This window comes from Wyeomyia smithii, chromosome 3, assembly GCF_029784165.1.
Source record: "Wyeomyia smithii strain HCP4-BCI-WySm-NY-G18 chromosome 3, ASM2978416v1, whole genome shotgun sequence".
Classification (NCBI taxonomy): domain Eukaryota; kingdom Metazoa; phylum Arthropoda; class Insecta; order Diptera; family Culicidae; genus Wyeomyia; species Wyeomyia smithii.
In genome coordinates this window covers 91703906-91775994 of record NC_073696.1, presented here as the reverse complement: position 1 = coordinate 91775994, position 72089 = coordinate 91703906, and the positions used below count along the sequence as shown (strand labels likewise).

The 72089-nt window shown below is 40.3% G+C and overlaps 3 protein-coding genes and 1 long non-coding RNA gene across 5 annotated transcripts; 1 reads left to right on the top strand and 3 right to left on the bottom strand.

The window, feature by feature from the left end:
- Positions 1-9667: 9667 nt before the first annotated feature.
- LOC129730795 (cytoplasmic dynein 2 light intermediate chain 1) lies at positions 9668-10974 on the bottom strand. 2 transcript variants are annotated; one of them, XM_055690365.1, is made up of 3 exons: positions 10854-10974; positions 10610-10790; positions 9668-10552 (listed from the first exon to the last, which is right to left on the bottom strand). In XM_055690365.1, exons 2-3 carry the CDS (start codon positions 10757-10759, stop codon positions 9668-9670), a joined length of 1035 nt encoding a protein of 344 aa, XP_055546340.1. In that variant the 5' UTR covers positions 10760-10790; positions 10854-10974. The 2 variants fall into 2 exon arrangements, with proteins under 2 accessions (XP_055546340.1, XP_055546339.1); XM_055690364.1 differs by having other exon boundaries at positions 10610-10939.
- A 15587-nt stretch (positions 10975-26561) lies between these two features.
- Positions 26562-31396, bottom strand: LOC129730374 (vacuolar protein sorting-associated protein 54). Its single transcript, XM_055689662.1, has 3 exons — positions 31066-31396; positions 30016-30667; positions 26562-29948 (listed from the first exon to the last, which is right to left on the bottom strand). Exons 1-3 carry the CDS (start codon positions 31245-31247, stop codon positions 27939-27941), a joined length of 2844 nt encoding a protein of 947 aa, XP_055545637.1. The 5' UTR covers positions 31248-31396; the 3' UTR covers positions 26562-27938.
- On the top strand, positions 28662-45567 carry LOC129730376 (uncharacterized). The gene is made up of 2 exons (XR_008728844.1): positions 28662-28717; positions 45001-45567. It is a non-coding gene; the product is annotated as an uncharacterized LOC129730376 (long non-coding RNA).
- LOC129730375 (uncharacterized) lies at positions 45524-55307 on the bottom strand. The gene is made up of 3 exons (XM_055689663.1): positions 55136-55307; positions 54782-55083; positions 45524-47217 (listed from the first exon to the last, which is right to left on the bottom strand). The coding sequence occupies exons 1-3, from the start codon at positions 55197-55199 to the stop codon at positions 46588-46590; spliced, it is 996 nt and encodes a 331-aa protein (XP_055545638.1). The 5' UTR covers positions 55200-55307; the 3' UTR covers positions 45524-46587.
- Positions 55308-72089: the final 16782 nt, after the last annotated feature.

Genomic DNA, 72089 nt, shown 5'->3' with positions numbered 1-72089 from the left:
CACTCCCGGAGGAGTTTCCCACGCGAACCTTTAGCCCATTCGCAGGATCGCTTTGCCTGGGTGGTGGCAGAGTACTCCCTGAGGAGTTACCCGCACGTACCTTCCCTGACGTTGCGACGGAGTCTTTCCTGCCTGTGACGCTCGGCCTTCTGCTTACCTTTCGGATGCGTGCTTTGCCGAAACCGTAGTGCAGTTCATTATTTCTACTCTCAACGAGTTTGGCCGATTCTTCGTCAATATCCAGAACTAATTCGACCAAGGTCTTTACCAATTTGCGGTTACAGACTCGCCACATTTTGGTAGAGAGATGGTCGTTCTGATTCTGGAGTGAACGAAGAATCTTCTCGTCCGGAGAGTTCGCACTGTCCGCGAAGTAACCGACATACCGTCTGGCCTTCGGCAGATCCTCCATGTGGTATACACGAAGTTGTGCTCCCTCCCATGGTACGAGAGAAGGTACCTCCCTTTCCAACCACTGCACTGTGTCGTTGTCGGCACAGGCAAGTTGCAGGAAGCCATTTTTTAGATGGCAACCGTTAAACTTGGGCTTAGTGTGATCGAGGATGGAGGTCCGGACAGCCTGAAGCTGGTCCGTTGTGGGTAGGGAGGTGGGGTGGGTAGCAGAAGTAACCGCAAGGCTTATAGCTCGCACCATGTCCCTATATGTGGCCTTCGAGAGCGGCTTCGAACCCGATGACCCCAAACCAGTGCCGTTCCGCAGTTTTTTAGGCTGTGGACACTTAGCACTGGTATTTGGGGACACCAAGTCGTCCGACCGCTGTCGCTTGACGGCGACTTGGTTCGACTGAGCAGGCTGCTCTATTGAAAGGAGGGCCAGCTTCCTGGCTTCTTCGTACGAGAGACCGGAGTGGAGATTTTTGCTCAGTCGCCGCCTTTGCGCATTTGAAAGTCGCTTGACAAGTGGTGCCGATGATTCGGGTTTCCCTTCGTCATCGGGCCTTGTCTGTGGACCAGGAACTAAGTCCATTTGACTTTCGTCATTCCCTTGTGGAGAAAGTAGGATTAAGGATGAAGCAGAGGGTCCTCCGTCCAGCGATTCGCTGTCGAGGTTGAAATCATCCTCATGCTCCATCTCCTCCGTTCTGCCCGGTGCGTTTGTTTTTATTGGACTACGCTCCGATGAGTCCATGGGTTCCGGCAAATAAAGGCTGCCGGTGGCCGAATTTTGTGAAGTTTTGTCGTTCATAAAATTCCCACGAGTCGCTGGGTAAAGAAGAGTCCGCTGCATCAGTGACCCGCGTGATGCAGTAAGGGCTAATTACTGTGAAGGGTGCCCTGGTACTCCACAGGCTCCGTTAGAGGCTGGGTTTTTCTTAAACCCCCCCCCCCCCCACCACGTCATCCATCGGCACGGGTCGCATAACACCTTAGCTTAGGGGTTTTAACCATTGGATTTTACGCAACAGCCATGGTTAAGAGCTGTTGCAACCATCCTCCTTTACAGGGGCTTTGGACCCTCTGCTACAGTTCTCAATAATTCAAGTCTATTCGTAAAGGCTAAACTGAACCAAGAGAACCGTAACAGGCGGAGTTGAGATCATGTATACGTAAGCTCTCTCTCTCTCTCTCCTCTTTTTGCCAATATTTTGTGTTCCTGCATGTCCAATTTTGTTCAAAAAGGGGGTCGAAACATGGAGCATTCTGCAAGCGCATTGTACGGTTCGCTATAACGACCGGCCAGATTAGTGGACAAGAAAACGGTTTTTCCTACTCGTTTAAATCATGGTTCAAGCGCAGCGGATAGCCGCTATCTATCAGGATATATACTAGAACGAATCTTTTGAACAAAAATTAATTCAACAGCAGTAGAAAAAAATTCCAAATTTTTAGTTGTCACCCATTAAACTGCAGATAATTTTGATGTGCTTAACCTGCTCGAAAGTGGGTGAAATCTTTAGAGAGTTCAATGAAGTTTTCCTGCAGGCAGACGTAGAAGCGACGAACCCGGCAAGCAATTACTCTGCCACCTTTTTACACACTTTCCAACTGACTAGGGGCACCAAAACTCACAGGAATAATTATAAAGCCATGATCATTAATATTTAATATTTATAGTTTGTGCTCTAGGACAAAATCTGTGTTCACCAGTGTAATTGATGATCAAAAATTAAAGTATAGAAACTAACGACACAACATTGTAATGAGTTACATAAATAATGAAACAGCAAACTCTAACGCTAACCACTAAAGTCAAAATGCCTTGATATTATTATTATTATTATTTTGGATGGAAAAATATTCCATCAAAATGGTATACAAGAATCATACCTTTCCATTATACTAGCTATAATAATTAAATCCTAAAGGGTACGAAGCTTGAGACTGTTCGAATTTTGAATCAAACCGGTATGAAGTTCCGAACTAAATGACCTCAAATGATGCTAAGCGTGAATCTAATGAATTTATACGTATTGTCCCGTGTCAAATGAATGTTGTGTGAACAAAAATAAATTCATACCTTTTGGCATCCACAATACCGAAAGATTACAAGATTGGGATTGAGTTGTAACAAATCTCACTGAAAAAAAACTGTTCAAGATATAAAATAACAAATCTTGAGCGAGCCGAGAAAAATATATTTCAAGTTTGCGTTGTGTGTCAGTTTATAAGTTTCACAGAAAAAAGTATCTTTATTGTGCTATAGTTTCAAGACATTATTCGAAATCGCATCAAACATTCCAATAACTTTTCTAAGCATAAATTCAACAAATTATTGTACAAAACAGAAGAGCATAATTCACATAGGTATTTACGAGTGTATTTTTTCTGGAGCAACGCTTCAACAGTCAAAGACCATCAATTTTACAGCAATCAAAATTAGATCATCTGAGGTTTCATAGAGAAACTTTTCCAATAAAGCGGGAAGCTCTCCGTATCAAATATTGCAACTGATACTTAAACTCTCGAACAAAGACTCACTGTCCTACTTGCCACTATTCACACTCTCGAAAAGCAACAGTATGGCTTGCGGCCATGGAGGAAGTAACCGTTTAGTTACCGGCCAATGATATTTGGGTTGATTGCAGCTTCTTGCAATGCCAAGTGCTATCTCAGACCTTCTTTCGCTTCGCTAACTGAACTGTTTCTTCGCCGCACAACACACTATACGACACAATTAATTGTCTGCGAAACTTGGTGTGTCATTCTGCGGGTTGCAGCCCGCTTCTCGCTTAGAAACAGATATACACCATTGTGGTCACCAACTTTCGAATCCCGACTTGCCCGGCCATCGACTGCCGGCGCTGAGTTCTCCCAAAAGACTAACTCGATCATTTTCCGCTGGCCCAAAGTCGGATACCTCTTTCGCAGCGCACAATTGCATCCCACGCCAGCACCGGCTGCTGCACCGTGATTAGTGGCAAGAGAAAGAGCATTGCCACCGTGGCAAAAAGTTTGCCCAAAGTTTGAAGGTTGAACAAGATTGGATTTGTTTTAACAATAAGAGAAAGAAAGCGCATTCAGCGGGGAGACAGTGCTTGGACCGCAATAGAATTCGGGCGCGAGAGGTACCGTTGCATGGGCTGGCTTTGTGTGGAAAATTGTTAAAGTAGAATAAAGTTAGGTATAATAATAATCAACTGCTTGCGGAACTGTTTCAATTTATTCTGTTGCTTTTTGTGAATTGTTCTGATAGTCACAATTCTATTTAAATTATTTTATTTTTATCAAAAATCTCTGAAGACTTAACTCACGCTTAGAAAGCTATAACCTTTTTTCTTTTTCAAGTTTGAGCTCCAGCGCAATTCTAGCGGAAAAAATGAGAGATTATATCAAATTACCCATTCCTAAGAACTTTGGAACGGTTAGAAAGCTATAACCCTCAATTTCGAATAGTTGTCTTTTAGGAGATAATTTCTCCCATTATGGTTATATGCAGTGACAGCCATGGCTTTCTAAAAAAAAAAATATTGAAATATGATTTCTGTATGTCAGTAACTCCAATTTTATGCTTTTACCTGTTTTTAGAATTACGTCTTACGGCAACATAGTTGTACCCCTATGAAAAACTGAGAACATCGAGAGCGTCACGAAAATTATCCACTTTCAAATGTTTAAAACTCAGTCAGCTTCCACTGAATTTCCTTCGTTTCAACAGCAATCGATTGGAATATGCAGAAAATTGTGATATTCTTACACTGTAGAATTGGAAAATGTAGAGCCTTGTTAAACGCATGAAATATGACCAGACAGAGCGGAAAACAATGACAAATATCAGGCGAAACTTCAAACAGTGACAAAAATTTTTTAACTAATCCGGCTCTCATTGTACTGCACTGCTCTCTCTGCTCCCCACACATTCGGTTAACAGTCCGACAGCAACTGACGACAGCACACACATGCAACTCCAAACGGGCTGTTATTTTTTATCTTGGTTCTTCTAAGCTGTCGCTAATGACAGCCTCTAAAGCGCGAAATTTTTCGGCCCAAATCCGTGCAGGCTGTCATGTGATTATGGTTCACGAGAGTAAGGCCGATGCTATAATGCAAGCGAGGCAGTGCGAAACCCGTTTTTTCTCGTGGAGATTAATATCAACAATGGTAAAATATATGAAACAATTTGCTTCGTGTTCGTCATGGCATCGGCCTAAGAAAGAGGAGAAAAGAGGGAGCGCGAGTCAATATCATCGATGACAGCCGCAGCCACAGGGCAATACAAAAAGGACATCCTCAAAATGAACAAAACAAGGCTGTCATGTCTGAACGAACAAAATACATGCGCAAGAATGAGCTGTCGTGCCGGTGTGAGCTTAGGCTTCGTTGCCGGTGCACAGTGGTTCGAATTGTATGGCAAGGGCGGTCATAAATCATTTTTGTGCAATATTGCTCTTGAAAACTTCTGAAATCGACAGAATCAGGTGTGTTTTGACTATAACAACCTTTTTTGGGACAGTCATCATCCAACTTGTTTCAATTTTCTGGTATTTCCATTATCATGCATACATGATAGGGTGCCAATAGAATATAGGGAAAAATTTGACAATTGAATTTTAAAATGTGGCAGTTTTCAAAAATTTTGCCTTCTCGAAAAAAGTCCCTATGCAAAATTTAAGCTCAATCGGGTTGTGTTAAGTGAACCCTCAAAGCGATAAAAATTTGACTTTTCTATCATTGGAAAAGCCTCAAACAAATTTGATAATGTCTCAGAAACCTCCCGTATTTCGACACCAAATATCAAAATTCGAATATAGACAAATGTTTGAGAACGAATTAGTAGATTTGAGCTGAATGTACCACAACCCTTCTAAGAAACTATGCAGAAAACATAAAAATCGAGCGAAAAAGTAAGCATCTTTAGCCGCTTGTCATCGACTTGCCTGCAAATATATGCAAATGGAACCTTTACCAAATCTTTCCTGAGTCCTGAGCCTTTCGTTTGGTGGTAATTTGGTGATAGTATCTCGCGCGGAACACATTTAAAAGTTTACATGAGTTTTAATATGAGTGGTGCTCTTTGACTTTATTACTACGTTCCCTCTCACGACTAATTTTGATAACAGTTTAGCACATATCTATCCAAACAATATCGCAATAGCAAAACATATTTGTTTTCTGAAGGTTCATAATAAAAATGAACAGATGAAGCGACTGAATTTGTTCCTAAGCGGATATATACACAATGTATAAAACACGTACTGTTTAAGCTGATTTTGCAAGTGTCAAACACCTTCCCTTATCTCGTGCTCAAAAGTTAACTGTTCATAAAATAGGCCAACAAAAACAGTTTTTCTGCATTCTCAGGTACATAAACGATCCTTTGAATCGATAATAAGCAGAAAACAAAAAAACTTTTTTTCTATTTTTGACCTATGGGCGAACCACTGTGCGGTGTGAGCTTTAGCTGTATGTGAACTTTCATGAATAGCTTATTCATGAGGCAGGTAGAGTAAAAAGAGAAGACATTTAACAGTATAGTGTCACATCGCAGTCTTTTTACTAAACCTAGTCTAATCCAAACTAACATCCTTTCATCCCCAGTAAAAGTATACATACTATTTGACTTCCTAGACTAAAGTATACAAACTATTTGACTTCCTAGAAGATTTACTGTTGTTGTTGTTTCGGTCGCTCGGGCGCATAACGCCGCGCCCATCGATGTTTTAACTCTCAATAGGCACGTGTAAAAGCTAGCATGCTTCATTGTCTATCTGATCACTGTTGCAAGAGGATGATTAACCTACTGGAAACTAGATCGATCAGCAGCAAGCAGAGCTGTAGCAAGTCGCTGTACAGCAGGTGGCGATTTTAAATATTATAGGCTTGTATAATTTTTGCTGCACCTCACTAACAAAGGAAATCGGCGAGCCGCACTGCACAATGGTCCAAAACAGGCAAAAAATAGAGCTTAATTCTGTAGCGCCTTTCAGCTTCATCCTAGTTTAAAGGTGTTCTGGATCAATTGTATGTATTAATAACCCGCATAATCTCAAATTGAGAAAAGTTGTGAAAAATTCACAATAAATGATTTATTTGGCAAAGTTGTAGAAGATACAAAAATATGAAACTTTGCTAGACAAACGAAATTCCTATCTTAATTGGTTACAAAGTTTTAAAGTATATTATATAGAAGTTGCTCAAAGTTTAGCACTCGCAGGTCCTCCTCGAGCATTGTCCACGTTTTATGCCACGAACAACCGGTCCTATGAGCATTTTGTACAGGTAACACTTCGTACGGGAGCTTAGTCCTTTCGACCGTAGAATTTAGAATGTATGAAAGTTCAATACAAAACACACGTTTTTATCGAAGATCAAATTTATCCAGGATTTTTCCTCAAAAAGTTACAATGAATGTTAGCTCATTCTTCGATAATTTAAGAATTTCTAGGATAAAAAGTAGAACCTTGCACGTTTTTAAAGTTTTCGAGAATATTTTTTCTCCAAAATATGCTATAACTTTGTTAGAAAATGTCAACAATTTCTTTATCATGAAATTAAGTTCCACTTTTGGTCTTTTTGGACCACTGTGCGCTGGTGATTGACGATCGCTAGTTTTTGAATCTCCCGTTTGTGTGGGAAGCACCGTCATACAACCCTGTCTGCAGCACTGCTGAACATGTCCTGACATTATAATAATTTTGTCGAGTCCGGTAGATTCGCTCTTAGCTATTTGGGTATTGCTATTAGTTAGTTGTTCGTGTGCTTATAGCGTGTGTTGTTCACTCGTAATTGGTGTTTTGCTTGTTTACAGTGTGTGAAAAAATAATAAGAAAATTAGAATTAGCCAGCACAATTGGCAAATGGCAAGTTTCTAGTTTCATTTTTCTAATACTAATAGTGATAACTAGTGATTTTGTTTCATAATAGCATTGAGTTCCACCCACGTTGTTTACCAACTTCAAATAAATGATTTCGGGGTGCTAAGAAGTGCCGTTGGTGTTGTCACCAGGACCGGATTTAGGTAGTGGGGGCCCGGGGCAGATATTTTCGTGGGGCCCTCTATTCTTTAAAAAAAAAATAGAGGTAAGAAAATGTTTAATTTTGTAATGACTTAACGCTTCGCTGGAAGGTGACGAGCAAAAAAAGGTCACCACTCTATCTTCACGTCTGGGCCAGGACTCGGGGGGGGGCCTTGTGTAGGAAGCCCCGGGGTATTTCCCCTCCCCCTACTCTTAAATCCGGGCCTGGTTGTCACAATAGTGGCACCCGGTAATGTTGATTTACTGGCCATTGCAAACCACCATTTCCATATAACGCGGGATGATTCACGTTTTCGTGTTATTTCTGGCAGCATTGCTTTCAACTTCATTATCAGAGAATGTTTCCAAGTTTTGCGTTGCATTACTTCAACAGTGTTTCAAGAATGTGTATGTAGCCCAAAGAAGGACCGATTTTAATTGCTACTTGGCAGGGGGAATGAAATAATTTATTTCGAGCTAGTGTAGTTTGCAACGGCCTTAGTTTAGCTTTAGCTTGCTTGCGCAAAAGGAACGCACGGAAGTCTGAACTTGGCTGCTTTACCGCTTGTCTTCGGTGCACGGTTACACAATTGACAAAGAACTAATGTGCTTCGCGCATAACGTTCGCCTGTACCTACCTACAAATGGTGTGCAGTGTAGTCCGACCCCTTTTTCACATTCTTTCATTCCATCTTTTACGCGGCGCCGTCTGGTTGTGGCATTAGTTCTCTCTGTAGTTATATAAGATAATCACATTTTCCATCATACAAGTAGAAGTTTTGTTCTTGATCACATCGCTATAAAAGGAATGGCATAGAATTTGCAAGTTATACGCTTTGGTGCTAAATTTATAGTATAATTCGATTAATTTCCAGCTTTGTAAAAACTAAAATCAACCTTCCTTTTAAGGATGACCTTATATTTTCATTGGAAACAGTAAAGATGAGTTTTTACCTGTACTTAAAATTACCAATCGATCGTATTTCCAAACCAATTGCAAGAAAAAATATTGACATAAGACAGGTTTTCGTAATTCTACCCCTATCAATGATAGCATGTATATTTGTTTTGGAAAGACAAAATTATTATCTACAACTTTAACGAAGACGTCATACCAATCAAACAAACTGTTTTGGCTCGAAAAATATTTGTAATCATCAAAGCCTTTTTTACTAGTATTTTTACATAGCATCTAAAAATAATTCGTAATTTAAAAAAATAACAGAGAAAAATCAATGCAAAGTTTTTGCTCTGTTTTTTTTTTTTTTGTAGGTTTTTTTATGTTTTTCGAGAATATAAAATCTCAGCTGTGCTGAATCTGAATCAGCTCGTGAAAGTTATATATTGCAGTTCCAATATCAAAATCATGATAAAGATTGCTTCCAATTATCAAAAACACTGTATAATACGGTACCAACCGATTTTTGCAGACAGATTTCTTGCTTGCATTTGCCAGCTGTGCAAACTTCTATTGTACGATAAGGTATGGTGAATCTAGCTTCAAACCGTTAATTTGGTGGTATTGTAGTTTCAGAACACGGTATAAAACGCTCAAGAATACGACTGCTACCGGCAATAGAATAACATACATCCATTTCAAACAAGAAAACGACATCTCGATTCCCGCTCACAAACTATCTAGCATCCCTTAGTTGCTAAGTTCCATTAAATGAGGCTATCCTGACCTATCCATGTTACAAAATTTAAAAAAACGATTCAGTTTGTTGATCTTCAGTCTCCCAACCGTGATGACCTAGGTAGGTGTAAATGCATTTCAGTGACACTGTTTACTTATCTGTCAGACTTGCACGCCATGAAAGCATACAACTTAACAACAGATAATGGTAATTATTTCAGATTGCTAAAGTGCAAAACGGGACATATTTACAGATAAGAAGGATTAAACATTCCAGTGCATTATTGGACGAAATCCGCTGTGCCAACCCAGCAGGTGAAAGAATGCGTGGTCTACATTGTAACATGCTACATTTAACAGTGATTTTTTCCCGACTCATTTCACTTGATGTCTGCTTCGCTTTTCTGGGGTAACTTTTTATTCTACGATTAACCTTTTTTTTCAATCATTATTTGACGATGTTTTCTTCTGCTATACCTGAATAGTGTTTTGAATAAAATTTTGTTTAAATATATGATATATAAAATCAAAAAGAAATTATCAATTGATTAGTGACTGTTTATTAAAAATAATTATTCAAAGTTGAAAGAAAGTAAAAAATAAACATTCTACACATTCACTGGACCGTTTCGAACTTCATCCGAATTTCGGTACCCCTCAGAAAGCGCATCAGCTCTTCATCTCTCTGAGCACGCAATGCATCGATTTCCCGCTCCCGAAAACCGGCATCTTTTGCCGGATCATCTGGCAACACGGTCCGCTCCATGTTCAGCTGTGGAATTTCGGCACTGTAATTCGACCCGATCCGTTCCGAATTGGATGGCGTTACTCCAATGCGTTCCCACGAATCCGCACCGAAGGGGACCACAATCGGACCGTTATGATCTGTGGCCGTAGTTTTGAATGGATTCGAAGGACTCCCAAAGCCAAGGTGGTTCATTGTGTCGCGCACTATCTTCGACAGAGCAGTGTTTTTTGTAGAGTAAAACACTAACGCAGCTCCGATCGCATGGGTTATCGACCGAAGACATCGACAGACATGCTTTTTGATTTCCGTGTCTAGGTTTTGAAACAGGTCATACTTTGCACCAACAATGAAAACTGGAAAAGGAACAATTTCCAGGGTGCTCAGATCGACATGGTCAACACCGATACGCTGCTTCATGGTGTCTAGCATTTTAGCGATATCATTCGAAGAACAGTTCTTATTGACGGCTTGTTTCACCCCATTCAGAGCGCATTCCAAATCAGTCCAGAGGCGGTCAGGATGTGACAGATCTAGAACGATGACTGCTGAAAACGTGTTCAACTCGCATGACCGGACAGGAACCTCAATCAGTTGATTTGAGTTGACCAAATTGCCCAACTCCCACACATTGCAAACATTTTTCTGCGCTCCCTGACCGGCTGCCGTTTTTCTACCGAAAGAATATTCCAGCGCCAACGTTGGCCTAGTTGTATCGTCCCTATCCAGAAACTTGTTTATGAGTGTTGATTTACCCTAATATTAGGAATAAAATTACGTACGTTTTTGAACAATGAAACCGCAATCACCTACCGCTTCTTTGCTTCCCAACACAAAAATAGTCCGCTCGGAAGGACCAATAGTCAAACTGGTTTCGTTTTTCATCTGCTCGGCAACCAATTTCATCGCAATGTCCTGAATAGTTTCACTCAAATCGACCTCCATTGAATTTAGTTCACTCATCTTTGGATGCTTGTGTATAAAAGGCTTATCTCTAAAAGATATATAAATTCTACACAATAATTAACCCCCCGACACGAGAGAAGCCATAACAAACCGCACTAAGCGCGTCCTTAACGAACGGTGTATTTGTTTGTGTGATTTGTAACCAGGGTTACGAGCGCGGTGGTGCGGTGTGCCAAAAAAAGGCTGCTCAACGCGAGCATGATAATCCCAGACCCATGTCACGGCGACTGTGGCCTGAAGCCGCCGCCGATGATGATGGCGCTACTGTTAATGATATGATCTAAGCTCCGTTCATTGTGCCGCATAGGCTGTTGCACATTTTTTTCGCGTGAAAAGTTCTAATTGTCGTGAACAGGCATCATCCTGCAACGCAATTATTATTTGACGATGATGATACTGCTGAAGCTTGCCCACGAAATCTTTGATTGCCTACGAAGGGCTAGTAGATTGTCGTGAGCTTGGTGCTTGCCTGTGAGAAACCAGTTGCCTACGAAGGGCTAGTAGGCTCTCGTGGGCTTGATGCTTGCTGGTGAAGGACCAGTTGCCTACGAAGGGCTTGTCCTCAGGTGAGTGTTAGCTTCCAGTTGCTAACTGTTGACTGCTGCAGGAAATTCTCCGCTATATGTTGCTTCCGCGATGTGTACTGTACTGCATCCAATTTACGAATCAACTCGCACAGGTAACGCGCGTTCTTTTATAGAAGCCGATGTGAATGAAATCGTTTCCCCTACACAGCCCCTGGAGAGGGGAAAATCTAAATGATGGTGCTTTATTCCTATTGGTGGACAGCCGTTTTGCGTTTCTCAAAGAATGACACCGATTTGCTTGAATCATTTTTTTTTTTTTTTTGTTTTATTCGTGTACCCATAACATTTCTACTCTACAATACCTCACTTCTCTACTCTTTAATCATATATGTGATACAGAACCATTTCATTAAAACGTGAAGGCCGTTTTGTTGATCGTCTAGGCCTACTCAGCAGGCTTCCCGCGTTTGGCAAATGCGCAGTTTCCTCTTCATGCCGTTGAATTTCCTCAGAAGGCTCCTTAAGCTCAATAGTATCACGCTCGTCTTCACCATTGAGCATTACTGGAACTTTTTTTATTTCCTGAACGTTTCTAGAATATCTTACACCTCTAGAATTTTGGACAACGACCTTTGCTCCTTCTCTGGCAACAACAGTGAAGCGATCCTTTAAATATGTTGGGTCACCTTTTTGCCTTGTGCTTTGAGCCAAAAAAACTTTGTCACCTATTTCGATATCTGACTCTCTCGCTCCTCTGATTGCATCGGCATACTTTTTACTCTGTAATTTAGATGAAGCATCTTTCTCGCGGATGTCCGTTCTATCAACTGTTTCGGAAGGAAGTGCCTCCCACAAAAACGGGAAGGTGCCTCTAAATTTCCACCCGACAAGTAATTCGAAAGGTGTGACACCAAGGCGCGAGAGAGGTCGAACCTTGTTATGTATGTGTACGTATTTCTCAAGAGCTGTTTTCCAGTTAATATTGTCTAGCTTCGCTGCGGTCAATGCGTCTTTTATCCCTTTGTTCTGCCGCTCAACAGCTCCATTCGACTGCGCACTTAATGGAATCGATTTGTGAATTTTTACTCCTTTGTTCTCCCAAGTATTGATAAACTTTTCACTTTGGAAAGGTGGGCCGTTATCGCTATGAATTGCAAGTGGGTATCCCCACACTTCAAAAATTCTGCTCAATGCCTGGTTCGTACTGTCCGCATCAATGTTTTTCATTTCTATTACATGTAAAAATCGCGAGTAGGTATCTACCACTACAAGAAACTCGCCATAGTCTCTAAATGAAAAGAAATCTTCTTGAAGAATTTCCCATGGCCCTTCCGGCATCTCACGACTTGTTAACGGGATGGGTGGGTTTTTCTTCGACATCCGGACACAAGTTTCGCAGCCTTTGATAAATGTTTCCACCTGTTTCGCCATTCCCGGCCACCAGAAGTAATTCCTTAGAATTTTTTTCATCGATGCTGCTCCCATGTGTCCTTGATGCGCCGAACACAGTGCCCTTTGTTGCAAGGTATGCGGTAAAATCACACGGTCTCCAATGAAAATCAATGCACCCAAGGTTCTTAAATTCTTTGCCTCTGATTCATATCGTCTCAAATTAGTGTTCCAGTGGCCAGTCTTAATGGCTTCTCGTACTGCAATCAGCTCCGCATCTTGTTCAGTTTCAACTTCGATATCATTCCATGTCAGTTCAATTACGCCGTTATCCATAAAGTATAACATATGTTTTTCAGTTGAGTCATCAAATTCCTCAGTATACTGTGATTGCATTACTAAGCGAGACAGCGCATCAGCAACATTCATTTCCCCTGAAACTCGGACAACGTTGAAGTCGTATGGCTGAAGCCTTAGGGCCCATGCTTCCGCCCGTGATATTGCCCTTTTACCAATTCTATGTTGTCCCCCAAAAATGAACTCGTTTGATTCAGCGTCAGTTCTTATTGTGAACTTCATACTCGTGAGATACACCGAGAAACGCTCTACACCCCATACCATTGCTAGAGCCTCTTTTTGAGTTTGCGGATATTTCTTCTCAGCCAAGGTTAACACTTTCGATGCACATGAAATTATACGTGGCTTAAAATCAGTATCGTACTGTATCAAGACGGCTCCTAGTCCATGCGGGGATGCATCAACGAATAATTCCGTTTTATCGGTGCGACTGAAATACCCGAGCGTTCTGATACTATCCCATGCACTGCTCTTCAAGAATTCAAACTCCTCTTCGAGATCTTGGTTCCAGTAGAATTCCTTCGAGTTGGCCAGTTCACGCAATTGGCGTGTTTTATCAGCGCGTTGAGGAATGAATTTTTCAATGAAGGTTATTAAACCTAGGAAACTTTTTGCTTCTGCTTGTGTCGTGGGTTTCCGAAAATTTTTGATTGCACCGATTCATCAATTTGCCATCCCTTGGACGACAATGTGAATCCAAGAAATTTTGTTTGTTGCTGTGAAAATTTGCATTTTCCATGGTTAATTTTCACGTTATGCTCTTGCAGTTTTTCCATAACAATTTGAAGATTGTGATCATGCTCTTCTTTCGAGCGCCCATATACTAAAATGTCGTCCAAGTAGTTCACACAACCTTTGCACCCTGCAAGTATAACAGTTTGCATAGCCTCTTGGAAAATGTCGGGAGCATTTGTTAATCCAAAAGGTAAACGACAACAACGGTAAAGCGAATCTCCAGCGAAAAAATTTGTGAGGTGTCTTGAATTTTCATCGAGCACGACGTGGAAGAACGCATTGGTTAAATCAATTGTGGAAAAAAACGTTGCACCATGCAATTCCATTAGAATTGACTCAAATGTTGGCATTTTAAATGGCGTTCTATGAATGCATTTATTTGGTCCGCGTAAATCAACGACAAGCCGAATATCCGATTTTCCTTTTGGGATTACCAATAGTGAAGAACAAAATCTCCTGTCCATATCCGTTGTCACTTTTTCAATGATACCGGCACTGCGTAACTCAGTCAGCTTTTGATTCGTCAGTTCTTTGAATGCTGTTGGAATGTGCGTATAAACATTTCTGGAGGGTGGCATTGTGCTATCATAACTAAGTACAACTGCAGGTATGTTGAATTTTGGAAATTCGGAACTGTTGGTACCTTGAATGGAATGTATAGTGACGAACTCACATCGCCAATCTGGTTCTATCGATCCTTCAACTGGCACATTTAAGCCTACAGCCAGTAAACTGTACCGGGTTGCTGTATTGAAACCTAGAAGAGCTCTGGACTCACGCACTACGTAAAACTGTTCTATTGTTGTTGGCCTTTCATCTGAAACGAACAGCTCTGCCGAAAAGGTGGCCACCACTTCAATATTTCCTGGAGAGGCATAGGCACGTAAAACTTTATCCGACTCATACTTTAGAGCATGTAAATTTTGTTTTGCATTTTCATCTTGGAGGATACTATCGAATATTTGTGTTGTAATAGTGTTGACCTGTGCCCCAGAGTCAATAAAAAACAACACTTCTATTCCAGCAACATATGCTACCACATATCCAGTTCCACTTATCGGGATTGCTGTTCCGACTTGATTATATTCGAAACTGGTTTTAACAGTTGATGGGAGATGGTGAACCTGTAAAAGTTGCATCATGTCATTCATATGTTCTTTTATTTCTATCTAGATTTTATTCAAGTCATATCAACAGGATTTTATTTTATATCATATTTTACATTTCATTTATTCTTTGTCAACTTGCTTTACCTTCTTGTGATCAACGTCCTCTTCCATTTGAATAGCTGCAATCTTTCTTTGAGGCTCCGCTTCGTCTTCTGTGCAGTGTCGTTTTTGAGGTTCTAGTTTAACTTTGGATGGACATGCGCGTTCAAGATGGCCACGGCGATTACATTTACGACATATTTTATCAACATGAAAACAGTCAGATGGGGTGTGGTATGCACTCAAGCATCTCCAGCATGATTGGGTATTAGGCATTCTAGCCACGCGACTGAAGCTTCCTCGCCCGCGGTTACTGTTATACACTCTAGCCGTTTGATACTGGCCACGACGTGGTTGCTGCGAAATTGCAGCGATAGTTTCGGCTCTCGACTGATGGAGCCTGCGATAATCGTCCTCGTTTTCTAATTCCACTTGCCGATTTCGTACTTGATCAATCAATTCGTTGAGAGTTCCTCCGTCAGTGAGTATACGAAAAGCAAGTGTTCGGATGCGACTGTCCGTTGATCCCCTGGTGATAGTCCGAGATATTGCTTCAAACTCCTCATCTGTTTTGTAGTTACACAGCTTTGCGGCTGCTGCTACACGTTTCACATACTCAATGTTGGGCTCGCTGTTTCTTTGGACCATGTTTGCCAGTTTGCTACGCTGAGACAAAATGTATGCTCTTGAAGCGAAATAAGCGTCAAGTCGAGCAATTGCATTTGAATATGCCAACAATCCTTCATCCGGCATTCCTTGTTGTGTGGTAGTACCGTCAAACAACTCAAGCAGCAATGGACCTGCCTTAATGCGAAATAAATCAAATTTCGTTTGTTCATCGCCAGCTTGGATCAGATTCAACGACGCGTTGAAAACATTTTTCCAGTGATCATAAACACGTTTGTTAATTTCTGTGTCTCCTGCTGTTGGTGTGCATTCGGGAATATTGAGACTGCTCAGCGACAAATTGTTCATTGTCGCGAGTAAGGTGTCATTTCCACTGGTCTGTTCATCATGCATCGTACTGGACGTAGCCCCGTCGAAATTTCCATCCTGGCACATCTCAGCCAAACAGCGACTTAATTCCTCCTTTTCTATAATTGTTTTCTCCAATTCTGCTTTCACCCTCAGCAGCTCGTATTTCAGTTGCTTTCTTTTCATTCGTTTGGCCTGCCTGTAAGCAAAAGAAAAACGAATATTGCATAACACTTATTTTCTAGGTTGTGAAATACGCCAACAACTATGCCTTTTCAATCATAGTTCAGCTCAGTTCTTAAATTTACTTTGATCCTTCATCAAAATACTATGTCTTTCCAACCATAGTTAAACTTTCTAATTTTTTTTTTCAAACATCGGGATTCTCTGCCATTTCTATCAGAGATATCCTTTTTATTTAAATATATATTCAATCTTCCCAATTGAAATATAAATCCACTTCAGGTTTACTCGTTCAAAGGCGATGTCATTATTCCAATTGGAACTCGATTCCATTTCATGATGTATGATTGCATACATACTGACGTGCATGTTTTTCTATATACTAACCTTTTTTCTAATGGTTCTGGATTGCCACCAACTGCGCCATTGTCGTGAACAGGCATCATCCTGCAACGCAATTATTATTTGACGATGATGATACTGCTGAAGCTTGCCCACGAAATCTTTGATTGCCTACGAAGGGCTAGTAGATTGTCGTGAGCTTGGTGCTTGCCTGTGAGAAACCAGTTGCCTACGAAGGGCTAGTAGGCTCTCGTGGGCTTGATGCTTGCTTGTGAAGGACCAGTTGCCTACGAAGGGCTTGTCCTCAGGTGAGTGTTAGCTTCCAGTTGCTAACTGTTGACTGCTGCAGGAAATTCTCCGCTATATGTTGCTTCCGCGATGTGTACTGTACTGCATCCAATTTACGAATCAACTCGCACAGGTAACGCGCGTTCTTTTATAGAAGCCGATGTGAATGAAATCGTTTCCCCTACACAGCCCCTGGAGAGGGGAAAATCTAAATGATGGTGCTTTATTCCTATTGGTGGACAGCCGTTTTGCGTTTCTCAAAGAATGACACCGATTTGCTTGAATCATTTTTTTTTTTTTGTTTTATTCGTGTACCCATAACATTTCTACTCTACACTAATGAATACATATCAATATGAATATTAAATTTATGATCCAGAACGTGTTGAAACATGTCTGGACATATCTATTTATGTCCTGCACAACATCTAGAGAACGAACGAAACAAAAAAAACATACTTCGCTTTTTAGATTTCTACACACCACTTGCAGCAGCAGCTGATCTTGCATGAACGAAGCTTATTCGGCTGTTTCGAAAGCACTGACAGCCTTTTGACGTAAAATCGAGCCAGAGAGCCAGAGAAAATTGGCTTCAAGCAAAATGTATGGGAATGACGTTCGTGACATGGATGTGGATAATCCTTGAGGCTGTTTGTGCCCTTGTGTGTAGGCTGTTGTAATGAAAATAGGACAGGTCGCTACTTGGTCGTTATCGCCCGTTTCCGACCTATCAAATATAAATTATCAAAAATGTCTTATTAATTTTCATTATTCGCAAATATAAATATTCCGATGCGTTACTTCATAAGCTTAGGAGAATCATTTTTCGCACTCTCGAAATGTCCGCTTTTCATGATGGTGCGATTGCAAAAACTGTTCAATTGTTTTTTAACCGAAATAATGAAATTGTTTCCAAATGTTTTACCCGCAAGGTCAACGTAGAAGAGGTAGACCCAGGCTCATGGCGGCGCAGCCTGGCCAGTGACATTCAGACTGTTGATGAGAACCTCTTCTGGCGCCAAGTGAAAGCCATGGCAGATGACCGTCGGCAGTGGAGAATTTTCACTCCATCCCTTTGTTCTGCCAGACCGGCAGACACGGAACAATAAGTAAGTAAAATTGTCCTAACTTCACATCAGAGATTATTTCCGATCGAATCGAATAGTTTACTGCTAGGAACCAATTCACAAAATCATGTGGGCATTTCAGTAGATACTAGACGAAACAAAAGATGTCAATATAGTACAACGAATGTCGCTACTGCTCGTGCCATCTGTCCATTGAAATTTGATTGAGATACACTACAGTCTTGTTCTTGATTTTTTTCGGGAGTATTTTTTTGATACGACCGAAGAAAATTGTCTCAGGATGAAAATGAAGTACGAGACAGTTAGTGAATACCTAACCTCGATACCTTGATGGCTACGGGGTGTCCCCACGCCAATGCCGGGCGTATCGTAGAGCACTCTTTTCGTCGGTCTTGGACGATCCAGTTCCCCGAACGGGCTCCCAGATCCACTTACACTGCCTACAGCCAGCGTGTTCGTGGCCTTCCACGAAGCCGCCGACCTCTGCCTGGTTCCTTAGTGAACACTATTTTCCAATTTCCCACCGAGAATTGTACGCAGCACTTTTCACTCGAAAAATCCGAAAGCTTTTAAGTCCACCTCCTTCAACGTCCACGATTCGTGGCCGTACAGGGCCACCGGAAGGATTAGCGTTTTATACAAAACGAATTTCTTCGACGTTTGCAAGGTGCGGGACCTGAGCTGGTTACGCAGTCCGTAGAAGGCCCTATTCGCTGCTGCAACCCGTCTTTTCACTTCACAGGAAACGTCGTTGTCACATGCCACAGGTGTTCCAAGATAAACAAGTTCTTCAACAACAAAAAAACTTCCCCATCAATCACTACCTCAGCACCAATACCACTTCTGTCTCTAGCCGCAACCATGTACTTCGTCTTGGTAGAGCTTATGGTCAAGCCTTTCCTCACCGTCTCCCTCTTCAGAGCCACATAAGCCTCCACCACTGCCCTGCGATCGATTCCTGTGATATCTCCCAATCGCGCCTTCGAGTGCAATGTTGAGCAGTAAATTCGACAGCGCATCACCCTGCTTCAATCAATGTAAGGTCACAAACGAACTTGACACTTCGTCTGCAATCCGAACGCTTGATTTCGAGCCATCCAGTGTTGAACGTATCAGCCTAATCAGTTTCGCCGGAAAACCATGTTCGAGCATTATCTGCCACAACTTATTTCTTTTTACCGAATCGTACGCTGCCTTGAAACCAATGAACAGGTGGTAAGTCTGCAGGTTATACTCCCGGAATTCATCCAGGATCATCTGCAGGGAAAACATTTGATCCGTCGTTCATCAGCCCTCACGAAAATCAGCCTGATATTCGCTGACGAAGGACTCCTCAGGCCAGTGATGCCACATTTTCATCTGTATTTTGGAGCTCAAAAAATCTTATCACCTTGGTGAAATTTGAAAAAATCTGTAAAATAAAATCTGCACATGTACTGGACATAAAAGCAAAGCCTTGGTGCTACATTCCGTATCGGAACTCGACCTTCTGTTTATTATACACAGACTTCGCAGCCAACTGTTAAGTGTACATGACAATTGCGGGGCTAGCGCTACGATCCTACTGGCACTAACAGTCTCTCCCGAGCCGAGACTCGAACCTACGACGACTGGCTTGTTAGGCCAGCATCGTACCTCGAGACCAGCTGGGAGAGTCGAGTGGATGTACTGGAGAGGAGAGGGAGAGTAGATGTACTGGACATATCCTTCTCGAAAAAAATGCAATATAGCTTGTTTAACATTTTTTCCGCGAATTCATTCATGCACACGTTTATGCGTAGCATATGAATATAATAAAACCTCCGACACGCTCCACCGCATTTGAGTTAATTTATATTTTTCAACTATATAACGAAGTTTAATTTACTACCCCATGAAAACCAAAAAAATCTGCATAAATCTGTATTATTTCCAGAAAATCTGCAATCTGTATATGCAGATCTCTGTATGAAAAATACGCAAAAAATCTGTATAAATGCAGATAAATCTGTATATGTGGCATCACTGCCTCAGGCGGTCTAAGTCTGTTGAACAGGATACGCGACAGTATTTTGTACACCGAGTTCAAAAGGAGGATCCCTCTGTAGTTGACGCACTCAAATCTGTGCCCTTTCTTGTAGACTGGGCGTATGAGGCCATCCAGCCAACTGATAGGCAACTCTTCCTCTTGCCACAGAGGAAGAACATGGTGGATCAAGTGATGTAGCTGCTCACTTCCGTACTTGAAAAGCTCGACCAGAATCTTGTCCTTCCCAGTACCTTCACTATTCTTCAGCTCACTTAGAGACTTCTTAATCTCATTCAGTGTTGGTGGTTCCACATCTTTACCGTCATCATCTACGTTTATCCTGCTTCTCGATACGCCTTCATTATCACCGTTCAACAAATCTTTGAAGTGCTTCTTCCACCTGGCTGCCACCATTGTTTTGTTTGTCAGCAAATTCCCCTCTCGGTCAGTGCACATGGTGGGCACTGGTGCATCCTTGTGCTGCTCGCCGTTGACAGTTGCATAAAACCTCCGCATTTCATTCTGATCCATTCTTTCTTGCACTTCAGCTATCACACTTTGTTCGTGCTGCCTTTTCTTCTTGCGGTGGATTCGTTTCTTATTCACCCTTGCTACCCTGTACCGTTCTCTGGTTACCAAACACTAGCTTTCGACTTCTAGTAGAATTTTTCTTGTCATTCACTCGCTGGCACCTCTCATCAAACCAACCACTTCGTTGGTGTCGTTGAGCAGAACCTATCACCTCTTGCGCTGTTGTAGCCACACTTCCATGGATAGACTCTCATAAACTGTTGCTGTTGCCAGTTACGTTGATTTCTCCCATCCTCTCATCAAACTTCTGGCGGTACTCTGCAGCTACCCCTTCAGCTGATAAGCGTCGGATATTGAAACGCATTGTTCTGTTGTTTCTTTTACTCGTGACACTGAATAATCACGCCCGAATTATTGCAACTATAGGATAATGATTTGAGTCGATGTTTGGCGCTGCTGATTGCCATCCCCCTAGCAGCGGCGAAGGTCACAAGCCGCAGACCATTGTCATTGATAACAGAATGAAGGCTTTCCGTTTCAATAACAGGTCGGAAGAAGGTTTGTCTCCCGATCTGCGTATTTGCATTCTCCGATGACAATCTTAACATCTTGTTTCGAACACTCTCCGTAGACCTTATCAAGGCTCTGACAGAACTCATCCTTCATGTCATCGGCTTTATCATTCGTAGGCGCATAGATGCTAATCAAGCTGTAGTTGGAAAACTTGCCTTTCATTCTCAACACACAGGTTTATAGTCGCTTCTCGGTTTCAACCGAATAACTCACTTCATCTGCTTCTCGATCACCATGAAACCAACTCCATGTTCTGCTCTGTCGCAGCCGCTGTAGTAAATGTGGTACTTTAATAAAGTGTTGGCGATGGGATCCACCACTCGAAATTCACGTTCTTTTGTTCTGGGCCAGCGTACTTCTTGAATTGCAGCCACACCTACGCCAACTTTCCGCAGTTCACGAGCCAAGAGCCCAACACGTTCGGGTTCGTTCAAAATTCTCACGTTCCAAGATTCGACTTTCCAATAATTGTCCTTATTTCGTTGCAGGGTCTGTTGCCGTGAAATCAATCTGTTTGTTTTACTTTTGCCTTTCGTTGTTGATTTGAGTTTCGTTATTCCACCTAACCGGGGTTGTGCTATCTACAACATACTAGAGGGGCTGCCTCCTCAATGCTGGCACGATACAGCATAGTCAGCGCTTTGGACCTGTAGCTCTGGTTTTCTAAATTGTCAAGTTCGTTCGGCCATGTTACTATGGAAATCCATCATTCGCTAACGGAGTTACAGTTATTGTAATAATTTCAATAAAGTGCTGAAATTGATTGGTTTCAAATCGTAATACTACAAGTTTCACAACTCTAGAGATTGTTCGAAACAGTGACGTTTGACTAAGGCCTGGGACTAACACTGGTTGAGACATCGACTAGGAAAGAGCAGATCTCAACGTCCCTTTTCGAAAGACGTAAGAGACCAGAAAACGGTTAAAAGGATTTGCCAGGGAACGGCTTAAGAAATTGTTGAACCAAGGGTACAGTGAAGAGGCACGCACTTTAGCGCGAAATTCATCGGCTGTGTCTGTATCGCAAGCAACTATCGTTGAACCGGTGACTGCTAAACGATCATGACAGTTTGATGTATCAAACAGTAGCGATAGCAACCCTCAACCGAAAAGGAAGAGAAATAGTCAACGCGCTACTGTTTCGGTAAATAGTAAGCCACTAGAACAAGAGAAGTACCTACCAGACTTCAGGAAGGCGGCACATCTAATGAGCTGGGTAGCGGCTTTACAGTGCTGGGCAGGATGCAGAGTCGATCAGCGACAGGTTGTGTTTGTTGAGAATAAAAGGCCCCCACGAAACTCATGAACATGAACGCTCAGATCGGTAGGAAAGACATATACAAGCCGGTGATCGGCCCGCACAGGCACAGCTATCGGGGAGACCGCAACACCAGCACTAGGAGTGAAGACACCGAGTGTTAGAAACTACTGGTATAACGGGGAATGCAAAGCAGCGGTGAATGAGAAGAACTAGACCTGGGCGATATACCTGGGCAGGTCAATGAGAGAGAACAAGGCCAATTATAAACGGGCATGGAACAACATGACTACGATCCCATTCTCAGACTAAAGAAGTACCAGCAAGAGGATTGTGAAGATGAGGAGCTGGAGCATCTATACCGTGCCAGTGATACGCGGTAGTTCTATGAGAAGGTGAACCAGTCTCGCAGAGACATGTGCCAGCGAGGTGGTCGACAGATGGAAGGAGTACTTCGATGGACACCTGAATGGCGATACAGTAACCAGAAGCCGAGCAGGAACTGACCTAGGGGCACCAGCAGCAGATGACCGAGTAGCAACCCCGTTGTTCAAGAAGTTCTTTGTTGAATCGGGGAAGCTGAGGGACAGCAAAGTGCCTGCTCTCCATTCATTCTTAAACATGGGAGAGAGGCGCTGGCTAGAGCGCTGCAATTGGTCGTTTCCAGAATATAGGAGAAGGAAAAACTGTCAAACGAAAGGATGGAGGGAGTCGTCTGCCTCATCTACAAAAAGGGCGACAAGCTGGAATGCCGCAACTACCGCGGTATCTCGCTTATCAATGCCGCCTACAAAATACTCTCAAAGATCCTGTTCCATCGTCTATCACCTTCAACCAGGAGGTTCGTTGGCCAGTAACAAGTGGGCTTCATGGGAGCCCATGCTACCACGGATCAGATCTTTTCATTCCGACAGAATGTCATGAGTACAAAGTGCCCACACATCACATCTTCATCGACGACTTCACGACGGTCTATGATAAAGTCGATCGAGAACTGCTATGTCAGATCATTCCCGACAGCGGATTTCCGGATAAACCGCCTCGATTGATCAAGACCACCATGGTACAAGTGATGTGCTACGTGCGTGTTTTGGGGACACTCTCGAGTCTCTTTAAATCGCGCAAATGGTTAAGAAAACGCGATGGACTTTCCTGTTTGCTGTTTAACATCGCGCTTGAGGGTGTGATCACGAGGGGCTCTTTAAATCGCGCAAATGGTTAAGAAAACGCGATGGACTTTCCTGTTTGCTGTTTAACAGCGCTTGAGGGTGTGATCACGAGGGGCAAGGTCTTCGCGGTTGATTTTGTCATCATCACAAAACGAAACTTTGCGATGGCGGAGGAAATTTACACCCGACTGAAAACCGAAGCCGGACGAATCGGACTGCGAATGAATGTTTCGAAAACGAAATACATGCAAGCGAGAGGCTCCAAGGATAACAACATCAGCCTCCCGACTTAAGTCTCTGTTGACGGAGATAAGCTTGAGGTGGTCGACGAGTTCATGTATTTGGGGTCAGTGGTGACCGCCGATAATAACACAAGCAAAAAGAGACGCATCCAGGCTGAAAATCTGTCTACTCTGTCTACACTTCAGAAGACACTTCGATCGAGTCGAGTGCGACGACGCACGAAGTTGACGCTATACAAATCCCTGATAAGACCGATAGTCCTCTGTGGAATTGAGACAACAACGCTTCACGCGGAGGACCTTAACGCTCTTGGAGTTTTCGAACGGAAGGTGTCTCGGACTATCTACGGTGAAGTACGGAGAGACGACGGCGTATGGCGACGGTGCATGGACCATGAGCTGCACGCGCTGCTTGGAAAGAAACCCGATTGCGCACCTGGCGAAAGTCAATAGGTTGCGGTGGGCCGATCACGTCGTAAAGATGCCGGACGACAACCCTGTGGAATCACTTCTCTTTAACAACCCTCCCGGCACCAGAAATAGAGGGGTGCAGCGTGCACGATGGCTCGGCTAGATCGAAGAAGACTTGCAGGTGATGAGACAACTCCTTTTTTCACTCCAATGTCTGCCTTTTTGCAAAATACGAATCTTTACTGTGTTGGTGAGATGAATCATTATACTGAATATTTCGTTTTGATGAAACTTAACTGCGCTCGAGACAACAATATACTAAGGTCGCTTTTTACGCGGATTTTTACACGGGGTTTTCCAGCGGCTTTTTTACGCGGATTCCGGAATTTACACGGTTTTTTGTAATTAACGCGGATTATTTTTACACGATTTGGAAGTATATTTTTACACGGTATTAAATAAGTTTAGTATAAGTAAATCCAATAAAGTAAAAATCAATCGTATGGTTCAGGGGATAAGATATTCTGTTTTATTAATCTAAATAATGCATATTTTAAATATATTTGCTGTTATTATCGAAAAATAGGCAATTTCCGTTGATTCGGGAAGAAAGAACAAAACTACATTAATAATTGTATAACGATACGAGTCAGGGTCGTTGCGATTAGCTTCCGATTAAGGAACGAAAGCTTAAACATGTGGCAAAATTATTATAAAAAAGTTATTGTCATGTTCTTCAATGAATTTTCATTTTAGAAGAACTATAAACTCATTTTGTGTGTTTCGTTACCATTTTTATATCATTTTTCAAGTTTATCTTTACTTACGTGCCATTATTTTTAATCGGATCTTAATATTGAATGGAGTTTTTTTACGCGATTTTTTAAAATTACGCGGTTTTTTTATACCCGGATTTTTTCAACGCGGTACAACCAACCGCGTAAAAAAAGACCCCAGTGTGATTAAAACAAATTATTGTCGGATATCAATCGCCATTTTTACTTCCAACATGACTCAGTGACGAAAATAGGAAAAATTCAGCAATGTTAAGAAATTTTGAAACATCGAACAGAAACAGAGATGTTTAGTACTGCTTTAGCTTGACTTTTATCAGATTTACTGTCAGAAGAATATTAATTCCATACAATAGACACTATTTTTCCATCAAAATCGGCTCAGCAGGGAGACATGGACAACAGGGTGGGACAAAAAAGAAATGTTAGCTCCCATGCACTTTTCATGTTCCTTATGGGTTCTATAACAACTGTGTAACTTTTCAGATCGATCTATGGAACTATATTTTTGCGCCCGATTTTTAAAGTTTCCATGCGATTTTATATGGGAAAATCCACTTTTTCAAAATTTATTCTCTGAGATGTCCGGTTAGCTCCTAAAAATATATCGATACATGATATTTGTAGGAAATTTCCCTGGGAATAAGGTAAGGTAAGGTAAGGCGCTACGATACTTGTAGGAAAAGTTATTTCCCTCAAACTTATCGAATATCTGACGATGGGGAAGGTTTAAAGGTTTAAAAATCGTTAGATTTTTATTAATTGATTCAATAGGTCTTAAAAAGTCGTGTGAGTGAAATTTATTTCACTGTGGAGTGACTCCCGTAATAGGTACTAGTAATACGTAACAGACCACTTGTACATTAGCGCCGCATGGTGACCGTATTGCTTCTCCTTTTTTTCTGCAGGCGTACGAGGCTGGCGTCGCTGGTAGGGTATTGCTAGCTTTTATACAACTTGGGAATTCAGCTTGGACGTTAATCTGCGTCTCAACTTTCGAGGAAGTTGGAATCGTTAAATAAGGTAATGTGAAAGTATGACGACTTGCGTTCATACTAGTACCACATAGCGGTGGAATCCTATACTAAACTGTTCGCCATCCAGAAATTCTAGAACTTTTGAACAACTTTACTGAAGACGGCATCTTTCTAGGATGGCGGAAGCTCGCGATAAGTTGAGCTCAAAATACCAAAAAAAAGCGCCACATACAATTGGAAACCTGCACTAAACTGTCCACCATCCAAAAGTCTTTGACCTTTTGAACAAGTTTGCTGCAGATTGCAACTTTGTAGGCCATTGAAGACTCGACATATTTGCCTATTCCAGGTGATGCTTAACTTTTTCGGGTGTTGCAATATTCAAACTGGTGTTGCAATACGCAGTAAGGCGATTATTACATTCCGTAAAATGAAGCGAAAATTACATTCCGTAAAGTTTTATGAAAGCTATTAGCATTTCAAATCTTCTTCTCTCAACATTACATGCACATAACATTTTTCATAGCATGTTTTCCTGTGTAACAAAGAAAGACCTAGTCCTACGTCAAAAATATTCCAAAAGTCGGTTCTCTTCGTCAATGGTTTAATGGTCTACTATGGGAAACGTACTTTTGGCAAATATTTTTTTAGGTAACACGAAAAGCCAAACAATAAACTGAACCTATAGAGGGCTCCAATGGTATTCGGATATGTAAATACAAAGCGATGCTCAGGCATTATCAATACATTTGAATCGTAATATTCAATAGTTCCATCATCATGTAAGTGTAACTAATGCCCGTTAGGTTACCATATGTTCTCTACAATATTTGTTTAGATCTTTTCCCTACATATTTCATACGACCCAAATCTGGTCCGTTTTTTTTTTCTTTTATCAAATGTGACTTATCCATAAGAATGACGACAGAGAACGAATATTTCACCTTCGTCGATACTGACTGAGTCGACTAAAATGCTAGTGTGTATAAATTCCGCAGTACTGTGATTAACACGGCCAACTTGCTCTAAAGTTCCTATCGCGTTCTACGAACATGTTTGCTACATCCTCTACCCACCCGAAAAATAATTTATATTTGCTGCTCCGTGCGAAAACCTTTTTACAGCTCCAACATAAAACTATTGTCTTCTCAAGCTATGTTGGTGTATTTTCGTTTATATATCGCACATGGTGTAACAGTTAGCAACGGCCAGCAGCTTAACCCAATTTATAACATATCTACACAATCCTTACCAACTATCGTTACGCCGAAACACAACGGAACAATGTCAAACAACTTTGCATCCATTAAGATTGTAGCGTACTTGCGTCCTACCCAGCGCATTCGCAGTCAAGCTATGTTTGGCAAATAAGTTTACATGATTTTGCAGCATGAATTTCAATGTTCTAAACAACTAAAATTGAAATATAGTATACCGTGCAAGATCTTCCTAGACCTTATGTTTGGAAATTTCATATATGCTAAGCTGTATGAGGAATGACTAATTAAAATTTCTAGTTTCGGGCAAAGAGTGCTTCTATGCAACACCTTTTCTACAAAAAACATATCACTCCCATTCTGAAAATTTGTGTTCGACTAAAATTGAAATTCCGCATTATTGCTGGTTGTTAGCTCAAATTTCGTAAGACAAAATGGATTCAAAAATTATGATTATGAACAAAGACTGTTTTTTCAGCTATCTCGGAAACTGCGGGAACTTAATGGGAATGGTATGTTTTTATTGCTTCCGTCAAAACAATTAACGTATTGAAAAATGTTTTCTATTCAATTACTGTTCGGCTTATCTGTGAACATCTGGGAGTCTCGAAAACTATACACAATAATAATGGTGAATAACAATCATGATCACACGTATCGTCGCATTTCAGGTTATGAAATCTACACCTTACTGAATACAGTACAAAGCGCCTCTACCAAATGTTAACTAATCGATGCGCACGCGTTAAAAGAAAACAGTGAAATACACTTAATAACAAAGTAAAACACAGAATAGATTAATGTTTTTTACACCTACGAGGTACTTGCACAGGAAAACAACTAAATAAACTAAACAACAGAAAGCGCACAGAAACGCAGCGAAGCCTACCTCTCGGGTAACGGCTCACTTCAACCAAATATCATCCAACGTTTCTTCGCCCAGCTCTTCCTCCGGCAGGACCTTGAGCGTCCGTAACGTTTCCATGTAGAACGTCAACTCCGATACGACCGTACCGTGCTGCGGTCCACCATTGTTCGTGATGTTGTTCCGAAGCAGCTGCTCCCGAAGTTTGTCCTTAAAGTTTTTGTGCACCACCCGATAGATGGTCGCGATCTGTTTGTCCGGCAGGATCGGGGCTATCGCTTCGTGCAGTTTCACAAACTGTCGGCTAATGTTACGGAATGGTTGCGACGGTACCGGAGGACGAGCGTCCCAATTAGCCAGCTGGCCGCTGACTGCGTCGCAAACGATCGCCAGAACCTTGTTTTCCAGCTCTTTGATGTGGGACACAAAATCCCGCTCGACCGAATCATACCCACTGATGAATGTAGCGGTTCCGGAGCCGGAGGAAGTACCGTTCGGTTCTAGCGCTTGAAAGTGTCGTCGAACGTGCGGTAAAATCCACAGCACAAATTGAAGAGCACGTGAAACTAGGGCCAGGTTGCCACTGGTAATTATCTTCAGACCTGCCACATGCAACGCTCCAGCCCCTAGAACAAGCTGGCATGAGCGAGAATTGAAAGTTCGCAAAAGGTCAATCACATTCCGCGCAAGTTGGGGTGCAATTATAGGCAATTGTGACGCACAGCGGCAATACTCGCTGACAATTTGTACGAGTAGTAGAGCAGCTCCAACTAAAGTGTACGGTTTGCCATCGGCTAAAAGAACAGATTGTGGTGCAGGTGAGGAAACACTTGAATCAAAAGTTTTCGTCCATTGAAAATTTCCTTTGGAAATATTCTCTACCATTTGTTGAAACTCCGCTGGTACTTCGGCTTGTTTCCATCGTTCGCTGTCCAAAAGCAAGGCTAGTTTGGACTTACGCTCCATATGGAACTTTTGCGCAAATCGAGATCCCTGCACTCGAAGTGCCAATTTTAACGAGCCACTTTGAGCTCCACAAATACGTTCACAACCAGCACTAAAACGATCAACTATTTCCGACAGTGAGGCGATCTGATCCGCACTAACGGTACTTCTTTCTAAACTTTGATTGGACACCAGATTGGCACATCGTTCGTGACAGTAGTTACACACCGAGTGCAACAAATTGGCCAGCTTTGCTTGCACAACTTGGTAATCCTCCAAACTGAGAAATGCTTCCGTGTCCATAAAGTTAACGTCATCCGTAATTTTTCCTGCGCTAGCATCTGCCGTTTGCTGCATAACATCGTGCACTGCTCTGACTCTTTGTAACACCTTAAGCAAAGCAACTGTTGCGGTTTCCAGCAAAGCAATCCACTCGCTAAGCGTAAGACTTTGCGCTTCTTCCCCGGCACCAGTCAGACAAACCTCCGCATCACCAGATGCCAACACTTCAATCACCATCTGTTTGACGATCGCACGAATCGTCGTTATTGCCTCTTCTTTATATGTGTCCACGAAATCCAAGCTTCGCTTTCTTAGCAATCCGGAAATAATACATACCAGTTTTTCTTCCTCTAAAACCCGTTCAGACTGCCCTTCACTGCTTAAAGGACGATTTAGGTCCGCTGTTGAGTAGCGCTCAAAGTCAGTCGTAAGCATCTTATCAATTAGTCGCTCCATTTCACTCAGCTGAGACGGTAGATGGCGAAAGCAGTGTAATCCGTTTAGCTCTTGACTCAATATTTCTTGCGTCGTTCCAATCAAATCCAGCGCCGCAACATAGTCCTGCGTGCTGAGCAGTAATTGAATCATTGGCTGCGTTTGGTGGACAGTTGCCATCAACCGCAATCGTTCCAGGACCAACGTGTTGTTCGACCTTGTCCGTTCTAGACTAATAATCTGCAGTGACTCCCGAACGATACTTTCGTCAATCTGCTTCAGGCGGGATCGCAACCGCGCCACGTGTTGTACCGCTTCCTGCATCTGCTCCATGATAGCGTCTTGCGAGGTCATAGCATGGAAAAAAGCGGATGATTTTTCCGCCACCTGCAAACCACAAACAGTACGCGTATAATAAAATACCAAAACATCTCTATGCGAACAGAACACAAACCTGTTTCGCTATCAGCACCTCAACGATATCCAAGTAATTACTTAACTTTTCCTGTAGCATTCTACTCGACTGTTTTGCCTGCTCGCCGTCGTAACTTATGCCGGGGAAAACCGCAGCAAAGGAAGCCGGCCTGTGCAGTTCCAAGTTGTGTTTCAAAAACACTTCCGGAATGTCTTTCAAGTTCGCTATCGCACCAGTGGGCAACCGATCGCTAACCGCTGGCTGTTGCTGATTTTGACTAGACCCACTGGGTAGTGCTGTTTTACAAATCCGCGTATGCACACGGTACCGTTTACCGATACGTTTCAAGTAGAAATCGAAATGGTCCCACTTAATGTCCGGCAGCTGTGGTGCCGTCCCAATAGCCGATGGCTGATCGACAAAAGCATCTCCCCATTTTTTGGTGAAAAAGGTTGTCTGCTTGCCACGGCTAGGATCGTTCAGCACCGCCGGTAGGTTCTGGGCCGCCGAGAAGACGGACCACTTGATTTGCGATTCTTTCTGCTGCTGGTTGACGTGACACCGCTGCACATGCATTTCGTAATCCCGATCGCTAACGCCGTCCAGTGGAAGCGAGGCACAGACCCCGTTATAGCCATAACGACATACGAATGAACCTCCCTCCACGGTGCAATGCTGTTGTCGAAGATGTCTACAAAGGAGAGAAACGATCAGCTATCAGTTACAAGTGTATTTAAAGAAAGTAATTTAGCAATTATTATCTGGGACACTAACAGTCTTGATAGCCAACACGACAAAATCAAAAAGGTTTAAAATATAAAAATATAATTCCAAAAAATTATAGAATTCCGTGTTTCCTGTCAATTTTGTCTCACTTGTTTTTTGTTGATTTAAAACTCAAATATTGTTTTTGAACAATTTGCAAAAATTGTTCTTATATATTCCTTGTGGAGCTTGTGAGCACAGATTCAAAGTTTTTTGAGATACCTAATCAAAACTCATCAAGACCGTTTATCGGCGTTGTAGACAGCTTGTTAACGAAAGCAATTCACACCAATTAAAACTGTTCGAACAGTAAATTGAACTCACCTTACAAAATCGGCTGGCGATTTGAAGGCAAGCGATTGTTGGTTCTGTTGTTGCTGACGAAGTCCCGATAAGAGTGAGGAGCTGGCGGCAGACAGTGATGACGGCGAGGAAGCGCTACAGTAGCAGCAATTTTGCCAAGGCGGTGACTCTTTCACATCAAAGGCTCCACTAAATTTGGCCATTGCAACATGTTGGGAACTGAGTGCAGAAACAAGGGTACGATCGAGGATACTTGCCGGAATCAGTAATACATTGAAATTTTACTTGCGAAAATCGTACGATTCACTAAACGCAGCTGACTGACACGAAATTTTAGGATTATTGACAGCTCACCAAATTCGCTGGCCACTGCTTATACGCTGAAGGAAAAATAGTTAGATTAATGGTGAAAAAAATCTTTGGAATGAGTAAAAACTGGGTGACATCGCTCATTTCGCTTCGAGTAATTCGAATCGAGAGAAATCAAACACGTTTCGAGGTGGAGTTGGTTTTGCGTATTATTTTCGACACCCCACACAGTACAGCAGGGATACCAAATGTGCAGATTTGTCTGCAAAACGCAGAATTCGGAGTCCGTGTGCAGATTTTTATTATTTTGCAGATATTTGCAGTTTTTCCACGTTTTCTGCAGATTTTTTTTTAGAGTCTCCTTATATTTGCGCAGATTTTCTTAAAACTTGTGCAGATTTTAACAGACTTTTGCCTGCGCGAGAAAAAAATTTTTCGGATCGCGGAGAGATTTTTTCAGATTTCGTGCACATTTTTCTGGTTTTTCGAGCAGCTGTAGACATTTTTCAAAAATATCTGGCATATCTGCAGTACAGCAAACATTGCAAACATTGACTCGAAAATAAACGTCAGATTTGTCTAGGGGCTGGACAACTTTATTTTCATGAAAAAAATTTCGGTAACATTATGCGATATCGGTTGATAAATTTTGATATTTATCGTTTATCCTACACATTGACATCACAGCGACGCCTAATAATGCAACGATAAATACTTTGTAATATCTAATATTGGAAATATTCCGCCATATATCAACAGTGTCTTGCCCCTAGAAATTGGTATTTTTTATGTTTATAGATCATTGCACGATGACGTCACAAAACAAGAAGAAGAAAGGGATTTGACAGTTGTCGCGGGTTTATTAGCATAGTAAAATTTTCGGCCCGAATAAAAAAGCGGCAGTGTCTTGTTAAAAATTGCGTTTCCAAGAATAAACCAAAAGATCACAGTAACGAATTCGCATAGGCGGAGAATTTTTCCAACTCCTTCGTACTTATTTTCACTCCTATCACATAAAAAGTGAATGGAACACATTGTAAACAAACCCGTCAGAAAAGTGAGGTTATTTTTCGTGTGCAATGATCTATAATTAAGATTTTTCCTTAAAACAAAATATAAATCTTTGAATTTTTTTTTACGATTCTTCTAGTGATGAAAATGGTTCTAGGAATATACAAAGACGTAAACAATAAGATATGAGTATTAGGCTTACATAAAATGAAACAAAGTTAGTTATTTTCTGATGCAAAAGATATTTTTTTCATGGTTTCGTCAACATTTCAAGATAAGGCGGGAAGCACTCGAACCTATTTTGAATACAATATTTCCCTCCAAACTGCACTAGTACAATTCCTGCTCCGTTAAAATTTGCCCCTACTTTGAATCTACTCACTAGTGGATTCTACCAAATTAATGTTTTTCCGCTTCACAGATTTTAGTAAAATTATTTATGTTTTAGTCAACTAACGAACGTCTTCAACTTATCGACCATAGTCGAAACGAACAAAAACCACTCGAAACGAAATGCGCAATGCCACCCAAGGTTCAGTCAGGTGCGTTCGGTATTTTTTGCTTGTTCTTGAACACTACTTTTTACAGTTTCTTTCGGTAAATTTTACAGGTTGTTCGGAACATGGGCAAATGAAATATCAAAGCTCACTGATTTACGGTAGATCGATTTATATGCCGAATGTGCGACGAAAAATGTTGCTGTCATCTGCAAAATAATCGCTGAGTTCGATCAGCTGTTGGGAAGTTTGCCGATATAAATTAAGTGTGTGAAATCTTTTTTTTTTTTTTATTCTCGCTTATTTTCCGTCGGTCTAGTTCCGCCACTGTTGTGGCCAATCACCAACGCCCAGGTAGGCGACTCCACACCCAGGACCCTAACTCACGACCCGTTTATTAACGGACCGGCGCCAACGGCTTTACTTCCTCATGCGATGGAAGGCGTGATCCCAGAGATTTTTCGCCTCAGAAAATCTCCCGGTGTCGGCTAGGATTGAATCTAGACCAGTTGGGTTGGTTGTGAGTGGATCACGCCACCTCACAACCATCGACACCTATGTCGGCGGTGGGATTCGAACCCAGGCGTCGAGCGTGGTTGGCGGAGACGTTACCAACCACGCTAGGCCCCCGCTCGATGTGTAAAATCTTATTCACCATCAATTTTCGGTAACATTGTCTTTTTTTACCCTGTATACTATCAGCGGGTGACAAAGTGGTGACAATAAGCAAAGATGACTAGAACAAGATACCTGACTCTTGCAGAATTCATCGGACATGATTGTCGCTGCGCGTGAGCAAAAGTCGAACTAATTTATACACTGTTAATATGATGTACACACTTAGATAATATCACCGACGGTAAAATGAATGACCGAGATTTCAACAGCTGAGATCTTGGTAAAAATCTCGGTAATACATCAGAATACCGAGATTCTGTAAAATCAACAATTCACAACTTGTCAAACTTTAACGAAATTCTCGGTAATATTTTACCGGGACTCGGAAATTTCAACTGTCGAATTATTACGAAAATTTCGGTAAAATTTACTGAAGTACGCATTTTGCGATTTCTCAAATAAATCCAGGAAATGATGAAATTTTTAATTAATCAATTATCCGTATAATTTTATTAATTATTTTGTCAAATGATTCAACTTATTACAGCATTGGTAGAAACAGGAGAGTTGTGTTGCTTCTTGGAAATAAAACAACATCCATCCTGCGAAGTGAGTCGTTAACCTACAAAATCGAGTAAGGAAAGAATTAATTGTTTTCTTCTAGTATTATATTTGCAATAAACACAAACAACATCTGAGAAATAATATTGTATACTTACTCCACATTTTAGGTTATTCTGAATATTACAAATTTCTCCGGAATGATGATCAGCCGCGAAACCTGTTCCTTTTACATCTAAACCGAAACACGAACAAAATTGATAGTGAAGCAACATACTTAGACATACGTAACACTGGCGATTTTTTTTTGGTACTCTTTGCCCCACATCACCCGGTACCAACACCAGTATGAACTGCTCGACGAAAATGAACAGAATGAATTTTCTTCATAGCGGCTCTAATCGAATCCTCAACAAAATCCCTTACGAAACTGTCGAAAAGTTGTTTACAAAATCAATGCTGCATTTTTCGAGTGGGAACGAGACAAATGCAGGGCTGCGCATTTACACAACCTCCATAAACTACTCAAACAGAGGTTTTTTTTACAGAGGTTGGTACTTTCGAGCAGTTCATTTTGTACCAACTTTTTCGGAAGATTTATTCCTGAGTTTTACGTATGTCTTATGTATGTGGTGAAGCTTTCGTTATTTTGACAGTTCTATTTTTCGGAATCTCGGTAAGAGCTTTTTTGGTTCAACGAGATCTCGGTTAAACGATGTCAAGCTTCCGAGATTCGGTATTTTAGTTTACTGAACTCGGAAATTTGCTGTTTTACGGATTTTTTCGGCAAACAAATTTACGGTATTCCGGTAAACACATTCGGTTTCCAAATTCTCAGTAATTTTGTTACGGAACAACGGTAAACGAAAATGTTTTCAAGTAGTTCGGTATTTTACTTTACCGAGAAAACATTCTGCAGTTAAGTGTGTATACTTAAAGTCGAAATCAACTGACGACAAGGCCAAGACATGACTGCTGAAAGGTGAAACAATTTGTTCAGTATCCATGTGGACGACTGTACGGTGCTGCCATCCGAAAAATGATAATAACGTGTACGAATGTTTAGTTCTCATACATGAAACTGTCCGGAAAAATCAAGAATAATCGGCGCATCATTCAAAATTTAGCGTACCATCAGAAATTCTAGATAACCGCTATGAGCACGCTCTCCAGCCAAGTTGTCCACTCTTGTCGAGGTTGATAAAGCAAAAATCGGGTGCCCCGGTGAACCTGACCATATGCACAATGGTGCTGAAACCTGGCTTGCGTCATATCAAACTGTAAGTGTTGGTAGAATGGGACCTGAAAATAAATATAACCCCTCAATATAAACTCCCACTCTGACAGTCAATTTCACACTTTTCTTTCGTACTTTGAAGTGCAAAAAATATGGCAATAGCATTTTTTTTTTCATTTTTCATTTATTTTCGTCAAACAAAAGTAGACTACATATGTTTAAAACTAACTTACATGCTATATGCTATTTATACTAGTGGGAGCAAAAAAAAAGAGTTTTTACATAATTGAATAATAATTTCTCTACTTGACGGATTATTACAATAAATGTATTCTATCGATTTAAATTGCGCGTTAAATTGAAATATTGTTTTAATTTGGTTCTCGACATAGAAAAACCAATTGCATCACAGTGTTGGTTATACACTAACATCATTTGATCAATAGGCCCGTATTTAGTATAATTGTTTCGTTGATGATTTAAAGAAAACAAAGTCCTAGTTCGTAAATTTCTAGAAGGTACATAAAAATTGAGTTTTGATAATATTTCGGGTGAATCGACACGTTGAGATACGATATCGTTAACAAATGACATCATTGCGAATTCACGACGGGCTTTTAATGATTGGATGTCAATAAGTCTGCAGCGTTCGTCATATGATGGTAGGGGAAATGACGTCCATCGTAGATTACGAAGTGCATATAACAGGAATTGTTTTTGCACTGATTCTATTCTGTTTACATGTGTTGCAGAAAACGGAGACCATACAATGCTACAGTATTCTAAAAGTGACCTGACATAGGAATTATGAAGTGTTTTTATTGTGTATGGATCTTGGAAATTATAGCAGAAACGTTTTATAAAACTGAGCATGTTACTAGCCTTATTGATAATTGTATTGTAATGATCAGTGAATGTTAATTTTGAGTCGAGTATGACTCCTAAGTCCCTAACTCGTTCACATTTCTCTACTACCTGATCTCCTAAGGAAATAATATTGCTTGGCATGTTTCTTTTTCTGCCAAAAGCCATCGAACTACATTTTTTTACGTTTAGCTGAAGAAGGGTTTTTTTACACCAAATGTAAAAATATTTTATCTCGTTACGAAAAATGTTTACATCATCAGCGTTTTTAATTTCAATGAAAAGTTTTATATCGTCGGCATAAATAAGAGTTTTTACATGTTTTAGAATAAAGCAAATGTCATTTACAAATAATATAAATAGTAGAGGGCCCAAGTGAGAGCCTTGAGGAACTCCTGAGGTTACCTGAATAGGTTTCGATAGTCTACCTTTAAATTTGACTGTTTGTTGACGATCTGTCCAATACGATTCAATCCATTTGAGTAATTGTGGATGAATTCCAATTTTTCGTAACTTGAAGAGAAGCAGGGGTATATCAATGCGATCTAAGCCTTTACTGAAGTCAGTATATAAGGTTTCAACATAATTACCTTCATCCATTGCGTTCAAAGAGAAGTTAATAAACTCGAGTAAACCCGTGTTGCGTTGGGGTAATTCTATTTTTTCTTTGGTGGAATAACTTTTTGTTTATTATTGCTTCAAAAAGCTTAAGTATACAGGAAAGAATGGCTATGCCTCGATAGTTGCTAATGTCGGATTTTTAACAGATTTGAACACAGGCACTAGATATGAGTTTTTCCAGAATTTCGGGAAGCAACCGGATTCCAGCGACATATTGAAAATCATGAACAGTCGGGAAGTTAGCTCTTTAGCTAAATGTTTCATGAATGCTGGCGGAATTCCGTCTGGTCTCGGACCTTTAGACGCATCCAGAGCTTTTAAAGTATCTTCAGTTTCGCGTGCGCTGACATGTGCAATATTGAAATAGTTGGGAAACTCATGAAAGTTGGTGAAGAATGTATAGTCACGATCAGATTCTGAGAAAGTTGTATAATTTTGTTGAAAAAAATCAGCAAATAGATCAGAGATGTATGCTGGGTTCTCTTCAACTTTGTCATGCAGTTGCATTTTTGAAGGAAAATTTTCAGATTTTAACTTTGATTTAACATATTTGAAAACATTTTTTGGACAGGATTTGATTTCAAGCTCAGTCTTTAGTGTGAACTCTTAAAACGCGTTACTAATGGCATCGTTTAATTCACCGCAAATGTTAAGATAAGTTGTTAAAGCATCACGATTTTTATGAGTTTTGTATTTTTTATGTGCTTTTTGTTTTTTGTTTTCAAGTTTTTAATTTGTCTATTGTACCAGACTGGGTATTTGGAAATGCCATGACATCTTTTTCTTTTCAATGGTATTTCGCTAATAAATAAATCAGATAGTATCTTATAAAAGTTTTCTATAGCCGAATCTACGTTTCCGTCTTCGAACAATACATCTTGCCAGTTGATACTATTTAGTTTATGTTTTAATTCATCATAGTTTGCTGACTGAAGGTCAAAAACATCTTCGAATTCATACTCGTCAGGTCTTTTATTCACATGCACAAATTAAGAAAACTCTATTGCTGTATGATAAACTTCGTTTTTCCATAATGGTTGTAATTAATCCGTCACACAAAAGTCTTCACTAATGTTGGACATTAACAGATCTAGATAACAATTTTGCCCATTTTTCACATGATTTATTTGATTAAGGCCAAAACTAGAGGTTTTATCAAAAATAAGTTGCAGCGTTTCATTTTCGCCAATAATTGGAAGTAAAATGCTATGGTTATCGATGTCCGGAATAAAATCAATGTTGCGTTGGTTGAAATCACCGTATATGTGGAGTTTTACTTCAGGTAACAGCATAGATGCAATATTTTCAACAACATGAACAAACTTTTCAAAGATTTCTTTCCGCGCATTATTTAGTTAGAGGGAAATAGACAGAGACAAATAAGTGTGTCTCTCCTGCTAGTTCTGCTTTCACCGAAACATGTTTGAACTCTTTAAACTGAATGGTGTCGATAAGCGCTGAATTAAAGTCTACTGACACCGCAATCAAAACACCACCACCGGATTTCATTTCAGATAATTGATAGTTACGGTCATTTCTATAGACATTATATCGGCAACCGAAGACTTCTTCGCTGCGAACACCCCGGTAGTGGTGGGGTGTTCGAGTGTAGAAGCTAAAGAATGAGAGTCATTATTAACAGAAGTGTTTACCAGAGCAGAGCAGGTCGCGTCATTTCCTACATCTCTAGGTTGAACAAAATTATCACCAGCAACGGTCCTCTGATAAGTGAGTCAATTGCGTTGAAGACACGAGTGCCTAGATGAGCACGCAATGCATTGTGAAGTAGGAAGGTGTGCAGGATCGCTGATCATCTGGGGTTGAGAAAGTGGAAACGCGTCGTTCGCCGGGTATGGGTTTAGAGTTTCGCCTCTTTGAAATTGAATCGTAGGAATGAAGTTAGCTTGAGGTCTGGAGAATCGGTCTTTCGCTGCTGCAAGAAGCACTCTGTCAGGTGGTAACAATTGATTTGCATGGAAACGATTAGAGTTGGTGTGTTGTTGATCATTGTAGCAGTTGGTGACGTTATTCTGTTGCCTGTTGACCATGTTATAGTTGGAGCTATTGTTATTATTCCAAAAACTGTTGTTGACGTGACGGTTGGGGTTGGTATATCTACGGTTACTAAAGGCAATCCACGGGTGACGTTTCATCGTATCATAGACTAAAGAGACATAGATATCCAAGTTGGGCTTCGCTGCATATAATCTCAAGGCAACACTATGAATTTGACATCTGTAGGCCGTTGGGTGAACTAAAGCATATCCACTCGGAAAAATGTCATGGTACTCCTTATCATTTCAGTGGTGAGCTTGACCAGATTCTCACACCCAGAAAAATATCATGTTACTTTCAATCTGATTTGTACGGCGGTTATCAATCGACTTTACAATATAATCTAGATGATTTGCCATTTCAATTTATTACAACAACAATGCAAAGAAACCTCGCGTAATTTTACAAATTAGCATGAGTCACAAAATGTAAAAATCTCATAGATACTCTCATCGAATTGTCGAAGGTGACAAAAAGAAAAAAAAAGCTTCACATTCACTTAAATTATTTTAACATTGTTTATGTTGTACTTGACGTTCGTGAATTTTGACGAAATAAGTTATGCTATGCTTTGCTACTCGTTGTAAGTGAATTTTGAGGATATTAAGAGACGTATATAACAACGATTTTCAACGCAGTAATGTAAAACCTTAGTTAAAAATAGCGTTTAGCAGTATTCACCAAAATAAATATTGTATCGTTTTTAAATGGAACCTAAAAGGATGAGCGAAAATTTCCAAATTTGATTCTCTCAGTTCTTTACAAATATTAATAAATCGATTTAAACATTCAAGCAAGGAATAGTGAAATTGATAATGAATGAGATCACAAACAATAATCTGCAACGGAAGCTACAAACCGAAAGGGAGAACATCCTTCAGCAACATTTGACGGCTGAGGCAGAATTATTAACCCAATCAGTTCCGCAAAGGGATTTAAGCTGTATAGGGGTTTTCAATCGACTATTAAAATTGGTACAAACAACAATAGAGTTATGCTAATGATGACTAGAGCAAGATACCTGACATCATACATTTTGCTCGCGACACCTTTATAACGGTGCCATCTGATGATCTCAAACTGCACACTTAAAACTGGATCTCGAGCTCGGCAAAAAAACATCCGAGCTCACTCGGCAACTTTGGATTCAACCGATATTTCAGCAAAAAAATCACAAGAGGGTTGTGTGCAAAGCCACGACCGCAAGGTTGAAGTAGAATACTTTTACAAGAAAGATAACCCGGCTGCTTGCGTGTCAGTCATTTTTTTAGCAAATGTTCGCAGTATTGAAAATTCTGTGCAAATAAAGTTGAAGTACTACTCAATTCAAGTTTGCACATATAAATACGACCTCACTGAACAGGAAAAGAGCAAACTCTTGCGGCGCAAACAAGTTTCAACAGTCAAAGTATATGTACATGTGTATTCAAATTAAGATAATAACTTTTGGTTAAAGCTCAGAACGAGAAAATATTAAATCTTCAATTCATTTGTTTGGTTGTCCTAAAAAGGACAGTTTGTTGTTGAATTTAAAATCGGATATGACGCTGATTGCATCTCTGTGTTACGTCGATAGCGGGAGTTATGGTGAACTTGCGTTTGACGAAGGCATTGATTACCTGTTTTATTGAATGGTAGAAAGAGGAATATTGTAAAATTTTGTAAACATTTAACTCAAACAATATTACCAAATCGTAGTCAGGCGCTCTGACAACAAAGTTGAAGGCTGTTTTCACACTGAAAATCAGATAGCCAGCAGAAGTTTTGATTGCCAAAATCCAGAATGCTGAATAGCCGTAAAGAGAGCTGTTCATTTACCTGCGGCAAGTTTCTCGCCCCATCGCTCGCGTTCGCGTTCACCATGGCAGAGGCCTAACTGTCTTTGTGAATGCGTTCTAACAGGGCAGTTCGTTATTCAAAGTCGGTTATGCTGATCGCAGCCTTTGCGCTGCCACTACAGTGGGGGGTTAATTAAATAAAGTAAAAATTAGACAACTACAACAGAATTTGATTGCATCCCGCACAGAATGTCTGCTTGTGTTGATGCCAGAAAATTATTAACCTTCAATTACTTGTTTATTTGCCTTGAAAAAGGCATTTTGCGTGCGACAGATTTGAATTGCTAGGTTCCAACACAGAATGCTTGCTTGCATTGTCAAAAATTATTAACTTTCAATGACTTGTTTATTTGCCTTGAAAAAGGCATTTTGATTTTCAAAATTGGATTTCCTGATGGCAATCTTCATGTTGCCCCAACACGGGGGGAATAATGGCAGTCTGGCGACACACGCTGAGAAGAACCGCGCTGCTTCTGAGACGTGGTGACCAACCACAGGGCTAGTGCTGCTGCTAAGGAAGGATGACTGCTGTTGTCGCTTTCTAGAACTATTATGAGCGGCTTCGGCCGAAACAGGCTCTTATATAGGCCAAATAGCATGTTTTCAATTTCAAGGTATATGATTCTGTCGACCGTGCTTGGGAAGCAATCACATAACGACCAATCAGAGATCGAATTTTTCGTTTGACAAGGCTTGACTATTTTCAATAGTACAATAGTGTGAATAATAAAATTACAATTATCTTCTTTTGGGAAGAATCTTAGAAGATTTTCCAATCTATCGCTCCAAGAACGAAGGAAATCCATCGAATGATAACCGATTTATTAGCATTTGAAATTGGACATATTTTTCACTTTTTTCGGTTTTAGATTTTCATTTCACATCCCTATGTAGCCGAACTTCCTGAGAGAAGTATTCTACTTCAAAATGCCGGTTGCCGACAGTCGTCAGATCATTTTGCCGGGACTTCGTCCAAAAAACTAAGCTTGACGAATCTCGTCTCTATTTTTTGCCGAATTTGTCGTTAAACACTGTTGATGCCGAGGTCAGCAAAAACATTACTGGTATCTCGGCACAAATTTTACTCGTTGCCGTGTTTCGGCAATACAGCTGTCATTCTCATGAACGAGTTGCCGCCATTTTTCTTAGTGCAAATTTATGCGTGTTACGGGTGAGCAAACAGGAAGCAAATACAAGTTTGGCTGAAATTTGTGCAAATTACAAGTGTTTACAATCCGGTAGCCGAAAAAAATGTAGAACAGATTGGTGGGAAGTGGCTGGAACTCAAAAAGTGTAGTTCCAAATCGTGTGAATACAATATTGTATTTGTTTTAAGGATAGGCATTAGACGTAGTTTTAGACTATATGTTTAGCTCAATGCCCCACTGGTGAGATAAAGAAGATAAAGAAAAGTATTCAAGATTTAGTATCAATAAATTTCTTACTAAAACTCATCGAGCTTATAATTTATCTTTTGAAAGAAAACTACCGAATGCACAGTGAAACTATTCTCTGCGATTGGATTCCACTAAAAAACGGCTCTTTACTGTGCCGAACATTCAGATTATATAACCGAATGGTCGTTAAACTGGTTTGCCGCTTCTCGGCTGGATTTGCCGAGAGCACAGTCAACTGTGTACCGCGATTCTCGGCATAAAATGACATATGTTAAATATTTATTTTCCGAGATTCTCGGCAAAAGAGATTAAGCCGAGATGGTTGCCGAGTACTCGGCAGTTCAAATCTCGGCACAAACAATAACGAGATTCGGCGAAATTTTTTAAGTGTGTGTGATTATTAGCAAAATCGATTTATCATGCTCAACCCGCTAGATGAAAACGAAAACAAGATGGCAATACCGTATAAGGATATTGAAAATTAAATGACAGGACCATACAATGATATTGAAAAACATGCTTCACCTTTTATCACCTTGTCGTCATTACCAAATTAACGGTATACAAATTAGTTCAATTTTCGTTCACGCGCAGCGAAAGTCGTGTCCGCTGCATACTGCAAGAGTTACTCTTGCATAACCAAAGATGACTAGTACACATTACGTTACTCTTGAAGAGTAACGTATTGTGTACTAGTCATCTTTGGTTATGCTTAAAAACATATTGTTGAAACGACTATGAACGATTAGTCATACTATCTTCAAAATAAATAATTCATATCATGGTCATCTCATACATTGGTATTTATTATAGTCCTGTTGTAATAAATTATTATTATTATCTAGACCATATAGATTAGTCTGTTAAAACACCGCACAAATCTGACCAAGCCTAAAAAGATAGCAATTACCTTAATATTTTTCTGTGTGTGCGCATTAAATGTAGTTCACCCAACCGCCATCATACTCGGAAGGGCGCCACATTTTTGTTGCCCGAATTGTTGGTTGAGTTGGATATCTATGTTTCAATAATCTAAGATCGTATGTACGTTTGTTATTGTTGTTATTATTGGAGGTTAAAACCAAAACAAAACACGAAACTTGATCATGAAAAAACTATCGATCAACAAAAGGCTGAGATTGATAACTTGCAGAATGTAATTTAGGCGAAAAATGATGAAATATACAACTTGAAGAGAGTACAAAGGCTGACTAAAGTGGATATGCAAACTCTTCGGGAACATCCCAATAAAGTAAAACTGTTTACTGGATTAGATGACTACAAAACTGTTCAAATGCTTTTCAATGTAATCGAACCATATTTGTTGGCTCCAATCAATCTCAGTAAGGAGCAGGTGTTTATAATGACACTTCAGAAACTACGATTCGATTATTATTTTAAAACCCTTTGCATTCCTTATGAAGTCTGTCAAACAACTGCATCGCAATTTTTTTGTTCTACCATCTACACATTGTACACCGCATTTCATAAGTTGGTATACTGGCCTGAAAGAGAAATTCTTCGAAAACATACTCCTCAATGTTTCAGGGACGCATTCGGAGATAAAGTCACAGTAATTTTAGATTGCTTTGAAATTAAGGTATACATTTTTATTATCTCAGTGATTTCTTAATCTAGCACCATGAATCTATTAGGTGTTCTTTTTCCTTGATTTGAAGATTACTATACTATCCCTTTCCGACCCGGCCCATATAATTGCGTAGGTAGAAGGTGACTTGAACAAAGCCTTCTCTCTCGTTTTTGGAAGGTTCTATTCATTGTTTTATGGCTCACAACGCTAGTGTCAACATTGCAGCTGCTACGAAAAATAAAAAAACCAGAGCAAGCAAGTGTTTCAATATAGCAATTGCTTCGATTAAGGCACAGAACAGATATGCAACTTCGAACAAAACTCTGCTGCAAATCCTAGCCCACGCTTCCGCAATTTGTTTTTCGCCTTTCCATCCTACATTGATTTTACAGTGCATCGTTGAAACAGTTCGCTCCAATAGTTTGAACATGCAACAAACATCTATTCTTTATTTGCTTTAATGACCAAACAAAGAGGTGATCATGAATCTATCACAATCAAGTTAAGACAAAACCGCATTCAAGAGATTTTTAAGCAGAAATTTAGTAACCATTCACAATTAACATGATTAGAAAAAATTAAACTAAAAGTCTCTCAACCATTCAAACATTGCCTAACAAATTGTCTTGGATCGTACACCCCGCGACTGTTGAAACCGTTTTAACCAGTTAGTTTAATTACTGAAATATTTTCGTTGGAGTTGGAATCCGAATTTCTCGACTAACGGCAATAATATTTTTCTCGCACCGTTTATTAGACCTAACATTGCGAGTAGTGCATATCGCGCTATACACTGCACTGCTTGCGACATTAGGTACTATGTAAAAAAACGATTGTGGTTAGTCAAGATATTCAGTTTTCAACTCGGGCAGCAATGAAATTCATTCAAAAAAAAAAATGTACAAAAAACCTTGCACGTATGCGGGTGGTACTGTACGATTATCATGAGAAGGCACCCTCGCTGTACCAGTGCCAAAGAGAACCAAAAACTCTCTCGACGAAAGAACGACGCGAGGTCGCACAGTTTTTTGCTTTTGGTTTTGTATGAGGACAAGAAAGACCGAAATAATTCTTCACCACGAGCAGGTATGAATGAAATAAGTGTATTAAAATTTTGAGTGTAAAATGCATTCTCTCCACCGCTAGATGTCGATACTCAAATTGAAGAGATTTTGTCTCGTTTTTGGTTCTTTAGTTGAACAGATGTGATTAAGGTTTTGTTATCCGTCATTTTTTGCCTACATAATTGTGTGGGCTCGGTCGAAAAGACTATACTGCTTAACATACCAGAGCTTAATATTATTATAAAATTTATATTATTTGAGATATCAAGTTTAACCTTTTTACTTATTGCTAGGGACAAACGTCATCAAACCCAATAGCTGCTGCTCAACAATGGTCGGAATATAAAAAGTTTCGACTTTGAAGTACCTTATCGGAATAAGCTCCACTGGTTTTATCATGTTTGTATCCCGAGGGTTCGGTGGTAGAGCTTCTGATAAAACCATAACACAGACGTCAGGCTTTCTGGAAAACGTGAAAGAGGATGATGTCATATTGGCAGATCGTGGGTTTCTCATCGAAGAAGACGTGAATCAAAGGAAGGCTTTATTAAACATTCCAGCGTTTCGGAAACAAGGAGGACAACTTTCAGCAATGGACATTGAGAGAACGAGGAAGATAGCGACAGTTCGGATTCATGTTGAACGGGCCATAGGCACTCTCAGAGAAAAATACCAGATAGTTACAAATAGTTAAAAATAGTAAATAGAAAAATACCAGATAGTAGATAGTTATGATCACAAGACGACATAATAATGTTCCTTTAATGGATATGATCGTTCATGTTTCAGCTATCTTGGTAAATTTGTGTAAACCGATTGTCAACTGATGACATATGTGAATAAAATACAATCCTAGTTGATATTTATTTTTCATTTCTTTGTTCATTTTTAAGTAGACAAATTTGATTATAATATGTTATTAGTTTTTTTATTTTGAGGTATAATATTTGCAAAGCAATTCAGGTAAAATAACAGCGATGAAAAAAGAAGAAGCTTTTTGCTGTGACTCTCTCCAAAATTGTTCATTTTTCTCTATTCTAATTAATACATTTTCTTTTTTGGTCCAAACATAAAAGTACCCGTTTACGATTCTGTGACTGCAATCTGCATTTGAACTTGGGCATAGTATTTATGGTTCGAAACTAATTCATATGCATGTTGTGTTCTTACAAGGTAGGGCGACTTAGAATTAACTAATCTACTGAAAACCTTTTCATTTCTAAAAATAAAAGGGCATTTGATTTCGATAAACACGTTGCCGCAACAGGCACATTGAAGTATAGCATCAGGAGAAGCTGCAAGTTGTTGGAAATTTTTATGAAGTATTGAACCTGATTCATAAACTTTTGCTTCCCTATGACATTTTATTAAAACACTAGTAAGCTGTCCAAGTGCGACCATTTCCATTTTTTTGCCATACCTTGTAGCCTGAGTAGAAAAATATGACATATCAGGATAGCAGATAGTTTTTAAAAGTGAAACAGAAGGCTTCATTATATTAGTGCTCAGAACACTTTGAAGTGTCGATGCTGTAATCCTTCCAATGCGCAACAGCTTCCACAACGCATCCGTTGCTTGACCTCGTGTATTTTCTTCCACCTGTGCAATTTCATAAACAGGATAATTATTCTAATCGATCATTTTTGATCCGGCTGAGTCATTGATATTTATTTCAGGAGCAAAATTATTATCTGCAACTGAGCCGAAGACGTCACACCGATCAAGCAAACCGTTCTGGCTCTTAACATATTTGTTCTCAATATTACAATTTCTACGTAAACCTTTCTCAAAAATGAGTCGTAATTAGATAATAACACAAAATGACATTTCTAGCTCATATAAACATCTGTGCAAATTTTCAACCGAATTAAAAATAACAATTAAAATAAATGAAATTGGGACATTTTTACAGAATTGCTCACCTGCTGCCGCACTTTTTCATCAATTTGTTTTTTCTTCGACTCGTAAATTGACAAAGCTATGTACCTCAACTCTTCAATGCTTTTTTCTCTATAGCATTCACCGTACAATGTATTGAGTAATAAGTCCTGTAACCCATAAGCCGGATCAGCTACTCGATTCTGGCACCTTTGACATTCATAGGTCAAACTGCAAAATGATTGCATTGCCGTGCATTCATTACCAGTGGCCTGAAGTATGTTTAAATGAGCACGCAATTCATCATGTTGAAGGACAGGTACACAACCATATGCTTCGTCAAAAGTATCCCGTAGATACCCAAAATCTATCTCTCCTATCGGCTGTTGTAAATTTCCTGGAATACTGCTGCTTGGTTTTCCCCAACTTTGCTCTTTGTCGGTCACAGAAGCGGTATAGTTGGTGAGATGATGATGGTTAAAATATGTAAGGTGATAAAGTATTGCCCCCACATGCGAACATACTTCTCCAATTCCAGCTATGCAATCGCAGTGTGCAGAGAGGATATTTTCATTTTTGATAATAATCCATGAAGTCAGGCACGGGTCATTGAGGCTCATTGAGTGCACTACCTAAAAAAAAAATTTGTCTTGAAACATGTATATATGTGGTAAAAATTATTATTCAATTTTAAAAGTTTATTCAGCTCATACTTGCACTCCCAGACAATTTTTGACGTTGACTAACGTCTATATCGAAGTTAGGCCCCTGAATTTAAAAATCTAGTAATTCAACCAGGGAAAACCAGAGAAAAGTGGTCAGGTTTTGAGCGCTTATTTTGCAGTCATCTATAATCAGGTTTTCGAGGTTTTGGCATCAATCGATCAGAAATTCTTTTACGGTTAAATTTATGTAACAAAAACAAACTATTGTTTGAGATACACTATTGAAAAATTGGTAATTAATATCGATTGTCTAAATCATACCGCGCAGCCAATCACTACCTCTCTTCCCAAGCACAGTCGACACTAACGGATACAATCGATCTGACTTTGTTGTTATTGTTGTTGTCACTTTCTGTTTCCGATGTTTATGCTGCTGCTAGCGGAAAAAACCTTGCAAATATGCATCTTTTTGTTGGTGTTAATTTTACGACAGCGGCCGGCACCCCATCATTCTGATTCCAAAACCGCACCAGTGACATGCGGACGCTAGGTGATAACAGCTGAAAGGAGGAAATACAAAATAGTACCGGTCATCTCGTGCCGGTTTCACCCGTAATGCTGGTGGCTTTAGTAGTAAATGGCTACTGCAAAACACTTAAATGGCTGGAATTCTGGACGGACTAACCAGGAAACTATAATCGGCAACTGGCACCTTTTGGTGCCTCGAAATTTTGGTACAGAAGCGGCTAATTGAATTTTCTGTTTTACCAAATGCTGCTGCTAGCGGAAAAAAACCTTGCAAAAATGCATGTTTGTGTTGGTGTTAATATTACGACAGCGGCCGGCGCAGCTTTCAAGAAACATTTGTCTCTGCCATTTCATCATCTATGTAGCCCATCCCTCTTTCTATTTATCTGACGAAGCCTTGGTATAAAACGTATCGTTCGAACATTTCACCCCATCAGTTTCATTATTAAACCGTACCGGATACATACGGACGCTCGGTGTTAGCAGCTAAAAGGAGGAAAAACAAAATAGTACCGGTCATCTCGTGCCGGTTTGATCCGTGATGCTGGTGGCTACTGCAAAGTACTAAAATGGCTGGAATTCTGGACGGAAACCAGTAAACAAGAAATCGGCAACTGGCACCTTTTGGTGCCTCGCAGTTTTATAATAGAAGCGGTTAGTTGAATTTTATGTTTTACAATTGCTGTTGCTAGCGGAAAAAAAACCTTGCAAAAATGCATGTTCATGTTGATGTTAATTTCACGACAGCGCTAGGTGTTAGCAGCTGAAAGGAGGAAATACAAAATAGTACCGGTCATCTCGTGCCGGTTTCACCCGTTATGCTGGTGGCTTTTAGTAGATTAACCAGAAAACAACAATGTAATCGGCAACTGGCACCTTTTGGTGCCTCTAAATTTTGTTACAGAAGCGGCAAATTGAATTTTCTGTTTTACCAAATGATGCTGCTAGCGGAAAAAACCTTGCAAAAATGCATGTTTGTGTTGGTGTTAATATTATGACAGCGGCCGGCGCAGCTTTCAAGAAACATTTGTCTCTTCCATTCCATAATTTGCGTAGCCCATCCCTCTTTTAATTTATCTGACGAAGCCTTGGTATAAAACGTACCGTTCGAACATTTCACCCCATCAGTTTCATTACTAAACCGTACCGGCTACATACGGACGCTATCTTGAAAGAATTCTGGACGGACTGACCAAAAACATGGATATATTCGGCACCTGGCCCCTTTTGGTGCCTCGAAATTTTGTTACAGAAGCGGCTAATTGAATTTTCTGTTTTATTACAAAATGCTGCTGCTAGCGGAAAAAACCTTGCAAATATGCATCTTTTTGTTGGTGTTAATTTTACGACAGCGGCCGGCGCCCCATCATTCTGATTCCAAAACCGCACCAGTGACATGCGGACGCTAGGTGATAGCAGCTGAAAGGAGGAAATACAAAATAGTACCGGTCATCTCGTGCCGGTTTCACCCGTAATGCTGGTGGCTTTAGTAGTAAATGGCTACTGCAAAACACTTAAATGGCTGGAATTCTGGACGGACTAACCAGGAAACTATAATCGGCAACTGGCACCTTTTGGTGCCTCGAAATTTTGGTACAGAAGCGGCTAATTGAATTTTCTGTTTTACCAAATGATGCTGCTAGCGGAAAAAACCTTGCAAAAATGCATGTTTGTGTTAATATTATGACAGCGGCCGGCGCAGCTTTCAAGAAACATTTGTCTCTTCCATTCCATAATTTGCGTAGCCCATCCCTCTTTTAATTTATCTGACGAAGCCTTGGTATAAAACGTACCGTTCGAACATTTCACCCCATCAGTTTCATTACTAAACCGTACCGGCTACATACGGACGCTATCTTGAAAGAATTCTGGACGGACTGACCAAAAGCATGGATATATTCGGCACCTGGCCCCTTTTGGTGCCTCGAAATTTTGTTACAGAAGCGGCTAATTGAATTTTCTGTTTTATTACAAAATGCTGCTGCTAGCGGAAAAAACCTTGCAAATATGCATCTTTTTGTTGGTGTTAATTTTACGACAGCGGCCGGCGCCCCATCATTCTGATTCCAAAACCGCACCAGTGACATGCGGACGCTAGGTGATAGCAGCTGAAAGGAGGAAATACAATATAGTACCGGTCATCTCGTGCCGGTTTCACCCGTAATGCTGGTGGCTTTAGTAGTAAATGGCTACTGCAAAACACTTAAATGGCTGGAATTCTGGACGGACTAACCAGGAAACTATAATCGGCAACTGGCACCTTTTGGTGCCTCTAAATTTTGTTACAGAAGCGGCAAATTGAATTTTCTGTTTTACCAAATGATGCTGCTAGCGGAAAAAACCTTGCAAAAATGCATGTTTGTGTTGGTGTTAATATTATGACAGCGGCCGGCGCAGCTTTCAAGAAACATTTGTCTCTTCCATTCCATAATTTGCGTAGCCCATCCCTCTTTTAATTTATCTGACGAAGCCTTGGTATAAAACGTACCGTTCGAACATTTCACCCCATCAGTTTCATTACTAAACCGTACCGGCTACATACGGACGCTATCTTGAAAGAATTCTGGACGGACTGACCAAAAGCATGGATATATTCGGCACCTGGCCCCTTTTGGTGCCTCGAAATTTTGTTACAGAAGCGGCTAATTGAATTTTCTGTTTTATTACAAAATGCTGCTGCTAGCGGAAAAAACCTTGCAAATATGCATCTTTTTGTTGGTGTTAATTTTACGACAGCGGCCGGCGCCCCATCATTCTGATTCCAAAACCGCACCAGTGACATGCGGACGCTAGGTAATAGCAGCTGAAAGGAGGAAATACAAAATAGTACCGGTCATCTCGTGCCGGTTTCACCCGTAATGCTGGTGGCTTTAGTAGTAAATGGCTACTGCAAAACACTTAAATGGCTGGAATTCTGGACGGACTAACCAGGAAACTATAATCGGCAACTGGCACCTTTTGGTGCCTCGAAATTTTGGTACAGAAGCGGCTAATTGAATTTTCTGTTTTACCAAATGATGCTGCTAGCGGAAAAAACCTTGCAAAAATGCATGTTTGTGTTGGTGTTAATATTATGACAGCGGCCGGCGCAGCTTTCAAGAAACATTTGTCTCTTCCATTCCATAATTTGCGTAGCCCATCCCTCTTTTAATTTATCTGACGAAGCCTTGGTATAAAACGTATCGTTCGAACATTTCACCCCATCAGTTTCATTATTAAACCGTACCGGATACATACGGACGCTCGGAGGAAAAACAAAATAGTACCGGTCATCTCGTGCCGGTTTGATCCGTGATGCTGGTGGCTACTGCAAAGTACTAAAATGGCTGGAATTCTGGACGGAAACCAGTAAACAAGAAATCGGCAACTGGCACCTTTTGGTGCCTCGCAGTTTTATAATAGAAGCAGTTAGTTGAATTTTATGTTTTACAATTGCTGTTGCTAGCGGAAAAAAAACCTTGCAAAAATGCATGTTCATGTTGATGTTAATTTCACGACAGCGCTAGGTGTTAGCAGCTGAAAGGAGGAAATACAAAATAGTACCGGTCATCTCGTGCCGGTTTCACCCGTAATGCTGGTGGCTTTAGTAGTAAATGGCTACTGCAAAACACTTAAATGGCTGGAATTCTGGACGGACTAACCAGGAAACTATAATCGGCAACTGGCACCTTTTGGTGCCTCGAAATTTTGGTACAGAAGCGGCTAATTGAATTTTCTGTTTTACCAAATGCTGCTGCTAGCGGAAAAAAACCTTGCAAAAATGCATGTTTGTGTTGGTGTTAATATTACGACAGCGGCCGGCGCAGCTTTCAAGAAACATTTGTCTCTGCCATTTCATCATCTATGTAGCCCATCCCTCTTTCAATTTATCTGACGAAGCCTTGGTATAAAACGTATCGTTCGAACATTTCACCCCATCAGTTTCATTATTAAACCGTACCGGATACATACGGACGCTCGGAGGAAAAACAAAAATTGGAGGGTGGTATTCAAGACACGACCGCATGACGTTGGACTACGGTATTCTTATATTCCATTAAAACAAATAATAGAGAGAATTGCAACTCTAGTATTTGCTGCAATTTTATCTAACAGTGCATTTCTGGATGCTGAGACGTTAAAACGTTATAAATAATAATATATACTAAAAGAATGGATATTTTTTATTTAATCGCTGTCATTTCATACATATTCGAATCAACCCTTTGTTTGCTGCACTACCAAGACAATCATTTAATTGAGCGAATTGGTAAAATTTTCCTATCTAAGCAAAAAGCAAACTTTACGAACCTATCTGAAATTGGAGCTCTGAACGATTCAACCGAAAATTTTAAATTTGAAAATTGTTTGAGATTTAATCGATAAAACTCATGCTAGGTTAGTTCCAGCCCAGCATATAACTTCATGTATTTGAAAAAAAAAAAAACGTTTGGTTCAATAACTCAATATAGCAAGAGCTCAATCACACGTTTTTCGGTAGTTGTTATCAAGGTTTGGGCGAGTGACAGAAAATATATTAACTTCTTCAGTTGTGATTTAGAGCATTTCTATTGTTTTGTTATTTTTCACGATAGCGACAAGTTTGTTTCTTTCTCTGTGTGCGAGAAACAAAATCAAAACCGCGCACCGAGAAACAAAAACGAAAATTTAATGAATGCTCATTGAGAAAACTTGCAACTCTTTTTACCAATAACTTATGATACTCAAAAGAACCCGTTTTGATCTAAATCAAATTTCTAGTAAATAAGTGTTGATAATTCATAGGTAGTAATTTTTCCTCGATGAATAAAGACTGGCTGAAGAAGTTAAAATCGCTGCTGTAAAATCAAATTCACAACTGTGTTCGTTAAGACGTTTTAATATTTTCAATGACAATAATAATCTTTGATAAACACCCGCTATAGTTATTCACACACATGCTATAACTATCTAAACACGCGTTAAAACTATTCATACACACGCTGTAGCTATAGCTATCCATACACACGCTATTCCTTTCCATACATCCGATACAACTATCTATACACACGCATAAGCTATCCAACCATGTGCTATTACTATCCATACATACGCTATAACTAATCATTACACACGCAGCAGCTATCCACACACAAGCTATAACTATCCGTACACACGCTGAAGATATACACGCAATAGCCATAATATGCTACACATGCTAGTGTCTTACACACGCTATAGCTAGCCATACACACGCAACAGCGCCATCCCTATCATCGCAAATGTCATAGCAATACAGATGCACATACGCTATATGTGCACACTGCACACACACCCAACGTTTTCACCCAACGATATCTGAATTGGATTACCGCTGGTGGGGTCCAACTCAGATCGAAGGAGCACCGAACTGAATGAAGAAATGCAGCTTCCCACTACCTCCGCCGCTGCTGCCTGATACCACCGCTCTGGTTCTGCTGCAGCTCAGTTTGGCCGCTGGAATCAGCCACCGCTGCTGATTATACAAGACCGGCCTGGTAACTTTTCACTTGTTAACTGATGACTGCTATGAGACGACACAGGCTATTATATAGCCCAAAGCAAAAATCCATCCGCGAGCAAACAAGAAGCGAGCTTGTGATTGGTTGAATGTGCACGACTTTTAACACAACTTTTAACTAGTTTAGTATCAAAAACATATTTAAATTATTATATGACAATCTTGCGCAATATTTCCCCTATCAATCAAGCCATTGGTGTTTAGAATCTGTTCAGTGGTAATGATAAAAGAAGAATTTTAAAACGGTGTTGAAACACCTGTTGCAGCTACCGAAAGCGAGCTCGTTATTGGTTGAAAGCTGTGAGACTGTTTACAAAGTCAGATCGGTTGTATCCGTTAGTGTCGACTGTGCTTGTGAAGAGAGGTGGTGATTGGTTGCTCGGTATGATTTAGACAATCGATGTGATTTATCAATTTTTCAATAGTGTATCTCGAACAATAGGTTATTTTTGTTACATAAATTCAACCGTAAAAGAATTTCTGATCGGTTGATGCCAAAACCTCGAAATTCTGAAAAGAAATGACTGATATATAAGCGCTCAAAACCTGACCACTTTTCCCTGGTTTTCCCCGGTTGAATTACTAGATTTTCAAATTCAGGTGCCTAACTTCGATATAGACGTTAGTCCAACGTCAAAATAGTACCGGTCATCTCGTGCCGGTTTGATCCGTGATGCTGGTGGCTACTGCAAAGTACTAAAATGGCTGGAATTCTGGACGGAAACCAGTAAACAAGAAATCGGCAACTGGCACCTTTTGGTGCCTCGCAGTTTTATAATAGAAGCGGTTAGTTGAATTTTATGTTTTACAATTGCTGTTGCTAGCGGAAAAAAAACCTTGCAAAAATGCATGTTCATGTTGATGTTAATTTCACGACAGCGCTAGGTGTTAGCAGCTGAAAGGAGGAAAGACAAAATAGTACCGGTCATCTCGTGCCGGTTTCACCCGTTATGCTGGTGGCTGTTAGTAATAAATGGCTACTGCAAAATACTCAAATGGCTGGAATTCTGGACGAAAATAATCGGAAACTGGTACCTTTTGGAGCCTCGAAATTTTGTTACAGAAGTTTTGTAAAAGAAGCGTTGCAATTCCCTATACTATTTGCTTCAATGGAATATTTTTTTTTTTAAGAATACGGTAGTCAACGTCATGCGGTCGTGTCTTGAATACCACCCTCCTACTTTTTTAACTTAAGTTAGGTCGTGGTCATACTGGCGCGGCCTACGCTGTGAAGGCGGCTCACTCTGCGGCAGGTTAATGTACAGTTCAACTTAGGGCTGTACATTAACCCACCGCCCTTCGTAGCTCAGGCCGCGCCAGTATGTTCGCGGCCTAACGTTAACTTTAAGAATAGCTACAAAGTGCCGCGACGTGCAAGCTGCAAGTTTTTGCGGTAACTACACTAAATTGATCTTGCTTCGAAAATTCGGTTTGTACACAAGTTTTAGACCACCCTATTGAGTACACTAAAGCTAACATATCTACCTTTCCGCGTACAACATTTATATCGTCCAGCTGTACACCTTCTACTAATTTGACCATACCGGTCTCAAAACGTTTTTTTGCTTCAACAGCTTTGAAGCAATGAAAAGCGGCGCCGCTGTAGGTAGATTGCCTATGAAGGACGTAGTCAATTATTGAATCGTAGGAAACAGTAACTGGAATCTGGCTGGTGCTCATATTCAACAGACATGGATCTCTGCTCCCAATGATAGCAATTTTGTTCAAATATCGTTCTGCCTGAGATCCTGTTAGTTCCGAAGCATACACGCTAAGAGAAGCGGTTCCTGTAAAGACACCCCTGTTTGAAATTGAAAACATATTGAATGCAAAACATACCACTTGGAACCAAACTTGCTGGTGTTTTCAGCTGTCTGGCTAGAGCTTGTTTTTTTGGTGGCATCCCAATTTATTCACGTAAACTGATCCAAACTTGGGAAAACTATTTTAACCTTACGAAACTTACTAACTGACTAACGAAAAACAATCAAACTTTTTATTTTGTGTTCACGTAATAACCGTTCGTACATACGTGAAGCTGTCAAAAAGTGTAAACAGACTAAAATCAGCTGATCGCAACTGTCTCGTGGATTGCCTTATTGGTGTTGAAGTTGTAGTTGTTTCGATTGGTACTTTGATGGTTGTTATTGAGATTTCTGTTAAAGTTAAGGTTGCGATTCTGGTTCTGATTGTTGTTGTTATTGATGAAGTAGTTCTTATTGTTGCGGTTGTTGTTGGAATTGTTATAATTATTGAAGTAATTGCTGTTCTAGTTATTTCTATTGTTATTGACAGAGTTGTTGTTATTACCGTTGTTGTTGTTGTGAATGAAATGGTTATGCCTAGGGTTGTTGTTTCTGTTGTAATTATTTCGCCTATAATGATTTCGTCTTCTGGCCCTCCATTTTCTTGCTTTGTCAGCTTGTTTTTGCTGCTGCATAATACGGTGTAATGTTGTATCGTACGCTGTCCAGTCCTGTTTCCAAACTTTACTCGAGCCAAGGAAGCGCCATCCATGTTTGGAAGACCATTTGAAGGCTGACCGGCCATAGTTATTTCATCTGCCACACTTGGATAGCCAATGCTGTTTTCGATGGGCATTATTCTCGGCGTGTACTCAGTAATTTTGCTGCCAATTATTCGAAATTCTTCCAAGGTTTCAGGTACACTACATTGAGTCTTAGAAGTGGCCACATCGATCAAATTTTCATTAACAGCTTAAAGCTGTTCGTCGACTTTATTAGTTATTTCATCAATATGACTGGCCAGCTTTTTTGTAATCGAGTTGCTAAGTATCCCAAGCGACTCAGTCATGTTAACTTTAGCGGAAGTTATAGCATCGTCGAAAAGTGTCGTCACGTGGTTATTGATTTGTCTCACTACTTTTGTAGGAGAGTTAACTTTTTTAACAGACGAAAGCTTCTGTTTTAGTTCATCGAATAGAGTTTCTTGCCGTTTGAGTGCCTCTTGAACGATTCCAATTTTTTGCAATGTTGACGTCGATTTGTGTATTGCTTCGCTATGTTTTGAAGTAGAATACTTCTCTCAGGAAGTTCGACTACATAGGGATGTGAAATGAAAATCTAAAACCGAAAAAAGTGAAAAATATGTCCAATTTCAAATGCTAATAAATCGGTTAGTATTTGATGGATTTCCTTTGATCTTGCAGCAATAGATTGGAAAATCTTCTAAGATTTTTCCCAAAAGAAGATAATTCTAATTTTATAATTCACACTATTTTACTATTGAAAATAGTCAAGCCTTGTCAAAACGAAAAAATCGACCTCTGATTGGTCGTTATATAATTGCTTCCCAAGCACGGTCGACAGAATCATATACCTTGCAATTGAAAACATGCTATTTGGCTTATATAAGAGCCTGTTTCAGCCTAAGCCGCTCATAATAGTTCTAGACAGCGACAACAGCAGCCGTCCTTCCTTAGCAGCAGCACTAGCCCGTCTAATTTGCTGAATGTGAAAAAGCTTCCACAGTGCATGTTGTCCGTGTATCTCAATTCCCCCCACTGTTAGAGCAGCTCAAAGGTTGCGATCAGCAGTGGGTTGCGCCTGTGGCTGCCTTCAAATCAAACAAATCACTTGCCCTGTGGTTTGTCACCACGTCTCAGGCCTCTGCCAGGCTTAACACCAACGCGAGCGATCGGGCGAAATTTTTGCCGTACATCAGCCGGCACTTCCTCTAAAGCGGCATCCATAAATTACGTAACGCTCGTAGGGGGGAGGGGGAGTATACTCGGGCGTTACGATTTGTTACACAGGTAAGGGGGGAGGTGAGTTCAGCGTTACGTAACGAAAAATCTCTGGAGAGACTCTCAAAAACGAGCATTTTTATCAAGGAAATCCTTCTGCAGCGTTACGTAATTTTTATGGGGGGGAAGGTGTTGGCGTTACGTTTCGTTACACATGGGGTGGTGGGGTCCAAAAATTGGGTTTTTTGCGTTACGTAATTATGGATGTCGCCTAATGGAAAAGTTGGATCATTTTGTTCAGAAGAATTTTACTGTCGGTAATATTACAGAGATGCGATTGCATTATATCCGATATGGAATTGAACAATTGTTCTTTTAAGGACAAATAAAACACTTAATTTGAAGAGTTAATAACTTTGGGTACCAGTAGCAGTATGGTAACAGCCTCAGCGGTAGGTGCAGCCGGTACTTCCATTAGGCCGACGTTATAAGGAAGTAAATGGAAGCGGCACGGCGAAACAGTTCGGGTGTGCTTAGACGCGCGTCATTTTTCGTTGTTGATATTATTCCCCACATGAAACGACGCGCTTTCGTACGATAGCGGCGGTATTAGCGGTAGGTGCATTTGCCAACACTTACTCCAGTAAAGCCGTGTCTAATTTTCAATGTGAAAACACCTTTCTATTGTGTTGGCCGTGCGCATTAGGCCTCTGCCAGGCTAAACGCGGAAAGCGGCGCTAACCGATTCGCCCGGCCGTACGTTAATGTACAGCCGTAAGTAGAGTTGTACATTAACCTACGGCCGGGTGAATAGAATAGAACTCCTAACTACGATGCCGTTCCTGAATGCGAGACCACTATTTTCCTGCTAGCGGAGCAGCCTTGCCGGTTGAGGGTTTCGGCCTTCCTCCGGTGAAGCTCTGCCTTATTTCGGTAACTACACAAGCATTCTGGATTTTGGCAATCAAAACTTCTGCTGGCTGTCTGATTTTCAGTGTGAAAACAGCCTTTGACTTTGTAATCAGAGTGCCTGATCACGATTTGGTAATATTGTTTGAATTAAATGTTTACAAAATTTTACAATATTCCTCTTTCTCCCATTCAACAAAACAGGTAATACGATGCCTTCGTCATACGCAAGTTCACCACTCCCGCTATCGGCGTAACACAAAGATGCAATCAGCGTCATATCCGATTTTTTTTTTCAACAACAAACTGTCCTTTTTAGGACAACCAACAACAATTCACATGTACATATACTCTGACTGTTGAAACTTGTTTGCGCCGCAAAGGGTTTGTACTTTTCCTGTTCAGTGAGGTCGTATTTATATGTGCAAACTGAAATTGAGTAGTACTTCAACTTCATTTGCACAGAATTTTCAATACTGCCAATGAGCGGTCAACATTTATTTACTAGAAAAAATGACTGACACGCAAGCAGCCGGGTTAACTCTCTTGTAAAAGTATTCTACTTCAACCTTGCGGTCGTGGCTTTGCACACAACCCTCCTGTGATTTTTTCACTAAGTCAGCAAGAAGAGCCTGCTGGTGTACCAGGTGACGAAAATTTAATTCCATCGCGATTCGCTCCTGGCAATCATTGCAGGCTGGCATCATGTAGGACCTAATCTGGTCTTCTTTGTTTCGTTTAACATCTGCGCACGCGGCATGGAATCGTAGGGAACACCCCTCACACTTCCATAAGTTTCAGTTGTCCGAAGACCCAAAACCGCACACCACACAGTTTCCACTAACTAACGATGTCATGTTTACAAAAAAAAACTGTAAATTACGCACAAACTTACTCGCGCGGAGCTTGAGTTGACTTACTGGCACAAAAGCACCTACAAGCGAAAAAAGAATGTAGACAAAAATTTAAATTCGCGCGTAGCTGAGAGCTAATTAAAACACGTCCGTACTGGTTGACGATTCGCAACAATTCCATCAAAATGACAATATCAATAATCTGCATGTTATCTTAAGCGTCTAGCTGACCAAACTGCTAAACCTTTTTCATATACAATCTTGACCAGCTCAACTATCGATGACGGACTATGTACGATAAATCGGGTTTGCTCATAGTGACAACTTTATGAGAATTTAAGTCATCAGATGGCAGCACTAACCGTCGAAAATCAGTCGTATTCAAAATGTATGAAAAATATGGAAGTTAGGTATCTTGTTCTAGTTATCTTTGCAATAAGTCAATCCATGGTGACGTTTCACGGTTTGTGCGTTTGTTATTGTTTGTGTAAAAAAAAACAAAAGTGATACTTCATTGGTGTGCCACTTGAAACATTTTTCACGCTTTCTCGATCCGGTTTGTATCAAAGTTGCGACCGTTCGAACATACCAACGGTTGTCAAAAGTTTCTTGAAACTGAAATCAGCTAATCGCAATTGTCTCGTGGATCATGAAACTCAATGATGAATATGAAAGTGCGGAAGATCGAAAAGTTCGTCAGCATAAGTGGATCTAACAACACCTTTTTTTCCAGACATTATAATGACATTATAATGACATTATAATGGAACTGCTTCCATTATTCATCTCATTAAGCCGATATTCACGACGAATGCACAGATTAAAAACCAATTTTTCTCGAAATCATTGAACAAATAAACTAAATATGCTCACGTGCTCTTATGCAATCGTTCAGCATTGTATATTTAGTAAAATTAGCTAGATTTATCCTGAGTTTTGTAAAACAAACCATTTTTCACAACGCTTCCATATCCATCTCAAAACTTGAAACACTGTTCAATTATTCATCTCATGACGCCCTCATATTTATCACACTGTTAATCATGAATGAATCACATTATCATTAATGAACGTAGCCGCAGCACGTCGTAGTAGGTTACCTAGATATCCGCTGCAGTTGTTTACGTGCAAAATTGGTAACCCAGTGCTATCGTTTTATGTCCATTGAGTCGGAATAATTCAACATTTTCAGTATGATTTTTTCGTATTAACATAAACTGATTTGGCAACTACAGTTGAAATTTAGGAATTCAGAAATTCATCTCATATATTTCTGCTTGTTTTAAGAAATTTTAGGTGAACATTTTGAAGATTTTTTTGTGTGTTCGCAGTGTTCTTAGTGTAGTGAGTAATTTTGTTTAGTGATTAAAATAAAAAGTGGTCCGCTAGGGATGAAAAAAATCTTTGGTTGGCTGCTGAACGAGTCCCGTTGTAGCCGTATAAAACAATGCGTGGATTTTGTTTTTTGAGGTTGGCCCGACTATAATATCAAATTTAGAGGTTTTGAGTGAGTTTTTGGGGATTATACATTATGAGGAATCTAAAATGAACTAAAAAGAATCCATTCCATGGATTAGCAGATTGGCTTAGGAAGAACATATGCGTTTTTCCTGTTTCCAATTGTGTTTTTATGTTGTATGAGATGAATATATGGGCTGAGAATCTCAGAATCTCAGCCTGAGATGAGTAATGGAGCAGTTCCCCTATTTGTAGCCTTGGCACTCTGCTCACGCTATCTGCTCACCAAAGTTCACTTCTTTAAGGCCATAGTGTGCAGAAACCACCGCGTTGTCGACTACAAATTTTCAATCGCACAAGATAGTTAATGTGTTGCTTGTGAAAACACTATCTTATGTTTTCATCACCATAACAAACATGGGGATATTTCTTCACAAGTGACGTTTTTACTACATATTACCGAATCTTGTGCACACTTAAAATTGGATCTCGAGCCCGGCAAAAAAACATCCGAGTTCACTCGGCGACTTTGGATTCAACCGATATTTCAGCAAAAAAATGCCGGTTGTCGACAATCTTCAGATCATTTTGCCGAGACTACGTCCAAAAAACTAAGCTTGACGAATCTCTTCTCTATTTTTTGCCGTGTTTCGGCAATACAGCTGTCATTCTCATGAACGAGTTGCCGCTATTTTTCTTAGTGCAAATTTATGCGTGTTACGGGTGAGCAAACAAGAAGCAGATACAAGTTTGGCTGAAATTTGTGCAAATTACAAGTATTTAAAATCCGGTAGCCGAAAAAAATGTAGATGTATATAATAGTGTTGAAATGTCACCATTTGTGGCAGAACACACAATATTAATTCTGAATAGATATTTTAGTACATAAATAAATCATTACAAACTCCCCCCCTCTAAAAAAAAACAAAAAAAAATTTAGAACAGATTGGTGGGAAGTGGCTGGAACTCAAAAAGTGTAGTTTCAAATCGTGTAAACACAATATTGTATGTGTTTTAAAGATAGGCATTAGATGTAGTTTTAGAATACATATATGTTTTGCTCAATGCCCTACTGCGCATTTATTTTCTGCTATTGGATTCCACTAAAAAAACGGCTTGTGACGTCACACCCCGCGCAGAAAATACCTTATGTTCCGTCACGCAGAATTTTGTCATACGGTACATTCTAGCGTAGTCCAAAAGCAGCGTTGGCGATAGCACTTTGTCTTCCGCGATGAATAGTCACTAAAGCCACCGAGGCATTGAATAAACAAAAAAGAACTCGACAAACGGTAGCGTCGCTCAGCGTCGCCCATGCTCACGCGCGGGTTCTTAGCGCTCACGCTAGCGCACGTGTTTTGGAGCACATGTTATAGCGCTCTCAAGTAGTTAATTGTATGTACTAAAAGTTAAGCACGAGAAAGAGACAGGCCAAGACATGCCAAAGGCCAGTATAGAACAGCTAGGCATGTGGTGACAGCGCGTGGTCTTTTCTGCGCCATTGAATCTTTTCTTTAATCTTCGGACGTATCTCGGGAGTCAGACGCGGTCGTAAACTCGGTCGTAGTAATCACGCTAAGGAAGCAAAAAGAAAAAGTAGTGGTTTAAGTATCTGTGGTTCAGTGAAAAATAAAATAGTTTTTCGGAGTTTTAATCCAAGTAGTGCTCGCGGAGGAAAAGAGTGTGTTATTTAAAAAAAAAAAGGAAAAAAAAGAGAACTGAAGAAAAAGTATTTAACGATTTATCGAGGTCAGCAACTTGGAAAGTAGTGCTGCTAGGGAAACAGGAAAACAAACAGCAAAAAAATAGTGAGGAAGAACATTGGTTACAAACTTTTATAGTGTTAAAAACAGATTTGGTTCGCGCTTGAAAGAAAAAAAATGTAAAAGTGGTTTATAGTGATAAAGAAGCAACACAAAACAAGAGGAAGAAAAATAATATGATCAAGTAAACAATTGTACAATAATAATACGAGGAAAGACGAAGTGAAAAATTATTGAAAATTGACAAGAACACAAGTACGGAGCTGTTGTTGTGTATGATAAGGATTTTCTTTACCAGTGTGTAAAAAGTGTAAAAAAGTGTTGGAAGAAACCTAACATTACGCGAACTCGATTTATTTGTTTTATTTTTTCAGACGAATCTGTCGCAACAGGAAGATAAATTTTAACCGGTAAGTTCTTGATTTTCTTCCCTATAACAAGAAAGGTTCATTCATTTCGCCCAAAAATAATGTGACTCCGTACCAGCGAAATATACTAGTTGACATTTGCACGACCTGACTAATTAAATAGCAGTGCCTGCGGCAACACCGATGGCAAGACAAATTGTAGAACGCAAACAGACAGAGTTACGCACATGGAACTCACCTTAATTGTTCTGAAAAAGAGTTTTAGCTCACTGGTAGCCATACAGCAAGTATGTAAATTGGGAGCTACGCTATCGTTAGCGATATAAAAAGAGCGTGAGAGCCTCTGCGATCGCGTCTTCACTTATACAGTATAGTAGCATATGCTAGAATGCTTGTCGTCCCGTTCTTATGCCACCAGGTTGAATAGGTGACGTATTTTACAGTGTTTTTGCGATCAGCTGTGCCAGGCACGGTCAAGGTCGCGGTTTGTATGCAGTAATTTTAATGGCCATTGGTAGATCGTGCTGCTGGCATAAGCAAAACGATTCAGTAGCGGTGAAATGTTTAGTAGGTCAAAGAAAAAAGTAAATCAATAAGCGCAACGCGCGCGGCGATACAATTAAATATCCGCCGGGGGGAAATGTTAACAGACAGCAAAAATATGTTATGATGAATGTTGTCGTAAGGAGACAGATGTTGCAATATTCTTATGAAACAGCTCTTAACGCCATCTAATTTGAACATTTACAATTTTAGATTAGTTGTAAAATTGGTTCAATTACACTATAAAAAAGACTATTTTATCTCAGACATGTTGGGGTAAAAATATTATTAAAATAATTGTTTGATTGATTAACAGAAATAAACATTGAACTATAAAAAATGACTATTTTATCTCAGACATGTTGGGGTAAAAATATTATTAAAATAATTGTTTGATTGATTAACAGAAATAAACATTGAAGCTTTAACACCAAATGGTTCGAAACTTGGTGTTCAGATTTTTTGATGGCGCGACGAAGAAATTAGAGTCGGTCACGCTACGTTATCACATCTGGTCAACAGAATCGTTAGTGATACCTAGGAAAAAGAGGAAGAAGGCTACATAAGCCTTTTATTGTAGTAGTATTTATTCTGCCCTTATAGTATTTATTCCGCAGTACCTTTTATTTTATTTTTTCTTCAAGAAATATATATAAAATTTTATATTCATGATGGAGTACACGTTTCCAAAAGCAGATGCCATGCAGTGCATCCCAGAATTTGATGGATCGCTAGACGGACTAGAAGCGTTCGTTTATCATATCGAGCATTTTGCTCGGGAGATACCAGAAGGAGTATCACACGCTCCACTGGTTTATATTATTCTATTGAAACTAAAAGGCAGAGCTGCTGCCGCAATACATAGAATTAACGCAAATGCTTGGCCACAGGTTAAGCAGAATTTATTAAAGGAATTCGGGGATATTATACGCATCGAGGCAGTTATAAATCAAGTAGAAACATTGAAACAGGAGGCGAATGAGACCTTTCCTGATTATAAAAAGAGGATATTGACAATTAAGGAGCAAATCGACTCCTACGAAACTAATTGTACGAAGTCATGCATGATAGTTAGTCTTCGATTACATTTTATGGCGGGTTTGTGTGACACCGCATTGAAAGAAGCTGCTCAAGGTAAACGAGCATTGAAGTTAGAAGAGCTGCTAGACGACTTAGAGGATTGCTACCATGAGCGTTATCACATCGCGGAAATAGAAAACAGAATACAGGGCCTAGAATGGGTCGAAAGACAGCGCGATGCGCTTAGACAATTTGATAGTAGCAGAAATATTTTCACAATTAATTACGAAGACGCTAATTGTAGCAACAGCCGCCTGGGAAGAAATGAATATTATAATCACAAAAATAGGGATAGAATAATCTACAAGCAAAACAATTATGACAATATATGTAGATCTAGCGACGGTAATCGATACAATTACAGTTATCGCACCGCACGTTCATGTCGGCGGAGTCAAAGGGGCTACGCCACTGGTTGGAAATATAATTATTACGGTCAAAATGGACCAACTAATAGGAGGTACAGAAATTCGTATACCCGGATGCCTGAGAAAATGCTTATGGTAGCCAACATTAATGAAAGAAGTAGTAATTCGCAAAAAGAAGGTATTTTGGATCCTGTTGCACAGGAATATTTTAACGAGGATTTAGCAGAAATTTGCGAAGATGTTGACTGGCGGAGATGTACCGATGAGCCCAGCAATATAGAAATAGCCGATTGGAGGCCGCATGCAATCACATAAGAGACAACAGTGCTTGTGTGGCTAAGCGAGTATATTACGATGTCAGAGGGCACTTAATGTTAACCCTACTGGCTAAGCAGAATGTCAAACTTACGTTGAACCTGATCTTAGATACAGGTGCATGTGCGAATATAATTAATGCACGCATTGTGAATCTTTTGAATGTACCGGTAAATACACAGGACGTAACCACTTTTGGAGGTATCGGCCAAGACATTGTGCGTACCTCAGGTACAATTATGTTGGATTTAACAGTCGGAGACTTTTTGATCCCGACGCAATTTCATATATTAGAAAATTTGCCAAGCGACGGATTAATCGGCGCAGAGTTCTTAAAGAAGCATACGCTTCAAATAGGAAATAATTTTGATTACATAGTGTTCAAGAAACACGGAAACAGAAGTCCGGACGACTTGAGTCCGTGGAGTATGCCCAAAGACGAAGTCCTTAGTCAACATGTCTATGTGGCAGCCAGAAATAGAGTTATGGTGCAGAACGAGTTGCGAGATACTAGCAACACAGCCCGCAATGAGGCTGACGTAGACAAAAACGAAATAAATAGAGAGCACCAAACATATCGAAATGAAGAGCCGAAGAACAATTTTCTTGACTCGAAGAATACTATAATGCCCGAGTTGGACCTAGACTCAAGCTTGACTATGACCTGTTGGAGCACAAGCTGACACCAGAGTCAAAAGGAAATGCAAGAATTGAAAAACTACGGCAAGTGCTGTATTTGGCGCACTTGCCTGATAGAGAATTCAGGACAGTGAAGAATATGGTCGAAAGCTATGCGGATATATTCTTTTTCGAGGGCGACAAGTTAACTACTACTGACGCCACCGTACACACGATAGAAACTTCATCGGAGGTGCCTATTAATAAACGACAATATAGATTTCCGGAGGCCACGAAACGACACATTAAAAAAGAAATCGAGGAAATGAGGGTGCAGGGAATTATTAGGCCCAGCACTAGTCCCTGGAATGCACCGGTGTTATGTGTAACAAAAAAAACGGATGCTGACGGTAATAAAAGATACAGAATTGTGGTAGACTTTAGATCATTGAACGAAGTTACCAAGCCGTTTGTATTCCCAATACCTCTTATAAATGAGATATTGGATAATGTTGGAGGAGCAACATTCCAAAAACTTATGAATACTGTTCTCTTTGAGATAAGGGACGTGAAAGCTTTTGTCTACCTCGATGATATTATAGTTTTCGGTGACACTATCACCGACCATAATGATAACTTGCGAAAAGTATTACAAGCTTTGCGCAAACATAACTTAAAAATAGAACCATCTAAGTGTCAGTTTTTGAAAAAGGAACTGGAGTATTTGGGTCATGTCGTTAATGAAGAAGGCATAAAACCCACCAATGCAAATATTAAGGCCATTCAAAGCCTTAAGCCACCCACAAACGTAAAAGGTATAAGGTCATTTCTGGGAACAGTAAATTTTTACGGGAAGTTTATCCCCAACATCGCGGAGAAGCGCAAGCCGCTGAATGATTTGTTGAAGAAAGACGCTAAATTTGTGTGGGGAAAAGAATGTCAGGAAGCGTTCGAATTCCTTAGAAACGCGCTGATTACAGAGCCAGTTTTAGTCCGGCCAGATTATCAAGACACTTTTGTTATTACGACAGACGCTAGCAATTATGCTATTGGAGCCGTCCTGTCGAATGAAAAATCCATGCACCGGCCGATCGCGTTCGCGAGTCGTGCACTTGTAGGTGCAGAGACCAGATATCATATCATAGAAAAGGAACTATTGGCGATTGTATGGGCCATAGAATATTTCAAACATTTCATTTTTGGTCAAAGGTTTATCGTTTACACAGACCACAGACCACTTATAGCGATTTGGAGGCTCAAAGAGACATCTCCAACGCTGACAAGATTGAGACTAAAGTTGCAGGGTTTGGAATGCAGCATCAGGTATAAACAGGGTAGCGAAAATATAGTCGCCGATTTTTTGTCACGTTTATCAGATGAGACGTGTCAGGGGCAAGAAAGTTCACCCCACAGGCAGATAGCCATGATTACGCGCCAGCAGAAACGCCTGCTAGAGCAGCAGAAGAACGCTTCGGATGATTTGAACGGCACAATACAAGATTTGAGTGCCATAGACATTGCGGACATCGCTGAGGACGAGGATGGGCAACAACTCGTCAACATTTCTTATGATGACTTTTCACAGGCATTATCAAATGACCTGATACCAAGTGAGACGGTGGAAGTCTCGAAGAGAATATTGGACGAGAGGAATATCGAAGCTCGTCTTGTCATTTTGAACAGTCGGACGGCGTACAGAGAACTTCAGACACTGTATCAGCTGTCACAAGGATTGAAAGACTACGTAGAGGATGGTGTACTCAAATTTAAAGACAAGAAGGTGGGCGGTTTCATAGTAGACGGCAGCGAAAGTTCATTAATCGATTGCCGGAAATTTTTTTCACAATTTTTAGATAGCTTCAATAAGAGCCCCACGGCAGTAAAGGCAGCCGGGGTCATTCACCTAATATCATTCAGAAAAATCAAGCAACAGGAAGTTCTGCAGATGATTCAGTTCCTAGCGGGTAAGCTAGAAAAACAAATAGTATTATATAATGCTAATAGCGAGCGTACAGTAATTGCGCCAGATCAAGTGGAAACAATTTTAAAGGAATTTCACGATGCACCCTTAGGAGGGCACGTAGGAGCGCGACGAATGCGCCAAAGAATTGGCACACTTTTTACGTGGGCTACGATGAAACGGGATATCGAGAACTACGTTCGGCAGTGTGATTCCTGCCAAAAGAACAAAATTGGAAGATCAAACAAGATACCGATGCAGATCACCACAACCGCATCGGAGCCATTTGAGAAATTATACATGGATATAGTAGTATTACCCGAGTCCGACTTAGGAAATCGTTATGGTCTGGTCATGCAGGACGACCTAACTAGATATTTAACTGTCGCACCTATGGAAAACCAAGAAAGCCAGACGGTAGCGAGGACTTTTGTAGAGAATTATATTTGCAAATTTGGCGTACCGTTGGAGTTAGTTACAGATAACGGTGCGAATTTTGTAAGCACACTCATGAAAGATGTGTGCAAAATTTTGAAAATTAAGAAAATAACGACGAGTCCGTACCACCCACAAGCAAATTTGGTGGAAAGATCTAATCGGGAGTTAAAAACTTACCTAAGGCAATTTATTGGCGGAAAACCGCACACGTGGGATAACTTACTCCCATTTTTTACGTTTCAGTATAATACTTCAGTAAACTCATCAACGGGGTACACCCCTTTCGAATTGTTGTATGGACGTACAGCACGCATTCCCACCTCCATTTACAAGCGGAATGGAGTGGACAATTTGACATATGAAACATATACACAAGAGATGAAAAAAATATTTTTTGACCTCCACGCGAACGCGAAGGCCAACCTAAAGGATTCAAAAGAAAAGCGCAAGCAAGTTTATGACAGAAAGGCAAATGAATGGCAGCCCATGTATGGCGATTTAGTTTTAGTGAAATCAGTCCCGTCAGGATCAGGTCACAAGCTCCAGAATATGTGGAGAGGACCTTATGAAGTAGTGGAATTCCCAAGTGAAATGACCACAGTAATCAAAAACGGAAACCGTTTAGAGAAGGTTCATAATAACCGACTTAAACGATATTATGACTGATTATACGAACTTAAACTATGTTATAAAATAAAATGAAATAAAATAGGTTATAGTAGCAAGCACCTAAAGCTGTATGATAAAGTATACTGAAATAAAATGACGTGAAGAAATATGAATAGTCGCCGATATTATGGAAAGCCTTTGATGGACAAGTGTCAAAAGGGCGTGACGTTTACTTGGGGAAAGACGTGGTTGAATTTATAGACAAAAAAAATAACCTATCGTGTGGGAACACAGAAAACAGAAGTAAATAATACACAGGGAACGTTTTTACATAAAATGCGAATTTAACATGGGATAGATTCACAGAGTACAGATGACCCCGTTAGTGCGAGGCAGACGTAGGAAAAAATGGCCAATGGCCCGATAAAAGACGGACGGGAAGTAACAATGAGGGCGATTGTAAGGAGTTAAAAGAATTTAGAACAGCATTTGTTTGTAAAAATGCAAATGTTAACATGGGAAAAATATATAGTGAATATGAGAACGGGGTTTGATTAATTAAAAATGGCTAATGGCCCAATGAGAGAAGAAAACCGATTAATGAAGTATTGGAGATGACCTAAATAACGAACGACAATAAAACTAGGAGAGACTTTGGACAAGAAAGCTAAACCTTCCAGACGAGGGGACTACTGGCGTTAAAAGATTCCACCTATCTATTGTAAGTTAAGATTGGGCGAGTGGAAACAACGGGAGTGACTACCCGGAACGATTGAGATGAATGCGTATCAGGTGAACGGACAAGGGAGTAGTCAACCCAGTATGAATGGAAGTGCGAAATTTTTTCTTTTATTTCCTAACCTTCTTATCTTTCAGGAATCACTAGCAACATGTAGACGCACCTTCGAAGGGTAGGGGGAGAGGTATTATGCAGACTACTGCATATCAGGCGAAGTGTAAGTAGAACGTAAGTATGACGGACTGAGACAGCAGTATCATAATTAAAGTGGCCTACAGAGTTTTTGTAAATCGGATAAAAGAATTGTAAATCCGATAAAAGAAAAGAAAAAGTTGCTATGAGAAAGAGAAATGTTTTAATGAAAAGAAAAAGAGCCACGACGGGCAACAGAGGTTGACAAAAAAAAACACACCTAATGAAAAGAAAAAGAGCCACGACGGGCAACAGAGGTTGACAAAGAAAAAAAAACGCACAAGAATTAGAAAAAGATTTTTTTTTTTTTGTAAATCGGATTGAGTTCAAGTAAAAAAAATTATTGTGAAGTAAAAATTCGTTGAGAATGAATAATGTAGACGTTGATTAACCAATAGCATCCGAAATAATCAAGAGAAAAATATATTGTACACTTTAGTAGGAAAAGAAAAATTATGTTAACCGAAGAAAAAGAAAAACGGGCATAGTGTTTAAGTAGAAGATTAGAAGATATAATAGAACATAAGAGCCCGTACGCGTGTGAAATTAATTTTAAACAGCAAGTGGAAAAAATTAACGAAAAAAAAAAATTGATGAAAGAATGGCAAAAAAATATATGCACCACTTGCTAAGTAGGGCAGCTAGCATCTAAGAATTGACAATGAGACGAGTTCCCGATCCTCGAAGACGACCGAGGTGATTACAACTGATGCTGAGATGGGGGCATACCATAATGCCCAGTATGACGCGAAAAGGGAAGCAGACGGTTGTGAGGGGAGTTGAACGGCGGGTGTCTATGGTCGAGATGGAGGTAAAGCCAAACGTTATTACCAAGAGTAGACGAGCAGTATCCAGTTTTTGATCCCTGAAGAGGTCAGATGTGCAACAGAACTCAATCAATGCGGCTCAAGCCAGAATCGAGACTTCAGCGCGAAGACGAATACAGCAAACTACACAGCGAATGGCGTAATAATTTGTTCCAAATATATATTACTCATTGAGAGTTCTTGACTTCCACAAATGAGGATTCGAGGTCAAAGCCAAACAAGCAAAATGACGCTATAAAATTTTGCTCGTGTTTAATCAACTATGGTCTTTACGCACTACGCTTTGAAAATGTGCACCCATGCTAGCGGGTAATTGGACACCCCGCGCAGACAGTTAAAGATGATAAACCAAGTGACTGCATTATGCAACAGAGCCAGTGGCAATCGCAAATCTTTTCGCCACACGGCGCATAACAATACTATAAGCCAAACAAAAATACAGCCGATCTATGCCAAAGGGACACGGCTAACCCAACATTGAAGTTCAACAACACACTCTGAACAATCGTAAAACAACCAGCTAAACTGCAGTCTTAATTAAAATGCAATGGTAATCGTTGAACTAGTGTAAATAACCCGATGAAGCCTTAGAGATGAGTTTGCACCACAACCAACCGATGAGAACCTCTACTGCCAGACGCACCCTCCCGTTTCAAACCCCCTGCAACCCGGCGCTTAAACACGACAGCTGAACAGCAGCTATCTTCACAACGCAGCGCATCAGGCGAGCAAGCAATTGTTAATTCTAAATAAGGAAAATGTCATGTATGATAATGTAAACTCAAAACGGTGCTACAGTTTTGAATAACAGAATTTCATCTGCCAGAGAAAAAAAAAACATATTATAAAAAAACAACGGTGTATATAGTTGCATAAAAACGCGAGAATAATTGTAATAAAAAAGAGAAAAACACACCTATCGGCCATCAGAACAGACCATGTGACCATTATCTCTTCTAGATAATGGCCAACTAGGCGGGGTGGCAGATGTGACGTCACACCCCGCGCAGAAAATACCTTATGTTCCGTCACGCAGAATTTTGTCATACGGTACATTCTAGCGTAGTCCAAAAGACAGTAAACCTTCCGTTGAAAGAAATGAAAAACAGGTAGAGTGTAGAACCAGGACACGGCCGCCTGCCGTTGTCCCCTAAAACAAGATCATTTGTAAAGTAAGCAGGAAAGATCTTGAAGAAAGACCGCGAACGGTTCTGCTAAGCAAACGTTGGCGAAACATTTGGTTTCCTTGACAGAGGACCGCGTACGGCTCTGTCAACATACTAGGTATCAACAGATTATGCAATAGGCGGCAAAGAACTTCGCGCAGCCTTCTGCTGTGCTACAGGCAAACAAACTCGAATAAAATAAACAAGTTTTGTGTTGTAAACAAAACAGAAGTCGCCGGTTCAACGGTGTTGATGCTCTCGCATGCGTTCTATCGTACATGCGGTACTAGATTATAGGTTAAGAGATTAGTAACGTAAACAGAGAGTGGAGAAAGTCTCTCTCTCTGAGTTACCGGTAGGGTATATTTAAGTAGTGATGTACGAAAATAAAGTCAGTTAGTCCACGTTAATCTTGTGTATTAATTCCGCGCCAATTGCGCGTACAGGGTTTTCTGGAGAAAGTCCTGGTAGGTTATACCCAGGATATAGGTATACCTACACAGGCTCTTTACTGTGCCGAACATTCAGCTTATATAACCGAAAGGTCGTTAAACTTGTTTGCCGCTTCTCGGCAGGATTTGCCGCTTCTCGGCAGGATTTGCCGCTTCTCGGCAGGATTTGCCGAGAGCACAGTCAACTGTGTACCGCGATTCTCGGCATAAAATGATATCTGTCAAATATTGGTTTTCCGAGATTCTCGGCAAAAGAGATTCAGCCGAGATGGTTGCCGAGCACTCGGCTCAGCCGAGTCGGCTGTCCACATCCACATGCCGGGATTCAGCGAAATTTTTTAAGTGTGTGCCTTTGAAAGTTTGAAGTCGACCACGTGGTGGTTCCAAGTCGGCCATTTGTAGCTTCAATACATTCCCACCTCAAACGA

What these genes read in the sequence shown, in the direction of transcription:
- LOC129730795 (XM_055690365.1), bottom strand. Translation starts at nt 10,759, where the DNA reads ATGAGTGAACTAAATTCAATGGAGGTCGATTTGAGTGAAACTATTCAG. An exon ending in TGTTGGGAAGCAAAGAAGCG is followed by an intron (nt 10,553 to 10,609) that starts GTAGGTGATTGC and finishes TCCTAATATTAG; the next exon opens with GGTAAATCAACACTCATAAA.
- LOC129730374 (XM_055689662.1), bottom strand. Translation starts at nt 31,247, where the DNA reads ATGGCCAAATTTAGTGGAGCCTTTGATGTGAAAGAGTCACCGCCTTGG. An exon ending in TCGCCAGCCGATTTTGTAAG is followed by an intron (nt 30,668 to 31,065) that starts GTGAGTTCAATT and finishes TCTCCTTTGTAG; the next exon opens with ACATCTTCGACAACAGCATT. An exon ending in AGGTGCTGATAGCGAAACAG is followed by an intron (nt 29,949 to 30,015) that starts GTTTGTGTTCTG and finishes TGTGGTTTGCAG; the next exon opens with GTGGCGGAAAAATCATCCGC.
- LOC129730375 (XM_055689663.1), bottom strand. Translation starts at nt 55,199, where the DNA reads ATGCCACCAAAAAAACAAGCTCTAGCCAGACAGCTGAAAACACCAGCA. An exon ending in AGCAAGTTTGGTTCCAAGTG is followed by an intron (nt 55,084 to 55,135) that starts GTATGTTTTGCA and finishes GTGTCTTTACAG; the next exon opens with GAACCGCTTCTCTTAGCGTG. An exon ending in TAAATGTTGTACGCGGAAAG is followed by an intron (nt 47,218 to 54,781) that starts GTAGATATGTTA and finishes TTTTTTTTTTAG; the next exon opens with GTAGTGCACTCAATGAGCCT.